Below are 67,512 nucleotides of genomic sequence, written 5' to 3' on the forward strand. Positions count from 1 at the left end.
AGAATCTAAAACTTCGGATGATCCTAACTGTCAGAAGGTTTGATTACCGAACTAAAGGTGAATTTCTCGTTTATCGAGAGTGAATTATGGTTTTGACCCTAACTGTAGGAAGGTTTGGCCAAACAGGAGTTTGAGATGACCCTAACTGTAGGAAGGTTTGATCACTCGATTTGAAAGTGGACCTCTCGTTCATTGGAGGAATCGAGAGGGGATTTTGACTGTGGTCCTAACTGTAAGAAGGTTTGACCAATGGCGGGTTTAAGACGATCCTAACTGTAGGAAGGTTTGATCGCTTGATTTGTGGACCTCTCGTTCATTGGGAGAATCGAGAGGGGATTTTGACTGTGGTCCTAACTGTAAGAAGGTTTGACCAAGTGGGTGTTTTGAGACAATCCTAACTGTAGGAAGGTTTGATCGCTCAATTTGTGGACCTCTCGTTCATTGGGGGAATCGAGAGGGGATTTTGACTGTGGTCCTAACTGTAAGAAGGTTTGACCAAGTGGGTACTTTACGTCCAGACTCTAACAGAGAGAGTGTTGAGTGCATAGACATGGTGAGAATGGGAGTTCTTATTCATTACATTGCTGTGGTTTTGGGAACTTCCCATTACATAAATCGTCCACCCCCAGTTTCCTCTGCGGAACTGGTTCGGACATTATTATCAGTTAACTAACCGGGTTATCCTTAAGAATATTAGCTTAATATTCTCCAGGAACTTCCCGTCAAAAGTGGGGAAACAGTTTAGACTCATATACCTATTGGAGTATCAGGGAGTAGTTTAACCTCTTATACCGGTCGGAGGATTGAGAAACAGTTTATACTCGTATACTCTTTGGAGTTTTAGGAAGCAGTTTATACTCTTATACCGGTCGGAGTTGTGCCATTCTCAATTGGCTTACCTCAGCGTTATGACGCCGGCTTCAACCAAGGTCTGAATGCTATTCTTGAGAGCAAAGCAATCCTTGGTGGGATGAACGACCCTCCTGTGGTATGCACAGTACTTTGGGTCCGTAGTGTTGTCAGCTTCCTCCTGATTTGTGATAGGTGGTAGCTTGATCTTGTTACCTTCAAGGAGGGATTCGAAGATGGCTGGAACGTCTTCGTCCTTGAAGGAATACTCTCTTTGGAGTCTCGGACCCGAAGTCTTTTGCTGCCTTCGGGATTGCTGTTGTGACGCTTGATTAGCACCACCAGTAGCTGCAGGTGTTTTGCCCTTACCACGAGAGGCGAAGTTTGAGTCCAGAGGATTAGCCGTCGGTAGGTTCCTCTCGGCCTTCTTCCTTCGGAGGAAACGTTCGGCTTGTTCACCGCGCACCTTCAGATCCTTCCAAGTGTCAGACGGTGCTGTTCCCATTGCTTCCAACACGTCCAACGCAAGGTTGTTGTGGCAAGTTTGGAGGATGAATTCCTCTGTGATCGGGTCCCGGCAATTCATCGCCTTGTTCCGGAACCTTTTGACGAAGGTGTCGACTAACTCCCCGTCCTTCTGCTTCTCATCGAGCAATGATCCGATAGATATCTCGGTGTCGTCGTCGAAGAAGTTGGCCAGGAACTTGGTCTCCATGTCATCCCAGCTGTTCACGTTTCCTGGCTTGAGGCGGCGGTACCAATCGAAGGCGGCTCCGCGAAGAGTGCCGACGAATGACCGCACCATCAGAGGCTCATTGCCGGAAATAATACCCAGGTGCGATTTGAAATAAATCAAATGCTGAGTGGGGGAACCCTTCCCATCGAACGGCGTGAAGTTGATTAAACTGAACTTCGCCGGATAGGGGATCGATTCCCATTCTCGTGGGTATGGACAGGGAATGCCTGTTTTCTTCGTCTCTTGAGCGGAGATCAATGTGTTGATTTTGCTCTCGAGATCTTTGATCTTCAAGTCTTCACTTGTATCTTCGTTGGCATCCTCGTTACCACCCCCTGTATTGACAGGAGGGTTATTGGCATTGTGAGCTTCATCCCTATCTGCGTGCTCCTTTTCCTGAATAATCTGGTTACGGCGGTTCGATTCACTTTGCTGGTTCCTGAATGCATGGATTTGCTGCTCATGCATCTCTCTCATCTGCTGCATGGCCATCTCCATCTCGAATTTGAAACTTTCTTTCTGCTTAGCCAAAGCGTCTTCAAGCATCTTGGCCATTTCTTCCGCGCTTATCATAAATGACTCGCGGGGTTGTCCTTCGCTGGACACTGTATTGTCCGATGCGACAGCAGAGCAGGAATCCGATTCTTCATCTTCCGAAGGCAATCTTGTCCGAACCCTACCATAAGTTCCTCGTGCGATGGCTCCGGACTGCAGACGGGTTACACGCCGGGACGCTTCCAGAAACGATTTGAGATCAATCTGTGTCGATGTCTCTTTGCTGGTCATGTTGGCGGTGACCCTCGGAAATTCTCCGTCTTTAACCACCGTTCTTCTTTGCCGGAAACGCCTATACCTTGGTTTTGGCGTTTCGGTGCCGAGCCTTTCGAACACTGAAATTCTCTCGGGGACTACCTTGATGCAGTTGCATTGAGACAGTACCGCCCGAATGAGCTTTGAACAAGGGCACTGAGTTTCCTGTTCTCGGGGACTCCTCTTTCTGGTTCTGTTCGTACCCCCAGCACGATAGTACAACTCGTCATTTTGACAGTCGGAGTAACCTATCGTGTGTGGGCACGACTTCTCAGGTATAACATTATCACTATCAGATGATAATGTTTCCATCTGAGGGCGAATTGCCTTCCTTGGACTTTCAAGAGTCACGCGCCTTGAGACATGCCTTTTTGGGCGTGAATTCTCAGCGGGCTCTTGGACCTCAATGCGCAAATTAGCGCGCGCAGTTGCCTTGAGCTCCTTGTCATGTTGGAGGTAGCGGTGACCCCCAGCGTGTTGATTCGTTCGGGGTTTTCTTAGTGGGCCCAAACGTTCTTGGATCGGAGCTTTGCTTCGCTCATCGGGAATTGGACCGAGGCGCTCCAAGACTGGCTTTCTTCTTCGGGAGGATTCTGCATGATCTCCCGGAGTAGCTATGGGAATTCTCGGCGACTTAGCTGGGTTCGCCGGAGGTTGAATTTTGGTTGGAGGCTGCAAAGGTTGCTCCTTAGCCTGAATTGCCGCTTCAGACTTTGGCCTCCAAACTTTGCGAGTTGGTGGCGGCTTCTTGGCCACTTCTTTCTGCAACTTTCTACGGGCTTCTTCGGCTTGAGCCCGTGCCTGCGCTGATAGTGCGCGGCGTTTGCGGATGCGTTCTTCCAGCGTCGAACGATTCCGTTTGACACGGACCCATTCCATTGTTGGCGGCTTGGAAGAGGCGCCGTTCATCTGTTGTTGAGGCTGTTTGCCTCTCTTGTTCTTCAGACCCGCGTTGTAGCGGACTCCGTCGGTGGACTCCATCGCTTTGGCGAATTGTTTGGCCAAGCGTTGGCGTTGCCTTTGGCGGGCTCTCTTTGAGAGAGTCACCGCTCCTTTGGTGACGGAGGAATTGGTTGGAACCAGCTTGATCTGGTTGGAGATTGGTGGAGCCTCATCTGACGCAACTTTGGCGTCAATCGAGATGAGGTCGTCGTTGGTAGCTTCAACTTCTTCGTACCAACGCACCTTTCTGTTGGAAGAGAACTTGGACTTCTTGGACTTGCGGGGGGAGGTTGATCTAGACGAGGATGAAAGGTATTCCTCGAACTTGGTCTGATCGAACTCGTATTCGACCTCCTCCACGACTGGGATCAAGATCCGCGGCTGCGACGCTCCGATCTCGGCAGCGAGATCGGTGGCTCCCACTGTGGTCGCCAGATTGTTCGCTGGAAAATTCGTGTCTTTCTTTGTTATTGATTCCATTGTCATCTTGAGTTACAACTTTTTGAGTTACAAAAGATCCGGTCTTTTTATAAGATCCGGTTACAACGAAAATCAAATAAAAATAAACAAAGATTACAACTTTTCTCCTTTTGTGTCGAACGAATCGCGAGCTCCTGTTTTGCGGTCGCTCGCTTTGTGGGTTCTTTGCCTGCGCCGGGGTTGTTTGCCGTGGACCACCGCGCGATCTAGATCCGGTCGGATCTACGCAGTACAACGGGTATTATTTCACCAAGGAAATAATAGCCGGGGAGGATTGTTTCACCAAGGAAACAATCGTCCAAGTCTCGGGATCTAAGACCAAGCTTAGATCCGGAGTATGCCTGCGTAGATCTGAGATCTGATCCTCTCGAACACCTGCCTTATTTGACGTTGATGATCGCCGAGCACCAGATCTGAAGGAGTGAGTCCCCGAAGTCCCAAAGTTTCAATCTTTTTTAAGTTCCGAGTCTCCAATCCAGCAGGGCTTCGCCTCTCTCCAAAATTTCCAACCTTCTCAAATGACAAGGGGGTGGCCTATTTATAGGCTCTCAGGACAGTGCCCGCAAAAAGAGAAACGTCGGCCACCGTCGGCCACTGTCGGCCACCTCGAGGTGGCCGGCACTGTGCCGAGCCACTTTCTTTTTAATTTTGTAATTAGTCTTCTTTTTCTTGTTTTTATTTCTTAAGATGTGAATTTAATTCTTGTAGGAATCTTAGAATTGTATGAAACTAGTCTAATTTCTTTTATATTGTATGAATTATTCTCTTGTACTTAAAATGTTCATGTTTAGGATAATCAACTAGAGAACTAATCGGTAGAAGAAGAATTTGATAATCTATGCTTATCTTAAATGGTTTGATAGGTTATGCTTATGAATTCTAGGATTATTATCATGTTGTTGTTCTTATCATGAATAGTAATTTTGACTTAGATGATAATTTGATAGGTTACACTTTCCTTAAATGGTTTGATAATCTATGCTTAATAAATCTAAGTTGAAATATGATAAAAAGAGAATAGTTTATATTTTGTAATTGAAATTGGTTAGTGGATTATATTCTAGATTTCTTACCTCTTTTGAATCCTTCATCTTAACTTTCTTAAATTTTCTTTTCATTTTTGGTTTTATTTCTTGATTTTATTAATTCATATTTCTTGCCTTATGATTTCATTTATTCTTTAATTCTTCCTTCTCTCCTCTAAAATTCAATTTATTACCTCTTGCATATAAATCAAAACAACCACTCATACAATCACACTTATTCTTTATTCCTAATTGTCACGCACAAAATATAAGAACCAAGTTTAATAATCTCTTAAAATCACCTTCTTCGTGGGATCGATATCTTTTTATACTATAACTTGATAAATTGTGCACTTGCAATTTTGGTACATAATTATGCCGCATCAAGTTTTTGGCGCCGTTGCCGGGGAAGGTGCTAAAATAGGATTTTATTAACTTGATTCTTTAACTTGTGTATTTTTCTTGTGAAGGAACCGCTTGGAGCTTGAAAATCTTGGATTGAAGATCAAGAATTTGGAGCATTGCTTTCGGGTAAGTCTTCTTTCTAGTTTTCAATTCCACCCTCTTTAGCTAGCTTCACAATTAGAGACAATTAGGATTTAAAAAAAAAGATTTTATTTTTGTTGACCATAATAAAATTCATCTTCTCACATTTGATTATTGTTGACCATAATTAAAAAAAATATAAAGATTTTCTTTTTACCATCCTTTTTAGTCGCTTTTAATTTCTAGGGTTGCATTTCATATAGTGTAGGAATTCACCAAAGTGATTGTAGCACTTGATTTGGCACACACTTAAAACATTCTTAAGGGCAAAACCCCAATCAAGATAAGGTAAGGGATTTCATCACCCTTTCCTTAGCCCACAAATCACTAATTCCTCACTTCACAAACCCAAGCCTTCTAAAACTCATTAGACGTTGGCCCCTAAGGATTCGAGCTCAATAAGGAACAAGAAATCCTTAAGTGAACGGTTTAAGTTTTCTCAGAATAGTTGGTGTCTAAGGCAAGGTTTAGGGGTTGCGTAAAGCGCTCCGCAAGGAAAGAGGTACTTAATTGATCTTTGATCACCCTCTAGTACTATCCTTACCTGGCTAACTACCTGGGTAAAACTTTGATCTTTTCACTGTAGGAATTTTTGGTTAGGAGCTGGTCTAGTGGAGTTAGGCTAAACCCTAGAGTTAGAGTTGATTGAAAAGTGATTGCCTTGATTTGTTTTAGTTAGGATTTTTCTTTTTCTTTATCTTCTCATTATTAAAAAAAACTAATTTTCTTTCTTCTTTCCTTTATTAAAATAAAAAAAACTAAATTTCTTTCTTTCCTTAAAAGAAAAAAAAACTAATTTTCTTTCTTTCCTTAAAAAAAACTAATTTTCTTTCTTTCTTTAAAAAAAAAATTTGTTTTGGTGTATGCAATTTTGGGTTCGGGATAATTTTCATCGCTTAATCCGTGTTGAACCAATCCAAGAAATGGCAAATCAACCAGTTCTTCAGGATATGTGTTACCCCACCAGAAATGCAATTCCATCTTGCATAAGACTCCCCGAAGTAAATGGAGCAAATTTCGAGCTTAGACCGCATTTCATTAACATGCTTCCCAAATTCCTAGGTAATGAAACAGAAGATGCATATATATTTATCTCGGAATTTGAGGAAGTATGTATTATGATAAAAATGAGAGAATTAACCGAAGATGCGATTAAGCTTAGATTTATTCCATTTGCTCTAAAGGACAAAGCTAAAAAATGGCTGTACAGCTTACCGATAAATTCTATCTCAACTTGGGAGGAATTTGTCACCGTTTTTCTCAAGAAATTTTTCCCTATTCACAAAACGGTAAAGCTTAGGAACAGCATTCAGAATTTCAAAATTGTCCCGGGAGAGCCATTCTGGAAATACTTTGACCGATTTAAAGATCTTTTAATCCAATGTCCTCATCATGGTCTAGAAAAATGGCGATTGTGCCAAGTCATATATGAAGGATTGGACTATTCTTCAAAAACATCTTTAGAATCGATGTGTCAGGGAGATTTTATGAGAAAAAACGCCGATGAAGCTTGGGAATTCCTAGAGAGTCTATCCGAGAAAACAATGCAGTGGGAAAACTGTGATGACAGGGTTTCATCTGTTTCCCAATCTAAGTCTAGTGGTCTTTCCCTGGAGTCAAACATTGCATCTGAAGCGAAGATGGCGACGATTCTGCGGAGGTTAGAAGCCTTAGAAGTTAAGGAACGAGCTCCGGCTCAAATCAATCATATTTCTGCCCCGGGATGTCATAACTGTCAGTCTCCTACCCACGTTTCAGAGGAATGTCCTCTTCTAGGAAACAACCATGCTTTAGAACAGATGAACGCTGCATTCCAGCGCCCTAGAAATGATCCATTTTCTCCAACCTACAATCCAGGTTGGAGAAATCATCCCAATTTTGCTTGGAACCAAGGAAATTCTCATGGAAACCAAAACTTTATTCCCGCGTCAAACCAACAATTCCCTAGGGGAAACACTGTCCCATTCAACGCACCGAACAATTTTTCTAACCCACCTTTTCCAAACCAACATCCTCATCCTCACCAGCCTACAAATCCTTCAAATTCTGATCATGACAAACGTTTGAGTGTCTTAGAAAAGGGTTTAGAAGCTATGATCAAAGCTTCTACACAAACTACCAACATGTTGACCCAATCATCCACCACTCTAAATTCATTCATGCAAACCACCGGCCAAGTGCTCAACTCGAACACACAAGCCATAGCCCGGTTAGAAACCCAACTTGGGCAACTAGCCGCTGCCGTGAGTGAGAGAGAAAAAGGAAAATTTCCAAGTCAACCTGTTGCAAACCCTAAAGACACTGGATCCAGTTCCAACAACCCAGCTCAACTGAATGCAATTCACACTCTGAGATCAGGAAAACAAATAGACAATCAGGTTAGAATGCCACCGGATCAAACCCCTTCTCCCATTCAAAACACTCCTTCCGATGACCAAAATGCTGAACTTGAGATTGAGCCTGATCTAGATAGGTATAGGCCCGTTGCCCCCTTTCCAGATAGACTCAAACCTAGGAAAAACTCCCCGCAGGTTGAGAAAATCCTAGAAACGTTTAAACATGTCAAGATCAACATTCCTCTCCTAGATGCAATCGAACAAATCCCTTCTTATGCAAAGTTCTTGAAGGACTTATGCACTAAGAAAAGAACCACCAATGTCCCCAAGAAAGTCTTCTTAGCTGCCAACCTCAGTGAAATTTTTTCGAAACCCATGCCATTGAAATACAAGGACCCTGGTTGTCCCACAATTCCATGCGTCATAGGTAACACTCACATTGATAAGGCACTTCTAGACTTGGGAGCCAGCGTCAACCTCCTTCCGTATTCGGTCTATCAACAGCTAGGTGTAGGAGAACTTAAACCGACAAGATGCACTCTACAGTTAGCTGATAGATCTGTAAAAATTCCCAAAGGAGAGGTAGAGGATGTTCTGATCAAAGTTGGAGAGTTCATTTTCCCTGTTGATTTTATTGTCTTGGAAACGCAGCCCGTTTCCAATCTCAAAAGTCAAATCCCCGTCATTCTAGGAAGACCGTTCTTAGCCACCTCAAATGCTTTGATAAACTGTAGAACCGGTCAGATGAAACTATCTTTTGGGAATATGACTGTTGACCTCAATATCTTCAACTTAGGGAGACAGCCTAGTGATCCATCTGATGAACCCATGGAAGTGAATTTCATTCAAGGAATATCCAGTGAACAACAAGAGGGAGAGTGTGAGTCTGATTCAAATGCATCTGATTTAATGATTGAGGAGCTTTCTGATGACGAACTTGAGATAGAACCGCTGGTCAATCATGTTTTTGCTGTTGGCTGGCAACGAGAACCTTTAGAGATAGAACCCCGAGTCCAGCTTCGCCCATCTGTGGAGGAACCCCCTAAGTTAGAGCTCAAACCTCTACCCGAAAATCTAGAGTATGCCTACTTAGGGGAGAACGAGTCTTTACCAGTTATCATTTCTTCTGAGTTGACTACCGGTCAAAAGGAAGCTCTCTTAGCTGTTTTAAGAGAGAATAGGGAAGCCATTGGATGGACCATGGCTGATATCAAAGGGATTAGTCCAACCATTGTTCAACACCGAATCCATTTGATAGATGATGCCAAACCTACTAGAGATGCTCAACGTAGGTTAAACCCAGTGATGAAAGAAGCCGTTAGGAAAGACATTCTGAAATGTCTTGATCATGGGATCATTTATCCCATTTCTGATAGTTCATGGGTGAGTCCAGTCCAAGTTGTTCCAAAGAAATCTGGGATCACCGTGATCCAAAATGAGGCTAATGAGCTGATTCCCACTCGAATCCAAACCGGATGGCGAGTTTGCATTGACTACCGAAAGCTCAACTTAGCCACTCGGAAAGATCACTTCCCTCTTCCTTTCATTGACCAAATGTTAGAGCGTTTAGCAGGACACGAGTTCTACTGTTTCCTGGATGGATATTCAGGTTACAATCAAATCCCTATCGCTCCAGAAGATCAGGAGAAAACCACCTTCACTTGCCCGTATGGAACATTCGCATACCGACGCATGCCTTTTGGCCTGTGCAATGCACCGGCCACATTCCAACGTTGCATGATCAGTATTTTTTCCGACATGGTAGAGCGATTTCTCGAAATTTTCATGGATGACTTTTCCATTTTTGGTGACACATTTTCCCAATGTTTGCATCATCTTAAACTGGTCCTAGAACGGTGTAGGGAGAAAAATCTGACTCTCAATTGGGAGAAATGTCATTTCATGGTCAAACAAGGCATTGTCTTAGGACATGTAGTTTCCAATAGGGGAATCGAAGTGGACAAAGCTAAGGTAGATCTCATTTCCAATCTCCCTCCTCCCAAAACTGTCAAAGATGTCAGATCGTTTCTTGGTCATGCTGGTTTTTACCGACGTTTCATCAATGATTTCAGCAAGATTGCTAGACCCTTGACCAATCTCTTAGCTAAGGATACATCATTTGTCTTCTCTCCTGACTGCCTCAAAGCTTTTGAATATCTGAAAAAGGAGCTAACCACAGCTCCTATCATTCATGCACCGGACTGGACCTTACCATTTGAGCTGATGTGTGATGCATCTGTTTCTGCGATTGGTGCTGTTTTAGGACAACGGTTTGATGGAAAACCGCATGTGATCTACTACGCCAGTAGGACTCTGAATGATGCCCAGCAAAACTACTCTGTCACAGAGAAAGAGTTTTTAGCTGTAGTCTTTGCCTTAGAAAAATTCAGGTCCTACCTCATCGGTTCCTTAACCAAAGTTTTCACAGATCATGCCGCACTAAAGTATATTTTGACCAAAAAGGATGCTAAAGCACGGCTCATTAGATGGATTCTCCTTCTTCAAGAGTTTGACATTCAAATTCTTAACAGAAGGGGAACAGAGAACCCCGTAGCAGATCACCTCTCTCGACTCCCAAATGCACCAACATCAACCGTTCCAATCAATGAACATTTTCCAGATGAACAACTCCTAGAAATCCAGTCTGTTCCCTGGTTCGCCGACATTGTGAACTACATAGTCATGAACCAGATCCCTTCTCATTGGTCCAAACAGGATAGATCCCGTTTTCTCTCCCAAGTAAAATACTTTTACTGGGATGATCCATATCTGTTCAAATACTGTCCTGATCAGATCTTTAGGAGGTGTGTTCCCACGGAAGAAACTAGGAGTGTTCTATCCTTCTGTCATGAGCAAGCCTGTGGGGGCCACTTTGGCTCAAGAAAAACAGCTGAAAAAGTTCTCCAATCTGGGCTGTATTGGCCCACTCTCTTCAAGGATTCATTCGAGTTTTGTAAAACCTGTAACCGCTGTCAGCTTTTAGGAAAGGTCACTAGAAGAAATATGATACCCTTACAACCCATCTTATCCGTTGAACTTTTTGATCTGTGGGGTATCGATTTCATGGGACCATTTCCAAATTCCTTTGGAAATGTTTACATTCTAGTAGCCGTTGTGGGACCATTTCCAAATTCCTTTGGAAATGTCTACATTCTAGTAGCCGTTGAATACATGTCAAAATGGGTTGAGGCGGTAGCTTGCAAAACTAATGACAACAAGGTCGTTGTCAAGTTTTTGAAAGAGAACATTTTTGCCCGGTTTGGAGTACCTCGAGCGATCATTAGTGATAACGGTACACATTTCTGTAACCGTTCTTTCGAGGCTTTGATGAGGAAATATTCAATCACACATAAATTGTCAACTCCTTATCACCCCCAAACCAGTGGACAAGTAGAGGTCACAAACAGGCAGATCAAACAAATCTTAGAAAAAACAGTTAATCATAACAGAAAAGATTGGTCTGTAAAATTATGTGATTCTCTGTGGGCGTATAGTTCAAGGCCAATTTGGGGATGTCACCGTACAGACTGGTATTCGGGAAAGCTTGTCACCTATCAGTAGAGTTGGAACATCGAGCAATGTGGGCAATAAAACAGTTGAATTTTGACTCAGACTCAGCAGGTAAGAACAGATTGCTCCAAATAAATGAGTTGGAAGAAATTAGAAATGATGCATACATAAACTCAAAAATTTACAAAGAGAAAACAAAGATTTTTCATGACAAATCAATTTTACGAAAAAATTTCTCTCCAGGACGGAACATCGAGCAATGTGGGCAATAAAACAGTTAAATTTTGACTCAGACTCGGCAGGTAAGAACAGATTTCTCCAAATAAATGAGTTGGAAGAAATTAGAAATGATGCATACATAAACTCAAAAATTTAAAAAGAGAAAACAAAGATTTTTCATGACAAATCAATTTTACGAAAAAATTTCTCTCCGGGACAGAAAGTTTTATTGTACAATTCAAAATTGCATCTTTTTCCGGGAAAATTGAGATCAAGATGGACTGGTCCATTTTTTGTTAAACAAGTTTTTCCACATGGAGCTGTCGAGATAGAAAATCCTAAAAATGGTAATATTTTTAAAATAAATGGTCAACGTCTAAAACCATTTTTAGAATTTTCTACGCTCGGAGAGGAAGAGGTGTTGGTTCTTCATGAACCTCATTATCTATAAAAAAAATTGAATAAGTAACCAAAAAATAATAATAATAAAATAAAAAATTACTTATAATTTTTCTCTTATTTGATTTCTTCATTCTTATACTAACAATAATTGCAGATCCTTATCATCATTGTCAACCGAACAACTGTAAGTTTTTCAATTTTATTTGCTTTACTTTGTGCTTCAGCGAATTTGCATTGAGGACAATGCAAAATTTAGGTGTGGGGGTAAGAAATACATATTTTTCTTCTTTATTTTACCTTTTTAGTTAAAAAAAATTATAAAAATATTGTCACTTGCCAAATTAATAGAGTTAAGTAATAATTGATCAAATTGGTAGATTTTAAATTTTCTAATTCATAGTTAGTGACATATTCAAGTTCACCTTTTATGATAACTCCAAATAAAATTCTTAAGAAATAATTTTTCAACTAGTATACTTTACTTAAGTCTTACCTTAGATTTGTAATTAAAAACAATGAAATTTTTGCATGCTTAACTTAGAGTTGAAAATATTTTTTTCAAGTTATCTTGATTTACACATTTTTTAAGACTATATATACTTACACATATATATATTTAAAAAAAACTAACCTTAAAAAGAAGAGTACGAAAAATGGGCACCACAAAAAAAAAACTCTTAAATTCAAGGTGATTCTATCTTATAAAGCCTAAGTTGACTGAGCAATTAAGCCCAAGGAGTATCTCTATACTTAATGACCTAAGCCCAATTGGGTTGGGATTCATTGGCCCAAAACTCGTTAAATGGTCACTTAGAAAGCCCGTTAAAATAGAAAACAATCACCAAGAATTAGAGAGTGAAAAAAAAATATATATATAACACTAACCATTGTTTTTATATATATATTGTTGTTTTGTATATATGGTCTTGAAAAACAATTTTTGATCAAGAGACTTGAAAGTTATTTAAAACAAAGAGTTGGCATGTTCTTTTCAAAACTTTTTAATTAAATTTCTAAGATTTGACTTGGTTTTGTATTGCTATAATGAAAAAGATTTTCTAGGGGATTTACATTGGAGTTATATATAAAAACGTTTACTTGATTATTAACTAGCTTCAATTAGAATGTTTAAATATATCAAGGAAAATTTGTTATTTATTGACTTATTTAACTTGGCAAGTTGACCGAATTTTGTGGGTATATTCACTGCAAACCCTCACGAGACTATAACTCGTCCACTAGGGTAACCTAGGGGTTTAAAGGCTTGTTGTATGCGCTAAATACAACCGCGATTCCTACCAAAGTGAGTTAGGATTTTTTTTCTTTGCTAGAGGACTAGCAAAAGTTTAGGTGTGGGGGTATTTGATAATCATATTTTTATTATAATTTTATACCCTCATCTCGCATATGCGAGGCAACAAATATTGTCCTGCCAATAGTGAGATAGTTTCAAGTCATTTTAGATTGTCATTTCGCATTCTCCTTTGCTTCCTTTTGTGTTGGTGATAATCACATTTTATTACAGTTTTATACCCTCATTATCTATTTTATATGAATAAATATACCATTAATAATTGTTGTTAGATTAGTTTGTACATAAATGAATGAAAATATAAATAAAAATTATTAAATGTAAAAACCTCTTAAAATCTCTCTTCTCTATTTTGTAGTATGAAGCCCATCAAGCAAGTGAAGAAAATAATCAATTGAAGGCCCAAAGCCCATCAAAAGAAAAAATGAATGAACTTGGATGCAAATAGTGGAATGAGATGGACTTGGATGCAAATACCACATAACCAAACATGCTACAGGACCGAACCTTTGGAGCTCTCATATGGACCGGACCTTGGGAAGCTTTGAATTGTTTTTGGTTGAAAAAGAATTGAATGGGCCATGGACCGGATTTGTTTAAAAAAAAAATCAAATGAAAACTTCATTAGCTGCTGCAGTGGACCGAAAATGGGCTGAAGAGAATTTATCGCTGGGCAGTCTGTTACGAATCTAAGGCTGAAATTTGTTGTTTTTGGATAAGATTTCAATCCAATGGCTCTCATTCACTGATGTTTACTATAAATAGGGGTAGAGAGTGAGGGGTTAGAGGTGTGAAAATTTTGTAAACTCCTTTTGGAGAGGAGGGCTACTCTTAATTGAGAAGGCCTTCCAAAAATTGTAACTTTAGTTGCAATTAATAAAAATAATTTTTTCCTCTTTAAATTTGTTCTTTCTCCTCTTTGTTGAATGATGAGGATGGAGATGAAGAGCAATTTGAAGGTTTGCATTTCTTTTCTCTTTTATTTCTTTTTAGTAATTTCTTTATTATTGCTTATTAGTTAGATTTAAATTCATGCTTGTAGTGTAGATTTACTTTCTTATTTTTTTTATTTTCTTTTTGCACTTTAATTTGTAGAGTAGATTTATTTTTCTTGCATTTAATTTCTGCAATTTATTTTGTAGTTTAGATTTTTATTTTTTTTGTAATTAGATTTATTTCTTGTTCATAGTTTAGATTTTTTTTTTTCTTTTTAATTTTATAATTAGTCTTCTTTTTCTTGTTTTTATTTATTAAGATGTGAATTTAATTCTTGTAGGAAGTTTAGAATTATATGAAACTAGTCTAATTTCCTTTATATTGTATGAACTATTCTCTTGTACTTAAAATGTTCATGTTTAGGATAATCAACTAGAGAACTAATCGGTAGAAGAAGAATTTGATAATCTATGCTTATCTTAAATGGTTTGATAGGTTATGCTTATGAATTCTAGGATTATTATCATGTTGTTGTTCTTATCATGAATAGTAATTTTAACTTAGATGATAATTTGATAGGTTACACTTTCCTTAAATGGTTTGATAATCTATGCTTAATAAATCTAAGTTGAAATATGATAAAAAAAGAATAGTTTATATTTTGTAATTGAAATTGGTTAGTGGATTATATTCTAGATTTCTTACCTCTTTTGAATCCTTCATCTTAATTTTCTTAAATTTTCTTATCATTTTTGGTTTTATTTCTTGATTTTATTAATTCATATTTCTCGACTTATGATTTCATTTATTCTTTAATTCTTCCTTCTCTTCTCTAAAATTCCATTTATTACCTCTTGCATATAAATCAAAATAACCACTCATACACTCACACTTATTCTTTATTCCTAATTATCACGCACAAAATATAAGAACCAAGTTTAATAATCTTTTAAAATCACCTTCTTCGTAGGATCGATATCTTTTTATACTATAACTTGATAAATTGTGCACTTGCAATTTTTGGTACATAATTATGCCGCATCATTAAGCCTAACATATGAAGCCATCAATTATCATTCAGTTAATATGTTGAATTTTTCCAAATGCTATCAATGCTTATAGACTAGTACTATTGCATTAAATGTGATGTTGAATACTATCAATGCAAGCAACGGTTAAAGGATGTCAAATCTTTTATAAGTTTGAGATAGAGTCTCTCTTCTTGGTATACAAGTGTTATAGAACACGTGAATATTTTTGAACATATGAATATTTCTAATTTCTCATGCACTATTAATATTTCGTACCCATGATTAGTGCACTGTGATATATGATAGTAATTATTACTTGGCATCGAACGTTCATTTTTTTTACTGGACACACCTGTGATTTTTGCACGATTATATCTCTTGATTCTTTAAGTTTCTTTGTCCAGAAGATAAACACTTTAAATTTTCTCTCTATCAATTAAGACGTGAAAAATTAATACCTCAGTGAAAAAGTATTCACTTTTCTGGGCAATACCTGAAGGATCGCTTTGATCTATGAAAACTAATTCCCTCAAACGCAACTGGCAGACTGAATCAGAACATTTTGGATTTCAAATACATGACTAAATATGATTCAGCTCTGTACCAAATTATCTAGCAGCTGAAACTCTATAAGCAGAACTGATCGAAAAATTCGTTTCCCTATTCCACGCAAATAATATTGTACTCCAGCAGCAGTACATGACCAAGAATTACACTTAGCATTCTGAATTGATTAGTAGTCGCAGAGAAACACAATCAATTGATGATTAGAAATCATAATGTCAGACTAGTTGGCTTACGAGTTGTGTTTGTAGCACATGCTACAATTCAGAAAATTACTTATACGCGTGGACAAGGGGGAGGCTATGAACATAGTAGGAGATCTTATCCTGTAGCCATTTTTGGATTTTAAACCCTCGACTGAATACAATTCAACAAGTAACCTTGTACTCTTACAATAGTACAACTAAAAGAATTATGAACTAATCCTTGTATTAGTAGTTGTTAAAAACACAACCAGCTGTTGTGAGAAACCATAATGCAAGTTTAATTGGTTCAGTCATAGTGCCTGAAGCACATGTCATAATTCAAATTCATAAGCTCGGACGAGGGGGAGGTAGTAGATCTTATTGAGGTGGTCAAGGTAAACTATTTGGTTTTTCCATATTTGGATTATATGCATTTGTCAGATAATTTTAATTTATCTTGATTTTGCTTTAAATTTTTGTGAACCTATGTGGTTTTTATTCATATGTGTATATTTTAGAATTTGTCTGACCTAAAATACACCATGTTGCGATAAGTTTGAGATTTAGGGACCCAAATTCTTTTAAACTCTAGCATGAGCGATTGGGTCATCTTGGGCAAAATATGATTCGTCGGATTTTCTTAAATTAAATAGGGCATTCAAACCAAATCCGACCAACTGCATATCACAATTTTCCCCCTTTATCTAATACGTGGTGAAGAAGCGAAACATTTCTCATCTGCGTGTTCTTTATTTGCAGTCCATGTTTCTATATCACCACCATAGCGTACCTCTATGGGGCCTCGGTGAAGGTACATACATTATTTATGAAACTCCGTCAATAATTTAGTACCTATGGCCCATGTTAGGGGATCAATTTATAATTTGGTACGCTGACTGTATTTTCATTGAAGATCAATTCTCGACATTAGGGGGAGATTAGTGCCCAAAATACAAAATAATGTCAAGAAATTCCATTGGTGAAAAAGATCTTCAATATTTATATCCACGTACTAGTCAAACTGAACCAGAAGTTCACATGATAATCTGCCAAGAAAAGAGTGACTAAGCCCCATATTCATGTTGAATATATCATTGATGATTTAGTATGCCAGAAGCATATTGTGCTAGAAGCATATAAAACATGTTAGTGTAAAAGATAAAAGTCCGCGGCAAACTAAATTATATATAGAAAGACAGTCACTCTCACTCTCATAACCTCCAGAAGAGGTTCATCCTGAAGATGGAATCTCCAGTAAATTGCACGTGCACTTGATAATCACAATACTGGAGATGCGGAACGGCCAAATCCAATTGTTAAGGGAAATGACGAGGATTTGGTTGACATAAAATAAGAATTAAAGTGGCCACGAATTTGTGAAAAAGGAGAAATATATAATATAAATATAAAAGTTGTTGACAACATAGTTGCCTCTACAGTTGCTCTTACTATCTCTGAAAATAATCTGGATCCAGAACCTAAGTCGGTAGTAGAGTGCTTGAAGCACTCGGACTAGGTGAGATGGAAAGTGGCAATTGAGGCTGAGGTAAACTCGCTAAAGTATTTTGAACCTGTAGTTCATATATCCCTGCATGATATAAATGGGTCTTTGTAAGAAAAATAAATGAGAATTGTAAGGTGGTGAGATATAAAGCGGGATTCATAGCTCAATGGGTTCACACAGAGACCTGGCATTGATTTAGATGTAAAATATTCTCCTATTAGTGATTGTATTACGTTCCGCAAGTTAATACATATGGCAGAAACTATGAATTTATATATGCAGTATATGTACGTCATGACCACATTTTTATATGAGTCATTAGACGCTAATATGTTTATATGAAAGTCCCTGATGGACTTAAAATTCCTGAATTAAGAGAAAACAAGAATCGTAACATGTATAGCATTAAATTATAAAGGTCGTTATACGACTTGAAATAGTCGAGTAGAATGTAGTATAGCCGACTGAGTGAGTTCCACCTGAAGAGGAGATATGCAAATAATGATGTCTGTCCTTATGTGTTTATAAAGAAATTCGAAAATGACTTCTGTATTATATCAGTCTATATTGATGATATAAATGTTATTGAAAAGCACAAGGAGCTTACACAAGCTAGCTCATGCCTAAAGACGGAGTTTGAAATGAAAGACTTGGGAAAAACCAAATTTTGTCTCTGCCTGCAGATCGAGCATTTTCCCAGAAGGAATTTTTCTACACCAGTCAACCTACGTGAAAAAGATTTTTGGAAAGATTTTATAAATCTCATCCACTTAGCACACCAATTGTCGTCCGGTCCCTCGAAGTGGATAAAGACTCATTTAGACCCAAAGAAGATAATGAAGAAATATAAGGGCCAGAAGTTCCCTATCTGAGCACCATTAGAGCACTTCTTTATCTCACAAATTGCACCAGGCCTGATATTGCATTTGCGGTGAACTTGCTAGCAAGGTATAGTGCTTATCCTACAAGAAGGCAATGGAATGTCGTTAAACATTTCATTCGCTATCTTCAAGGTACAAAAGATCTTGGACTATTCTATAAAAGAAACCAAGATATGACATTGGTGGGCTATTAGGACGCTGGCTACATATGTCTGATCCCCATAACGCCAGATCCCAGACTGGTTATGTTTTTCTCTGTGGTGGTACTGTCGTTTCTTAGAGGTCTGTTAAGCATACCATGGTGATTACTTTTTCTAACCATTCAGAGATTATTGCTTTATATAAGGCCTCACGAGAATGTGTATGATTAAGATCGTTGATACGACATATTTGTGGCTCGTATGGTCTAGCGAAAGATGATATTACCCCCACTGTCCTTTATGAGGACAATGCAGCTTGTGTTGCACAAATAAGCAGTGGATATGTAAAAGGAACCATGACAAAACATATTACTCTAAAATTCTTTTATCCACATGAGCTCCAAAAGAACGGCGAAATCACCATCGAAAAAGTTCGCTCAAGTGATAATCTTGCAGATTTGTTCACTAAATCTCTGCCTACATCAACTTATCAGAAATATGTTCACAATATGCATAGACTTAAAAGACTATCTTCTTCAGGGGGAGCAAATTCTTAAAGAACAATCCTGAAGATTGGGCCCTGAAGGTCTATTATCATAATTTGCCCCTTTTTCGCTAAGTTTTGTTCCACTGGATTTTTCTTAGCATAGACTCAGAAGATTGTCATCATCAGGGGGAGCGAATTTTCAACGCAATCCCGAAGATTGTGCCTTGAAGGTCTATAGTTGTACTCTTTTTTCCTTTTGCTAAGTTTTGTCCCACAGAGTTTTCTTAGTTAAATGTTTTTAATGAGGCAACTAATGCAACAAGAATCTACTAATGTCGTGTACTCTTTTCCTCGACTAGTTTTTATCCCACTGGGTTTTTCTAGCGAGGTTTTTAACGAGGCATTGACATCATGTAGTAATGTCCAAGGGGGAGTGTTGTAAATATAAATACAATAAATGTGGACATACTAGAAGAAGACTCTTCACCTACTTGTGACTTTTAGTATTTTCTTCTACATCTATATAATGTAATCCATGGAAGACAAAATAGATGGAGGAATGAGGAAGATGAATAAAATGAGAATTACTTTTCTCCCTATTTCTTCTCTTGTCTATTTACATTTACATTTCATGTTTGATTCTTACTTTTGATATGTGATGTATGTAGATACAACAACGAGATTACAACAATCTAGCTATTTTTATTTGTTTTGTAGGAATTTTTCGATATATTTTTGAGCAATCTGAAGTCTAATTGGTCATAGGTGCTTTTCTAATTTATAATTTGGATTTTATTTTTATTATGAAAACCACCTTTAAAATAGAACAAATTGATATATAGGAACCACCTTTGAAGTTTTTTTTAACAACAAGCTAAAGGCGAATTTCTATTCAATTTTTATCCGAATTATCCAAAATATCCCCACCCATCTCCACCCTCCTTCCTTCTCCCTCCTCATCCATCCCACCTACGCCCTCCTCCTCCATCCTATCTTCTTCTTTTTTTTGGTCAATGAAAAATCTTTATTCATTCACCAAATATGAAATGAGTGTACATCAAGATACTCATAACCTGAGATTGTTTATATACAATTACAATGACAGTATCCAATCTCTTCCATTAACTAAATTTGCACTATTGAGGACTATATACAGCATGTTGATCTTTATTTCTCTGAACAACAGATCGATACTTTTGCACTTGTTCTTGAAGATCCTGTTATTTCTCTCAATCCATATACTATATAGTGTTGAAGAGAAAGCCATCCTCTTGATTTTTTGTTTATACCCCTTACCTCTCAAATTGTAACAATACCAATCCATAATGTGACTCCACACACAAGATTTCCATATAAATTTCAGCCAGTCCATCACAAGAAACCAGACTTCTCTTGAGTAGCAGCAATCAAAAAACAAGTGATCCCTGCTCTCCTCCTCAGCTCTTGTACACATGCAGCAAATGTTGCTGTTAATTACCCCCCTTCTAAAAGTCTATCTTGAGTATGCAGTCTATTTTGCACAGCTAACCAGCTCACAAAGAAGTGCTTAGGATGGCATATTCCCTCCCAGATTGTGTTATGCCATGGTACTATATTTGATGCAGGGGAGAGAGCATGATAGAGAACAGACATCTGAATTTTTGAATTCCTAACACAGGAATTAATCATTTGCATCAGGTTATCAACACCTCCACTGAAACAAAATTTTCCTCCGTCCTATCTTCGCCCTCCTCATTCACTCATGTTTTTTCTTCCACCATCTACCCTCCTATCTCCTCCTCCACACATCTCCTCCCTCTTCCTCCCTCCTCAATTCCACCTTCCTCCCTCCTCTTCCATCACCCTCATTCCTTTCTCTTCCATCCTACCTCGTTCTCCTCCTTCCTCCCCCATCTCAACCATGGTTTGGATGGAAGGAGGATGAGAGTGGATGAGGAGGAGAAGGGAGGAGGGTGGAGGTGGGTGGTGGTAGTTGGGGTGGATAAGGAGGGAGAAGGGAGAAGGAATGAGTGTATTTCAAATAATTAGGGTAAAAATCTAACTAAAGTTCGTTCTTAGGTGGTTGATTGAAAGCTAAATTCGCTTATAACATAGTACCTATCGATTTGGTCTATTTTAAAGGTTATTTTTTTAAAACCCCTTATAATTCGCTGCATGTGTGGGGTGTAGATGCATGTGAGCATGCACATGTGTAGGTGCATGCGAGTAGGTTTGTGTGTGCATGAGTGTGAACATGTGTGGATGGATGCACATGTGTAGGGATATAGCTGTCTGCAGGGCTACATGCGTGTTTTGGTAGACGTATGGTTGTGGATGGGTGTGCCTGTTTTGGGGGTCTTTGCATGTGTACAGGTTTGTGTGTGGCTCGGTCTGTGCAGGCGTGGGTGTGTGGATGTGTGCGCACCCGTACGTGTGCATTAGTCCATACATGGATGAGTGCGTGTGTACATGCGTGTATGTGTGCTATTGATTCATTCAATGATTTGGGACCAAAGTAGATAGAAGCGATAAGGCTTACTCCTTTTAATATAACTTGTAGGTGAGCCTCACCATATAGCTATCTCTTGGTGGGTCATTGAGCAAATGAGTTGCTAACACACATCCATTATGTCCCACGCACACAAACACACATGCGGACACGCATATGCATGCAGACATATACTCTAAGTAAGAGAGAGAGAGAGAGAGAGAGAGAGAGAGAGAGAGAGAGAGAGAGAGAGACCTTGGGAAGGACATCTCACCGCAGCAACTTTCCAAGCACGACTACGCAATTAGGGTTTGGATCTAGAAAGAAGGCAACCTGTCAAGTTGAAATCATTATCAGTGATGATGCTATTAAAGAACTTGTAGAAAATAATATGTTGTAAAATAATGAGATTTTTCTAAACTAAGAGTAGCTATTAACATAAGAAATATGCAGTATAATTAATTAGATGATAATAGTTGGTTCCTGTTACTTAATTGAATAACGTTCTTTCCCTCTGCAGTGTTGACCCGTAAAATAAGAAAATATCACAGAGATACATACGCATGCAGCTTTTATCTATGGATATGTAATGAATTGTTGCCTGAAACTTACAATATAGTTGCTAAAAATTAAGAGAAATTGGTACAATTGATTGGAAGTTAAGAGAAATTGGTACAATTGATTGGAAGTTACCTAAATATGCAGTTAGTCCATCTAACATAACCCCAATATTAATAATGAGAGTTCTGCGTCCCAACTCCAAAACGCGAGGGTCACCCCAGTGTCCCAACTCCAAAATGCGATGATCACCCCCGCGTTATAACTCCAAAACGCTAGGATCACCTCCGCGTTTCACAAAGCTAAACGCGAGGCTCGCTTCAGAATGCGAATCTCGCATTTGACCGTTTCAATGACAATTTGAATGGTTCAAAACCGTTTTCCACATAATGGGGCCATTAAGCCCAGCCCCTATTATGGAGAGATTTATGAGGTCACTTATACCCCTAGATATCTATAAATAGCTGAGAATTCAGCTGAATAAAGATCCTTTTTGGATCATTTGGTTTGGCTTTTGTTGGAGCTTTTGAGATCATTTGGGTTGGCTTTTTACACCATTTTCGGTTGAAGAACTTTGAGATCGGTTGTTTAGCTTATTTTAGTTAAAAATGATTAAATTTTTTTTCTGAAATTAACTCTTTCGCAGAGTTCTTAAACTCGTTTAGAGTTCTAAACTTGCCTGACAAGTTCTTCCCGACGTTAAGTCAAGAAGAGTAGACAAAGTTCCACAAAATGAGGCGTTCGGATCGTCAACGGGATACAAGAATCAAACTCCCATCAGCACTAAGAAGAACCTAACATTAAACAAAAAGGAAGATCCATCCTTCTCTATTTTTGTAAATCGGGAAATCGATCAAGAAGATTGTTACTTCTTTTTTCTAAGTCAGTTAGAGAGAGATTGTATTCGTTCTTTTCCTAAGTCAGTTAGGAGAATTAATAACATTTCTTCTTATTTTTTTTCTAATTTTTCTCACAAATAATGCAAATGGGTTAAGTTCTTTAATTAAGAAAAAAACCTAGCACTTACTTCTTTTTGGGGTTGGATTCGTTGGAACCATCCCTCTTGCTGGTCTTCTTTTATTGGCCTCAACCTCATACTTCACCCCTTCGCATGACGAAAAGGGCCTTCGACGCTTCATCTGTGCTTCCAAACCCAGACGATTCACAGTATTCGCCGTCCCTTCCATTCCCAGATGATTCACGAAGTGTGTCTGACGACTGTGATTTGGCTTCATCTTTCCCCTACCGTCCACCGCGATGAACGACTTTAAAATCATTAACCGATGCTTCCTTCGACAACATTTTCACGGTGAAAACCCTAACCCAAGATTGAAATTCGAGATGGCAGATATGGAGTTTGGGAATTTTCAGTGGCTCCTCAACAATATAAACGAAAGAGGGAGAGATAGTACTTGAGTGGAGAGGGGACGCAATTACCGAGTTTGGTCAAATCAGAGGGTGGGATTATAACTTCAACTAGGCTTTTCTCTCTCTCATCAACTTTGGGATCTTAACACAAATACACCATGTATTTGGGGTTTAATCACATGACCCAAAATGCAGAGGGCCAGGTCACATAGGCTTCCCATATGTGGGGCATTGACACAATTTTTCCTTTATACTTTGTAATAGCGCATTGATAAATTCTTGAAAAGAAAATGGCAAATCGTCGGGATATTTTATAAATGTCAGTTTTTTAAGATTGACGTCATTATTTTTTTTGGGAGCTAAGTTGCATTGGCTCTACCCTACTTTTGATATTGGGATTATTCTTTTCGTTTTTGTAAACAAGCATTTAATATATAATATTACGTTGTAATTTTCGAGTTTGAGAGCATATTCTTTCTCTGAAAAATACTTTGATTTATTGAAATGTGAGGTAGATATATTCTTGGCTTCGCCGACAACAAATAGGATAAAAATGCTATTTCTTTCTAGATAGTGGAAGTTATTTTCAACATGAATTTAATAGTAATTTAGGCAAAACTTTAGTAGAGGTCTCTAATGTGTGGATCAAATTTCATTTGAGTCTTTAATATTTGTAAGTTATCAGTGAGGGTCCTTAATGTTACTTTCTTCATCAGCCTATGTTTTTTTTACAAACTCCTATTAAATATTATTGATGTGATGATAATGTGACCCACCGTATCACTGTCACGTCAACAAAAAATTAGTAATGTTACACGTTCAATACAATAAAAAATTAGTGAACTTATAAGTTTGTATTGAACTTGGAATTTCACTATTTTTTTGCTGACACAACAAGGTCACGTCATCCCCATGTTAACAGACCGAAGCTGATAATAGAGGAACGTTCCGGACCCAACTGAATCCATCCAAATGATATTTGACTGATACATGAGACACCTCCATGAAATTTGCCAATAATTTATGTTGAAGGTTAACTTCTTTTAACCCGCCTAGGCTTATCATCTTGCTCTTTTGTAAGTTTTACTTTCGACAAACTTAGGATGATTGATTTATATATTAGGTTTTACGTTTGGGGGAAAAAAAAGTTTTTAACTCTTCTTAAACCTTCAGCTGACGTGTTACCAAATGCCACCCAAATTCCTATTGAGAGGTGGGAAATCATATTTTCTACATAGGCTTGCCACCGGGTCTGCATTATCTTCAACCCGGCCCGCTTGACGAATAGATTGGGCTAGGTCGAAAAAGTCAGACCGGTGCTCTGCAAATTCGGGTCATAACAAGTCACGTCCGACCCGAGTCCGACCCGACCGCACCGAACCCGACCCAATCCAAATGGACCATCCGAGCGTTGTCCAATCAAATAACGGAAGCCAGTTGCGTAGCTAAGACGCCGGCGCCGTCATTCGAATCAACGTGCTCCTCGTGTCTCTGAGGGCTACTCTCGTTGACCGAGACCCGTTCTCCTGGCGCCGTACACGTGTCACCCTCCTACTCGCTAGAGTCACCCGAGAGCCGTCACATCTTTATCCAAATCCGTAGAATTCTTTCTTGGATTTCATTTTCGCAATCAGTTCGGAAAACTTCTCGCATCTCCGAGCGAAGAGAATTAAGGTACTCCCGAAACTTCTCTCGTTCTAGGGTTTCTGATCAATCGCGAATCGAATTTACTTGAATTTTCGTTCAGTTTTCGATGAATTTTGATCTGTTGTCTTGCTAGGGTTTCCATCAACTTGACCGCCGCTCTCCGCGATGCCGCCCGAGCTCTCGCCCCGATGGCGGGCGAAGGCGAACGATTTCTTCTCAACTTCTGGTGTTTAGGCGAAAATCTTGGTTCTCTTTTAGATTTTCTGTCTTGATTGAAGAATTTTGGTGTGAAAATGCTAGGATTTGGTTTTAGGTGTGAAGCTGAAGCAAGCAGGGCATTCTGCGGGTGAAAATGTTGCTGAGGCGGCGGAAAAGGTGGGATCTCTGGTGAAGAGCAGGTGGGCCCTACTTAGGGAATCGAGGCAGCGGAGAGGCGCCGACGCCGCCGGGAGAGACTTGTGGTGTGAGGAACGGATTCTGTCGGCCGGCAGCGACGACGGGTTTGCTTCTGAGGAAGGGCGTGTTGGAGACCAAGGAGAAGGTTGTGGTGGGTAAATTGAAAGTTGAAGAGGTAATATTGGAGTTACTTTGTTTTAAATTTATGTGGGATTTGTTAGCATTTACATTAGTTAGTATGCTTCTGGTGACTTATGTAGCAGGAGTTTCTAGTGATGTTTTGGTGATTAAGGTCAAAATTTATACAAAATTTCACTTGAGTGGTAGAGATAGCTATTTTACTATTAGGATGCTACTACTTTCAATGGGTACTTAGTAGGTGCCAATGGAGTGGTTCTCATCAGAAGAGCGTCAACACATTCCTTGGGATCTACGTCTCAGACATTTGTGTTCTAGCTCGTCTAGCAAGTCATATTATGTTCATTGTGGATCAGGGGAAGTTGTTGGTTGTACAGTCACCCGTGCAAGTATGGCTATTGTCACCGTCTGGTTCTTTTCTTCCGGGATGCCAATCACCCTCTTCTAACAAGAGTTTGCCTCCTTGCCCTTTACGGAAACCTTCAGCTCCCCCTTGCTCAGAACCTTGCTCTGCCCACGTCGGTTGGTAACAAAACCATTGTTGCATACACAGTTGTTGATTGACCTCACCTTTCCTAAGGCTGATCCTTTATTAAGGACAATGGCTGAAGGCCTTCACCCAAATACATGCCCATGTAGCTCCTGATGGATCTCGTGTCCTTTGATTTGTGAACGTTTAATGTTGGTGCTCCCTCATAACAGCTCTTTAATTCAAATTTTATTGTCTCAAGCCTCAAGAAGAGATTTTCTTGCTTGCCCCAATTTGTGCTTAGGCTGTTTGTGGGCCTATCTGTCTTTTGGCTTCCTTCTGCTTGTGGACTGCAACTTTTTTATCGGACTATGGTTACTTCCCCTTAGCTACTCTCGTTCACCCTACTGAGTGGTCAAGAATGAGCTGACTCGCCACTTGTGGATCTATATGACGCCTTCCATGGGTAAACACCGTACGCTCCCTCTCATTGCCCTCCCCCTCTCCTTCGTTCCTTGCTCTCTAGAACAAATTCAGTCCGGCATTGTGGCATCTCCTCTTGGAGGCATTCGAGAGACCCTGCTAACTCTCTCCCCACTGACATGGGCATCTCTGCCTCCTCTGCTCCCACTCTAGTACTGGCTGATAAAGCTACCATTACCATCTTTTGTTGTAGCTTCCATCCTAAAGCTAATCTCCTTTGACTATTGAGAAAAGAGCACCTTTACATGTCAACATTTAGCATTAGAACAATGCCGTTCTCGTCATATGCTCGCTTTATTCCTGAGTTGTGAAGATTTATCGTGATAAACTATTTATCAACCTCTAACGTGGATCGGTCAAATGACATTTCTTAGAAACCTATGGTTTCAAAAAGAAAACATATTGTGATCTGCTATACTACCGTGACATAAATTTTGGGGAGAGAAAGCGTTATGTTCATCAATGTTGAGTGTTAATTTGTTTCATTTTTGTGAAACCTTTCTATCGATGTATCTTCAAATAAACAAAAGGCCATGTAGGTACAAATTAATAGCCAAAAATATCTTTTATTTTGAGTTTGAAATCTATTATTACTCAAACTAGCATAGTTTTGCTTATACAGACTGATTCATGTGTGCATGCTAGACAGTATGTACACATGACGTTCAAGAAGAAAACCCCTTCACTGAAAACAAATAATGATGTCAGTTATTGATGGGAACCCGCTGTGATAATTTTAGGGTGGTAGATCATCCCAAACAAACAATAAGATTGTTATGCCCTCTTTGAGGGTCAACATAATTCAAAATAAATTGATATATAGAGTTGAATCCAATAAGAAATGTCCAAAAAACTTGATTAAATACATTTTCTATATTGTATGTTACATTATGCTTATGGATGGTGAATTACTTGTTTGATTTAATGACTTGGATCTGATAAGATGAATTGCTGGGTAGGTAACACAGAACTCTTTGCAGACACGCTATGGACACATGTAGTTCAAAGAAATTCCCTATTTCCTCATTACTTATACCCAAAACTAGTTTCTCTGGTAATATTAGGTTCAAAACCAATTGGTTTTTTAACCCGAAAACTAAAACTCATTACTTAAAATTTGAAAACCACCTGTCGTATTATCCCATGCAGTTCCCATGCAATCAGAACTAAAACTTTTTATTGTTAAATCTTATTCTTAGTTTGATATAACTTGATTCTTAGTTGTTATAGATTATAGAAAGAAATATGCAAATGTTATTGGTTTTTTTCAATATTTGATCATGTGCATGTATTACATACCGTGTCCTCGTATCCTACATTTTACAAATTTGCCCTGTCTGTGTCTGTATTCATGTCCGTGTCCGTGCTACCTTGATTGCTAGTTTCCCCAACTCAATCATAACCTTTCGTGCTTGTTAATTTAAATGTTTTATTTTTTTCTAGAAGGAGAAAATTATGTCTTAGGATATACACTGACCTTCTTCTTTTATCGTCCATCAGCTTTCTCTCTGTATTCCTGATGTTTCTACTTTGTTTGAAGTCCGTTAGGGCCAAAAATCTTAAAGAATCTATTACTTCTATTGAGTTTTAGTTACATTTTATATGTGCAAAGACAATTTTGTAATATTTTCTCAATGGAGAGATCTAAAAAACTCGATGGCGTTCATTTCCTATATTGTATGTTCCATTATGCTTATAGATGGTGAATTACTTGTTTGATGTATTAACTTGGATTTGATTTATTAATGAATTAACAACGAACAATTAGCAAAATTTTAAATATATTATGCAACAATAAGGGAATTACAAGAATGCTACCAATAACGTATGAACAAACTACTAAAAAACAAAAGAGAAAGAATATAAAACTATTCACAAAGATGCATAAAACTTTGTGAAAGTAAAACAAAAGACACGCCTCATATAGGGAATATAAGGAATCAATTGTTGGTAGTGCAATGTTACAAAAGTGGACATAGAGTTAGGTAGCGGCATATATATAGACAACTTTAGCATAAAATCTTTGAAAAGTTGGTCAAAATTATTAATTTAAACAATAAAGAGGAAGTGACTATGAATAGTTTTTTAAGTTGAACACATTCACCAATAAATAACTTAGAGATGGAAGAAAGATCATAGGTCACGGGTGACATCTAGAGAATTAAATAAATTAATACCAATAAAGGAAATATTAAATAAAATACTACATTCTCCTACTATAAATATCAACATCAACATCAACACTTAAAGCACAAACGGGGAGCAAGGGTAGTAAGTATTATTCAACAGAATTTTATTAAATCAATATTATATTAGTTTTAATTAAGAAAGTTTTCTATAATAATAGAATGTAAATTTATAATATATGTTTATATGTTAAGTTTGAAATCCAAAAAAAGGGAAGCAGGCAAAAAAAAAACCAACGTCCAGTCATTCAGTGGTTAGTATATTATATTTGATACATCTATTTATTAATTCAACTAACATTTGTTAATACATTATCTTATTTATAAATATTTCTAAAGCAATAGTAACAAAGGAGATTAGAATACTACAACAACTAATAATAAAATATTAAATTTTTATTTCAATAATATATCTTAATAATATACAAACATATAAAAAAATATTAAATTAAAGACAAATAAAATTAAAATGAATAAGAATTAAAATATATATGAAAATAATTAACCACTAGCCCGTGCATCGCATAGGGAATATACGAGTGTAATGGAATGACTAATAATTCACTTTGACAAATAACACTTATATTTTGTAATAATATCTTACTATCCTTAAGTTAGATAGGTTAAATTTATTAATTTGATTGCTATTGAATGGCTAAGGATGAGATTTTAATTTTGATAAAATTAGTATTATGTTTATGTATTATAAGGATTAAATAACTCTCTAGAATTTAGATTGTTGCCACATGTTAGCAAGGTTTTAATTATCATTTATCAAAAATATATCGGACGATCAAGATTCATATTGGATCCGGGTTATCGGGAATATATTAGGGATAAGAAGTAAAAAAATCAATGTCATATTAGATGGTGAGCGTATATAATATAATATTCTAAAATGTAATCTAAGCATATTTAATAAAATATAAAGAGGGTCTTCGAGAGAGGTCATCAACAGAGGTATTCGAGGGAGAAATTTGTGAGTAATTTGGGGGAGAGAACAATGGAGGCAGAGAAAATTAGCGTTACACGATGAGCGGATGTGATATGGAATAGGATAGCACGGTTTTTGTTTAATGGATGCGAGTCAGGTATGGAAAAAGAGGCGTTTTGCTTCTAAACCCGAACATGTGTAAATTGTAGAAAATTGGGCAATTTTTAGCCCATGAGAAATCGACCACTATCGGATTTACAGCGATATATCGTGCAAATTAGCCAAAAATGACGTATGATAAATTTTTTTAGAAATTGTATCGGCCATGATCCAAATTCTAATATATCAGCGATAAATCAATATAATCAACCTATTTTTAAAATACAGTTCGTTAGCATTTGAACGTAGAGTGGTAGAATATAAAAGCCATATGTCTTTAACACCCCCCTTCAAAATATTAGTCAACACAAAATGAAGTGTTTTTGCAAATGCAAGCATGTGATATTCAAGGATAAGGCTTAGTTACTTAATTTCATTGGGAGAGCTTTAATTGAATTAGAGCCAATCTCTACCATTAATAGAAATGATCATAACCTAATCTACATCAAAAAATAAGCTTAAACCCTTTTTATTTTGATTGTAGGTTTTGTTAAGTACATGTATTCTTTTTATAAGTCTATATATATTATCATATGAACTTATTTGGGTGCTTAATTACTTCGTCTAGCACTTACTTGCATAGAGAAGTTATTAGTTGTATATATAAAACAATATTTGTAACTTTATTCATTATACTTTTTGACTAACTAGAATTAGTTTTAATGATCTTTGCTTTTGAAAAACAGTAGGTTAGAAGCTGATTGAGCTTGTTATATGAAGCCTTTGTTTGGGTATTTTCCATAAGCTTTCTAATTGTTGCACAATATAAGTATTATTTGTCAAAGTGAATTAAGATATGTTGGTGATGGAAGTAATTAGAAAAAATAGCTAAATATTTGACTTATTACTCATTCCATTATACTAATATATGTTCCGTGTGCGATGCACAGGCTAGTGGTTAATTATTTGTCATATATTTTTTTAATTATTATTTATTTTAATTTTATTTGTCTTTAATTTAATATTTTTGTCTATGTTTGTGTATTATTAAGTTCTATTATTGAAATAAAAAATTTAATTATTTTATCATTGCGTATTGTAATGTTATAATTTCTTTGGTTACTATTTATAAATATTTATAAATAAGATAATGTATTAACAATTATTTGAATTAATAAATAGATGTAAGAAAATATAATATGCTAACCGTTGAATGATTAGATGTTGATTTTTTTGGTTTTTGCTTGCTTCCCTTCTATTATTTAATTTTAAACCTTACATATAAACAAATATTATAAATTTACACTTTACTGTTAGGGCCTGTTTGTTTCGCAAAAAAATACAGGAAGTGGAGGAAAGTGGGGGAAAAGAAAATAATTTTTGATAGGGCCTGTTTGTTTCGCAAAAAAATACAGGAAGTGGAGGAAAGTGGGGGAAAAGAAAATAATTTTTGACGTTTTCCTCCACTTTCAGAGGTTTGGTTCGTCAAAGCTATAAAAGAAAGTGGGGGAAAGTATGAGCTGTCACTATATTATTGGTTGATGTGAGTAATTTTTGATGTTTTCCTTCACTTTCCTTGTTTAGATTTTTTTTCTTGTGTTTGGTTCATTCTTAAAAGTTGGGAAAAAAAGATGAGATGAGATGAGATGAGATGAGTTGTCACCATATTATTGGATGATGAGATGAGATGAGTTTTCCTCCACTATCCTTGTTTTTTTGGAGGAAAGTGATGAAAGAAAATTTTAATGAGATGTGATGAGTTGTCACCATATTATTGGATGATGTGAGTAATTTTTAAAGATGATAGAAAATAAAGAAAAGTGGGGGAAAGTGAGTTAGATGAGTTGATTGATGTGACTCATTTCTTGTGTTTTGTTTATTTTTAAAAGTATGAAATGAGATGTGGTGAGATGAGTTGTCACAATATTATTGGAAGAAAGTGGAGAAAGTAAAGAAAAATGGGTTTTGGAGAGTGAGGGAAAGTGAAAAAGTAAAGGAAAGTGGGTTTTGGATTCTGGGGGAAACGAAACAAACAGGCCCTTATAGGAAAATTCTTATGTAAAACTAATATAATAATGACTTAATAAAATTTTGTTGAAAATAATACTTACTACCCTTGCTTTCTGTTTGTGCTTTAAGTTTTGATGTTGATGTTGGTATTTATAGTAGTAGAATATAGTATTTTATTTAATATTTTCTTTACTCGTATTAATTTATTTAATTCTCTAGATGTCATCAGTGGCCTATGATCTTTCTTCCATTTCAAAGTTATTTATTTGAGAATCTTTGTTCAAGTTAAAAAATATATGTAGTCACTTCCTCTGTATTGTGTAAGTAAATAACTTTGACGAACTTTTCAAAGATTCTATGTTAAAGTTGTCTATCTCTATGCCAAAGAAACCTACCTAACTCTGTCCACTCTTGTAACATTGCACTGCCAACAATTGATTCCTTATATTCCCTACGTGATGTGTCTTTTTTTTACTTTCACAAAGTTTTATGTATCTTTGTGAGTAGTTTTATATTCTTTCTCTTCTATTTTTTTAATATGTTATTATTAGCATTCTTGTGATTCCTTTATTGTTGTATAATATATTTAAAATTTTGCTGATTGTTCTTGGTTAATTCATTAATATATATAGCATTTTAATGTTCATTTGATGTGTTAGTTGCAATAGACCCTTCGCCATATCATTGTTTTGAACTTATTACTTGTGTAGTATCGTGTACTGCATGTGTGAGCTTTTGAAAGATATCGCCTATGGGTGAAATTAGTGAACCTGCTTCTAGGTAAAAAAAGTTAAAAAATTTACCGTATTGTTTATCTGTAATAGTGAAACTATAAGGATAAAATTGACACTATATGTATGTGCAAGTAACCCCCATTAGAGCATATTTGTTTGCATGAAAGTAATTAAGAAGCGGCTAAAGTAAATGAAATAGAAGTAACTTTTGTCATTTGTGAGTAATAATGAAGAACTTACTTTTGACGCTTCCTCTAATGTAATGTGTGCATGAAGTTAGGAAAAAAATTATTAATATTTTCTTTATTAGTTATTTCCTAACTATTTTTGTTATTTAAATGAAAAAAGTGACTGAAGGGTAAGAAGTATCATTTCTGCTACTTTAAAATATATATATTTTCATTATTTCCTACTTCATAGTTTAGAATTTATTTCTTTGATCTATTTCCTACTTTAGTACTTTTGCTAACTATTCATCAGACAAGATTTTATTCTACTTCTTTAGTTTTTATTTTCATTATTTCCTACTTCGTAGTTTAGAATTTATTTCTTTGATCTATTTTCTACTTTAATACTTCTGCCAACCATTCATTAGACAAGATTTTATTCTGCTTCTTTAGTTTTTCTATTATGTCTCACACATAAGCAGAGCCATGGAGTCAAGGGGCCACATGTGCCTCCCAAAACCCTGCCCCGATACTCACTAAGGCGTATGGGTGCATATATCTTAGGGTCCTTATATTTTGTAGAAAAAGATTCTCAGCATCATGTTGTGTAGGGACAACATGAAACCAGATTTAATTTGGGTGTTGTATATATGATGCAGCTAATATAAAATCACAGTATGTTATGAGGTGGGAAGCATATGATATAGGTTATTTAAGTTAGGAGAGATTTAAAAGAGTTGTGGCACCATAGGCAAACCCATTCTACGATGAATTGTATTGTTTTATTTTTTAAACTAGTATTTAGACACGTGCAAAGCACGGTTCCTAAAAGATTTTCTGTAAATATTGAACATGTTACCAAAATAAAGTATTCTACTTTAGATATGAAGTACAGTGGTGGAAGTGAACCGAATAATTAAAAAACAATTTGGTTATTATTCGTCTAGATATTCGATCAAGTTAGATTCGATAACTACTTCATTAACCAAAATTTTAAAGATCAAATAACTACTCAAAACTAAAACCGAATTAGCACAATAATGGTCAAATTTTTCAGTGCATAAACGTGTGAAAATATTTATCTAAAATTTAAATTTGTAAAGTGAAATAAAGTTATCGTTTCATAACTGTGATGAACCGAGTTGACACTCCGATTCGATCTATCCATCATCATCTCTGACATAATTAATCTTCAATCCCTAACCCACGAATAAACAAAATCATTAAAACTTAGCAACCAAATCTTTATTAAAAAAGCAAAAAATATTAACTAAATCATACTTCCTTTAAAAGAGAGAGTTGTGAAAAACTTTCCAATGACTATATTACCTCTTTTGATATTATATTCTATTACTAACTAAACTAAATTAATTATCGTTGTTAATTAATTATACTATGTGTCACTTCAAGTTTGTATAATTTGATCCTTAAAACTTTTAACATTATTGTAAAACTCTACATCATATTTTTTATTAGTAATTATAATAATATATTAATAGGTAATTGCATATTAATAAAGTATACATGGAAAGAGTAGAAAACATAGTATAGTCCTAAAAATACTATGACACTCATATAGGAAAATTATAAAGACATTCTTATGTTTAGGTAATAGGATAAAAGATACATGCATAAAATTTTAGAAAACATTAAGATATTTAAGTGTAGCAAGATACAAGTGGGGATATATACGTATAATTTTGGTAAACTATAAGTAATTTAAGTTCAGTTAAGCCTATAAAAAATTGTAACCTTTGTTATCTACAAATAATAGTACATAATCCCACTGATAAATAATATTCATCATATAATATGAGGTCACATGCTTAGCTTATCTATAATAGTACATAATCCCACTGATAAATAATATTCATCATATAATATGAGGTCACATGCTTAGCTTATCTACACCTCTATACTTAAACGAGGATCCAAAGATTTATTGTTCATGCTACAGTAAATAATACATCAAATTACTATAGCATGAACAGTAAATCTTTAGGTCTCCTTTAAGTATGCAGAGTAAATTTACTATTCATGCTACAATGATTTACTATATCATAAATAGTACCCTTTTAAGTATAGAGCAGTAGATATGATTTCTAATTTTAAGCATATAATAATCAAATCAAATGTATTAAACCTTAGAGGGAAGTAGGTTCAAAATGCAATGCTTAAAAAAGCACCATATTTTGAATAAGTCTTCAGATTTTGAATTATTTCCTAAAATTATATACTTCGCTTAGAAAACTTTAGAATAAGCTTTTGAAGGACTATTACAAGCTGGTGGAATGAGATAAATAGTAAACAAATAAAATCCATGATATTAGATTGCAGAAATCGGGAATATGTATACAATACTGGGCATCATATGAGATAATATTCATACATAACATAATGTAATATGTAATCTAACATATTAATAAATTTTAAACATAACAATTTGTTTCGAGATATATGCTTAAGATTTTGGAGAGCCGAGAATGTAGAGATTTTGGAGAAGAATTGCGACTTTTATGGGTTTTCTGGGTTTTGATTTTGTTTCCTAAACATGATTCAAACCTAAGCCCACAATCAAATTACAAATGACACGATTATTACGATATCTTCAAAGGGAGATATCAGCCATATTTTTATAGCTGTTCATATATCAAAAAAATCACCAAATAAAAGAAAACATTATTAAATTTTTTCGAAATAAAGTCTTTAACCCGATATATTAGCCGATATAGCAGTATATCAACTGATGTTTAATACAATGCCTATAGGAGCAAATATGTGAAAATTATTTAGCTATTAGTTCCTTGATTTTAAGTATCCAATAATTCTATGTTATTCTCTCAAAATTTTGAAATTGTTTATAATTTTAGGGACTAATATTAAATTAGTAAAAATTTAAGGGACAAATTATAAATAAGCCATATTTAAAAGAAGAGTTAATTTTTAAAAACCATCTCAAGTATGTGGATTGTGTCAAAAAACTCACTCAACTGATTCAATTTAATAAAGCCCCTTATTATTGGGGTGTTATAAATAAACCCTCTTAATTTTGGTGCTATTTTAGAAAACATCCCTCAACTATAGCGTGTCTCATTAAAACTCATATAATCTTTTACACTTCTATCAATAGACCCCCTTAACATACTTCAATATGTGATTTGGACAAAATACCCTCTTGAAGAAAATAATTTTAGTTAGAAAGAAACGCTCAACCGGTAATAAAAGGACAACAACCAATTTACAATTTTTTTCCTCTATATCATTTTTTTTTCTTTTATCTGGCAAAAGCCAAGGTAATTCTTTTATAGTTTATGGATATTTTTATCTTTTCAAGTTAAGTACTTGTTATATACTAGATAACACTCAAATGATATTAGTTTTGAGAGGTTAGGTTTAAGTGAAAAAAGTTCATAGGGGTTAAATCAAATTTTTTACATTGAGATAGATAACCTACAAAACACCCAAAACATGACGGAGATTTACTCAGTTTCAAATAGTTTTTTTGGTGAGGGGGGGGGGGGTTGACATGCACCCCATGGTTAAGGGGGAGTTTTCAAAATCAATCATTAACCAAAAGCACAACTTAAGGCACATGTGACATCAATTTGATAAGAGTGGAATTTATAACAAGACCATCACTCAATGAATTGATTGGGGTTATTTCTCCTTAAATTTATCCTATACTTCAACTTTGAAAATCTTTTGCTATAAAAATCTCCTAAGAGAAACTTAATCTTTATTTGGGATGAGTATGCGATCATTTTGATTCCCCTCGTCTTTCATGATTTATAATAAATTATTGGATAAAGTAAATTAAGTTTTCATTTTATATTACTCACATTCTTATAAGTTTATGAAGCTCATAGCTCGGATATGAGTATTGCTGCAAAAATTGTATTCTTCTAATTCCTTAACATAATTTTTTGGATATTATTTGACATTGGATAGATATGAATTATTTTGTTAAAATACAATCAATATGAGTGCATAATATGTAAGTGTTATTGAGGCGCAAAACGCAATGCGGGGCGCAAAGGTCCTTTACGCGCACCATGCGTAAAGCGCACAACGAGACGCGCGCCTCACTAATTGAGGCGCATAACTCAAACTAATATTTGCCAACATCATAAGACAGAAACATATAAGCAACATATTAGTTACCTACATCCAAAATTATGAGAATATCAACTTAAATCATCAAATTATGCTAACTGAATTTTTAAAGTAATAAAAAAGATACAAGAAACATGTATTTAAATCATCAAATTAAGTGATTAACAATTATGAGCATATGTTTATAAATTGTCACATAAAAGACTAAGAAATATAATTAACAAACATGACTGTTCATAATTTTCTAGTTAGTATTCTTAATTGATATTTGCTACTTAGCATGAAAAGATGAAGAATGAATGTAACAATTACATATTTACATGTTTATAATTTGCTAGTTAGCATGCTAATTAGAGAATGAAGTTACAATTAGCAAACAAGTATACTAAATTACTAATTATTGTTTCCTTTTTATAGGTTAAACATGAAAAGATGAAAATAGATTAGCAACTAGTAAGAAAGAGTATATTACATGATATAAATATGTAATTATGTAAATTATTTTAAAAAAATAGAAGAAAGAGTATGTTACGTTACGCATGTGCGAGGCGCAGGTGAGGCGCGCGCGAGGCGCACGCGAGGCGCGAGCGAGGCGCACGTGAGGCGCACGCGAGGCGCGCGCCTCGCTGCGTGCAGCGCCCCGCCTCGCGTGCGGGGCGCATTTCCCCCAGGCCGAAGCGCCCCGCGCCCGAGGCGCACCCGAGGCGCGCGCCTCAATAAGCCTAGTATAAATCATTCTCAAAGTATATTTTATAATTTTTAGAAACTAGAGCGTAATCGCTTTGACAGATTAATTAATAGTTGTTGAAATGTAAAAAGAGTAAAATATCATATTTTGGAATTGATCACATAGTTTATGTTTTCATTCTTGATTGAATTTGCACATTCTAAGCTAGAAAATTCTAGAAAAAATTCTTGAATATATATAATACTAGGTCGTTGGATAAGCAATAAGTGGAAGTAAACAATAGGTCGAAATGATTTTTTTTATAACTAAACAAAATCCTTAATGATTGGATAAAACCTACCATTTTCTTTAATGAATTCAAGAATTTGTTTTCTTCATTAATAATAATAGATTTTTCCCATATTGGTCCCTTACATTATTAATATTTTGAAATCATACATTCAAATTGCTAATTAATCTTAAATCAATAATATTTTAAGGCTTTAAACATCATTATTTCTCTTGAAGACAAAATGTTAAATCTAACAAGATTTTACACATGGAAATATAAAAAGAACTAATATATTATGATAACTATAAATTTTTTATAACCATGTTATATTAAATAAATAAACTTAAAGTAAATAATTAAAATATTTGACCACGTGTAGTGCACGTGCATTCCACCTAGTCAAATTTAAACATAAGGGTTGGTAACATGATCAGAATTAGACATTATTAAGATTAACTAAATCAAAATTAATCATTATAAATAGAAATTAGCATCTTCACTATGCTAAAAGAAGTAACTAAATAATCCAAAAACCAACAATTTGAGATGCAAAAAATTAGAATTTAGATCAAATTCTTCACCATGATTTATATATCAATCAATTCCTCTAAAAGTAGATCTTTTGTTGGACTAATTAAAAGATACAAAAAATTAAGGTATCGATCTCTAAAGATCCTTCTTTACAGAAAGTGTAGCTAGCCAGAAAGCCCAAAAAATCTACTTTTGTCTTCTTTGGTTTAGTGTTTGTTCTTTTTTAATGAATTTCCAAAAAAATCAGCGAAGTAAGGACTATGATCAGGAAGCAAAGCATGGTTACGCCAACCGAAGCAATGTAATTATGTTAAAAAAGATCCTCAGTGTTGTAAAAAAGGAAGCAAACCCATTTTCAGGAAGAGTTGTTCAAAGAACCAATTAGCTAAAAGGAAAAAAGTAGTGCTCCTTCTATGTTAATTCATTAAAACAAATGATGCAAGATGAAGGCTTTAGCTTCCTCTTCGGGTTTGCTTTGTAATGCTCAATTGAGTTTCTGGTTTAATGATTATTGGAATTAGGGGTGAAGCAATTCTATTTGAAGGAATTATGCCAATTAACATGAAGCCAGTTTGCACTTTTGTGCTAGTTAACTCTCTTGATATAAAATGAGATTGTCCTGGGTGAAGGACAATGAATTTTCCATGTGAACTGGAGTATCTTCGACTCTACACAACCAAGATGATCAATTAAAGCCTACATCATAAGCATTGGAATCCTCAAGACTAATTAAGATGGAAACTGCCAGCCAATCTTGAGTATAAAAGCAAATGCCAATTTGAACTTTGGTCAAACGATATGATGCAATCATAAGAGACTCGCTCTATGAAGATTGTGATATGATCTTCGATGAAGCCACTCAATTACATGACGATGTGTGTCATTACATTGTACAAAGGGCAAGATACATATGCTAATTTTTGTCAACCTTTTGAACTCATAATCATGTTGTGCATGTTATATCCTACATCGTATGGTCTTCTATGTATCAGTAACCATTATAATCATAACACTTGCTTCCCTTGTCTGCTTTGATATCTTAATGATATGCTTTCTCTACTACTTGTTCTTTTTTATTATATTATCTACAACGACTCTTTAAAACAGAAGTTTTATATTGTAAATAAACTTTTATGAGAAACGCATGAATTTTTATTTTTTGCTCTTAAATAATAAGTTTACACGAAAATGCAATGCTAGCAATAGTGTAGTAAATAAAGTATATAAGAACTTGCCAAATGCTAATGAAAAACCAATCCAAACAATATGCTAAAAATACTAAATATAATTGAGAAGTATATTTATCGGTAGCTAGTAGCAAAAGATAAATGAGGACCCCTAATGAACCATAAATTAGAAAGCATTTGCCTTTTTTTTTGTCACATAAGATTCAATGAAGCTAAAGTTTATGTCTGGCTTCAAATGATTCCTCATTAGTCTCCATCTTAAAAAAACACGATTCAACTCCATATTAATGAAAATAAACCAAAATTCAACAAAAATTGTAAAAATAAAAATTACCTTACACCCATCAATCCCAAACTGGAACAATCTAATCCCATTAGCCCTTAAGAACTCCGAATTCGCCTTCGGGTACGGCTCCAGGCAAAGGCATCTTCACCAATCCACAATCGAACGAACAAAACCCATACACCAAAATCAATCAAAATCTCAACTTTAACCAAGAAAAAAAATCAGCAAAAAACAATAAGAACTTACAAAATTGAAGGAAGCCTCAAGCAGGTTAAGAAGCTGAAGTTAGCAGTATCAGGAAACCCCGATCGAAATATCCCATCTCTAGCAGCGGTAACCTCACCGCCCAAAGAAGAGTAGCTAACTTTGTCAACGATCAATAACATAAATTTTTTTTTTAAAATCCGTCAAAAACGTCACAAAAGAACGGCTTCTTAACCTACATAAACGGTGAGAAAGTAAAAGGGGAAGAGGACCTACCGGCGAACTTGTCCTGCAAATTCGAGGGCGGCACGATCTCCGAGGTCTGAGGACGGTGGAGGAAGCATTTGACGATGGAGACGTCGGAGGAGGAGAGGGGGTATCGGCGACAAAAGAAGGGGTGGTTCTAGGGATTTGTTTGGCGATCGGAGATATCAGCGACGATGGGATCTGATATTGATGATGAAACGGTGGGGTTCTCCATTGTTTCTGGGTTTAGATTTGGTTAGGTTCGAAGAGAGAATGGAGATTGGGGGAAGTTCAGAGAGAGAGACAAAAAGGGTAGTTTGGAGAATGTGGTAACATGAGAAGTTTGGGAAGTGGGCGTGGGAGAGAATTTCGGCTGAGTTGGCAAATCCTTATGATTGGTTACTATTCATTAACTTCTCCTTCAGTGTTCTCCTTTAGTTAAGAAGTAGATATCAAAGGCTAGTGGTAGGGTCCCTACAACTCCCTGTGAAAAAAAGATTTCTCAGAAGTGAGCAGCAGAAGAAAAAAAATTAAAAAATTAGTTTTTTTCTCAATTGTTTTTTTTGTGAGAATAGTTTGGAATTAGCACCTCATAATTGTTTTAAGTAATATATATTTCTCTCTCTATTAGATTTTAGATTGTAGAATAGACAAACTATATCAAACACATAGTCTATTTGATTAATAACTTACCTAATTTTATTCACAATTTCTTATTTCTTTAATATCTTCAAATCTAGTCTCAATTATTGTGAAAAAAGCTAATAATTACTGTATCTGTCATTTATACTTTGTAATAGCACACTGATAAATTCTCAAAAAGAAAATGGCAAATTGTCAGGAGATTTTGTAAATGTCATTTTTAAGATCGACGTCATTATTTTTTTGGGAGCTAGTTAGCATTAATATAACCTTACTTTTGAAATTGGGATTATTCTTTTCTGTTTTGTAAACATTAAACAATCATTCCATATATAATATTTCAATGTAAACAATAATTTTTTAGGTATAATATTTTGTTGCATAAAATATCCGAATGGAAAGTAGGCTGAATTATTTGCCATTTTCACGTACAATATTTCGTTGCATTAATTTAATCTTAGCTAATCTCCTCACCCTCCTGACAGGTCAAGATTGAGCTAACTCGCCACCTGTGGATCTATATGATACCTTCCATGGGTAAACATCGGACACTCCCTCACATTCTCCCGCCCCTCTTCTTCGTTCCTTGCTCTCTGAAGCATATTCGACGTTGTGGCATCTTCTTTTGGAGGCATTCGAAGGACCCCACTAACTCTCTCCCTACCAATGTGGCCATCTCTGCCTCCTCAGTTTTCACTCAAGTATTGACTGATGAAGCTACCACTACTGTCTTCCATTGTAGCTTCCATCTCCTAAAGCTAATCTCCCTTTATTATTGAGAAAGAGCACCTTTACATGGTCAAAATTGAGCATTAAACAATGTCGTCTCGTCATATGCTCGCTCTTTTTCTGAGTTGTGAAAACTTATCGTGATGAACTAGTTAGTAACCTCTAACACAAACCGGTCAAACGGAATTTCTTACAAACCCATGCTTTCAAAAAGAAACCATGTTGTGATCTTCTATATTTCCGTGATATAAATTTATGGGGGATAGAAAACATTACATTCATCAATATTGAGCGTTAGTTTGTTTCATTTTTGTGAAACCTTGCTGTCGATGTATTTTCGAATAAACCAAAAGCTATGTAGGAACAAATTAGTAGCCAGAAATATCTTAGTTAAGTTTGAAATCTATTATTATTCAAAATAGCGTAATTTTGCTTATATACACCTATGAAGCACCGACACGCGAAACTTGGCCTCGAGTCCATGTCCGACGCGTGTCGGACGTGGACATGAGTTCGACACGCGGTCAATGCCCCCGACACGCGTCAACGCCCCGATACGCCCCCGACTCGTTCCCGACACAGCTGGGATTCGCGAACAAAAAAGAAAAACCCGAAACCCAAACCCTAATTTCTTCACTTACCAGAGTCCCGACGCCACCACAATCCCTTCGTCTCTCTCTCTCTCTCTCGAGATCGTCTCGTCCTCGTCCTCGTCGGCTCGTCCTCGTCAGCTCGTCCTCGTCAGCTCGTCGCTGCTAGGTCAGTCTCTCTCTCTCTCTCTCTCGATCTCCCGATCTCTTCGTCTCTCTCTGGATCTCTTCGTCTCTCTCTCTTTCTGATTCTCTTTCTCTCTCTAAATCCGTCTCTCTAATTTTACTCCTTAAAGAGGAACAAGCTAACCCCGGTACGTGCAGAGGATCTTGTTTATGTTCACATCAACCTTTCGCTTTCGCGAAGTTCGGAAGAGTATATGGAAGAGGAATCAAGAATGTGGTATATTGGTGGAGATGCCTTCGACTCATTTCAAGGTGCCGACATTTTAGGTGTTGCTGCCCTTTCTCTTGACGAGGCCACGATGGAGGCCGTTGTGTTTGAGGAGGATGATGGAGTTGAATCCATAGAACGATCTTTTTGATGTTTCAACTTGAAAAGTTTATTTTAAGATACGCTTTTGATTGTAATTTTTATATTTTTGCAATGTTAGTAACTTAATATTTTTAGCCATGGAACTAGTTGCAACTTGATATTTATTCTCTTGTAATTTTTATATGTTTGCAATGTTAGACTTGTTAGTAGCTTAGCATTTTGTGTTTGAGGATTACATTTTAGTTTGTTGTTTGAATTTTATAAATTTATCTATATATATAATAATATTAAAAAAATCTAGCCGTGTCGCCGTGCCCTATTTTTTTGGGTTTTGCCGTGTCCGTGTCCGTGTCGTGTCCGTGTCGCCGTGTCCGTGTGCGTGCTTCATAGATATAGACTAATGCATGTGTGCATGCAAGAAAGTATCATACACATGATGTTCAAGAAGTGATGCCAGATATTGATGGGAACCAGCTGTGACATTTTTAGAGAGGTAGATCATCCCAAACAACCGATAAGATTGTATGCTCTCTTTGTGGATCAACATAATCCAAATAAATTGATACATAGAGTTCAATCCAATAAGAAAAGTCCAAAAGACTCGACTGAATACATTTCCTACATTGTATGTTACATTATGCTTATAGATGGTGGATTACTTGTTTGATTTAATGACTTGGATCTGATAAGATGAATAGTTGGCTTCCCCAACTATTCAATCAATCGTAAACTTTAGTGCTTGTCAATTTAAATGTTTTAGTTTTTTTTCATAGAAGGAGAAAATTATTTATCTTGGGATAAAAATTATTTATCTTGGGATATACACTGACCTTTTTCTTTTATCATTCGTCAGCTTTCTCTCTATATACTTTCTACTTTGTTTGAAGTCAGGTGGGGCCAAAAATCTTAAAGAGTCTATTATTTTTATTGAGTTTTAATTACATTCTCTATGTGCAAAGACATTTTTGTAAAATTTTCTCGACGATGAGGCCTAAAAGGCTCGATGGCATACAGTTCCTACATTGTATGTTACATTATGCATAAAAATGGTGAATTACTTGTTTGATTTATTGACTTGGATCTGATGAGATAAACTACAGGTTTCTCACCTATTTTCTTAGAATATAAAATCATATCCCTTAACCCTCACTACAGCTTTCAATGTTTCGGTGCAGTGGCAGAGACTTTAAGTTGGTACTAGACCAACACAGGTTCGAATCCACTACGAATTAATGCGAAATTTAAAATAATTTGATACTACAGTATGAGTCTAGGTTTCAATTTAAAAAACAAAAGGCTCTCAACTTTGGGGGCATGTTAGAATATAACTATATCTCTTAACCCTCATCACAACTTTGAAGTTTTGTTGCAATGGCGGGGACTTTAAATTTTTTAAATAAATCATAAACTTCCGTGCTTGTCAATTGGAATATTTTATTTTTTGTTACTAAAATGAGAAAATTATTTATCTCAGGATTCACACTTTGACTTTCTTCTTTATCATGTATCTGTTATCTTTCTCTTTGTACTCCTGATGTTTCTACTTTGTTAAGAGTCCGCTGAGGCCAAAAATCTTAAGAATCTATTATTTCTATTGAGTTCTGGTTACATTTCTACGTGCAAGGCCCTTTTTTTGAAAATATCTCTTTGTAAGCAGCAGTAGACGCTCCTTCCTTTGACCTATCTTCTTTATATTCCTTTGTATTCTGTATTTTCCCCTTTTGAAACCGTCAAGACTGAAAACTTTTCCTCTCTGAACTTCATCTAATAGTATCACTTTTTCAGGCAGCGAAAAAAACTGCAGATAAGAGCAAGAGCTTCTTGACTAATATTGAACGATGGCAAAAGGTGTGTTACTTGTCCCGCATAAACTGTAACTCTATTTGATCCTGTTTATTGTTGTAGATTCTTATACTCTTTTGCATCTTGTAGGGAGTAGCGAGTAACGATGGTGAGTTCTCTACAATCTTAATAGTTATATTATAAATTTAAATGATCAATGAGCTCCTGTTTTCTTCTATATATCTTGCCTATATTGTGTGAAGTATTGTTTTCTTATTTATTTCCGTGTTTTGTTTCTACATATCAGCTTCTATCGGAACTGTTAAGCTTTTTGTGAATTGTATTCGTAGGGTCATTACAATAAATACACCAACTAAGCTCACCTAGATCTGTACTGAACTCTCTATAAATGGGAGGTTATGTGCTCTAATCTCGTCATTTGAACTTAGCTAGCCCTTATGGTTATCTCTCTTGAACTATCATATCATCACTCCTATGTCTAAATGACTCTTTATTGGCATACTTATGAGTATCTGCTGCATGTTCAAACTTCAAAGCATCTCAGACAATTCTCTTCATCTTAGCCTCAAGTTTAGCTATCTCTATGTTTTACAAATGCAATCAATCTTTACTCCATCTTATAGTATACTTCTGCTCATTCATCCTGAAATTCATATTTTAGTGACACTTATTTTTGTGCATACTTCTGTCTCCATCTTTCTTTGGCCCATAAAGTGTGGCAGGTTGTAAGGCAATCGTAAACTTATTTCCTTGTACTTGATAGTTATCCTACAATTACACGGTTCCAGAAACATATGTTTCCTGATCTGCCAACAACATCCTTCTCAGTCCTGTGAGATGTATCTCTGTTTCCTTACATAGCTTGCAGAAAGTTTCACTACTGTATTTCGTTGCCATCAATGTGGATTATATCTCTATATCCTTGTGATTCTGAGTGTTCCTCTTTCAAGATTAAACCCTGTCATGTCTCATCAACTACACAAAATATAGCCATTACTTTAGAATTAAATTAATTAATTCAAAACTTAAACCAAGGCCACTTTAATTACTATTGTTTAGACTTCTATCTAAAGCATATGGTACTTGAACTTCTATCACATTGACTTGGAATTGTTCTCGAGTGGTATGGACTTGAGGGCTCAGATGTGAGTCCTGTGGCCTTATTGACCCCAAGTTCTTCCTACTGTCTGCTAGGCTGAGGAATTAATTGCTGGTTACTATAGTTTTCACTGTTTCATTTCTATTCGATCCTTCTCTTGTTGCAGAATTTCATGCACTGATCGCTGTGTATGTTGTCTATGTATTTTCCTGGATTTCTTCTTACATTAACAATAGCAACTTCTGACTTTCTAGATGGGTGATGACACATTGCATCAGGATGTTACTAACTTAATTTTATGGCCATATTAATCTTATTGTTTGTTCTTGAAGAAAATAGTCTCTGAACCATATGATATTTTTCAGTAAGTTGCTTGCAGAAAGGTTCACTAGCGGGTATTCTGCTTTTCTAGATGGGTGATGACACATTGCACTAAGATGTTGCTAACTAAATTTTATGGCTGTATTAATCTTGTTGTTTGTTCTTGAAGAAAATAGTCTCTGAAGATATGGTATTTTTTTGCAGTATTTGGTGTCCCACTTGAGATTATCATACAACGTCAACAGTCTACTAGGCCTGTTCCTCAAGTCTTGGTACGATGTGCAGATCATTTAATAATATCAGGTGAAAACAGATATTAAGTGATCAAAATGGTTTTCACCTTTTAACATACAGAAGTTAAGCTACTGAGTAGAATATTGACTACTAAGAAATCTTATACCAAAATTGCTTTTTCTAGGTATACACTCTGAGTACTTGTTTAAAGACGAAGGGGATAGAAAAGTAATTCGGCAGTTAATTTCAATCTACAACCAAGGTATGACTCTGTTTCTATCTTCTGTGATCATAATAGTGGTTATAATGGTACAATTTAATTGCAGACTGGAATGCACAGTTGCCAGATGGTGTAAGCGCAATTGATGTGGCAGCATTGATAAAATGCTATCTTGCTAGCCTTCCTGAGCCACTGACCACTTTTGCACTTTATGATGAAATTAGAGATGCCAGAAGCAGTATTCGAGACATGAGAAATGTTCTGAAGAAGCTTCCAAATGCAAATTACATGACACTGGAATTTGTTACTGCTCTGTTGCTTCGGGTGAGCCAAAAGGCATCTGTAAACAAGGTGAAACATGACACTGGAATTTGTTACTGCTCTGTTGCTTCGGGTGAGCCAAAAGGCATCTGTAAACAAGGTGAATAATCCTTTCTTATTCTATTCTAATGAACTTGCTTCGGGTGAGCCAAAAGGCATCTGTAAACAAGGTGAATAATCCTTTCTTATTCTATTCTAATGAACACGTTTTATATACATTTGTATGACTATACTCATGATGCTCATCTCTTCGGGGTGATAAGACCTTGTTTTTTATTAGATTGTAACTTTGCTGCCAAGTCTTTGCAGCTTATTGCAGTGAAACCTGTTGTAAATGTATCCATTGCATAGATTGACTCCGTGTGCGCACCCATGAAGAAATAAGGAACTAAGACCCTGTTTGGCTCCAACAGTAGACAGAAACCCTTGTTAGATGTCCCAAATACCACTAGAGTTGGTGTTTAAGAATGACCTTGGAGGCTGGTAGGTACTTATACACCACACCACCACTCATGAAACCACATACATCGTTAGCTAACAATCATTGTAAAAGCTTGGTATTGCACTCGACCTCAAACTTATTGCTTACATCCCAACTCTTGGCAACTCTCTTTATCGTAATGACTAATGACCAAGAAAACTCAAATCACTTGCTTTCTCCCTCCCTCCTTATCTAATAACCGATAACAGCTACATCGTAGCTATCTTATCTAAATGCAGTCAAAACATTAATCAGTAGCTGGTCAGCTTGAAGAAGAGAATGATGATCGAAGATGATTCAATTCAAGTTTTTGAATTAAATTTGTTACTGAACACATCAAAAGATCACATAGGTTACTGGTAAAAGAATTCAGCTGCTGTCTTTCATGTGTAAGCTACCTGGTTTCTTTAACAATATCCAATCTATGTTTGCTTATTAGTTGCTAGTTGTTTTGCGATGATACCAAGTTGTTCAAAAACACATTTAATGTTAGCCTAAATGTTCAACTATTTTGTAGTAATATCACTAGTTATGAACATAATCTGACTCTTTCCTTCTTGCTTGTATTTCGCTAATGGATGGACTGAATAAAATGAATCTACGTTTTGTCTTTTGTTGGATTGGTTAAATCTATTTTGCTACACCGTCCACTTGAATAATTTGTGGTCACTGATTTCTTCTTTCTCTTCTAGTAATGAATTAGTTTATGGCTCAGTGGATATGCGCTCATAGTATATGTCCTTGTTAATTTATTTTATTTTCCAATGTATTAAATTTTTTATAGCTTTGTGTTATGTGTTCATTTTACATATCTGTATGTCCGTGGCTTCACTTATTATTCTCATCTTTTGCTGGACTGGTAGAATGTAATCTGCTGCACTATCCATTGTCCAAATAATTATGACTTTTGACTTCTTTGTCATCTAGTAATGAATTAGTTTATGGCTTTGTGGTCTTTTTGCTCATTTCATGAATCCATGTATTAATTTACATCTCTGTGGTTTTTATCCAGTTTACATTTCTGTATGCCCATGCCTTCATTTGTTATTTTTGATTTTTTGTTCATGTCATTTATATATGAATCGCGAACAAAATATTTTGCACATGTTCACTATTCAGAAATAGCTGTAAATAATGTTTTGAACATTTGGTGCCCCAATTCACTTGAGCAATAGCATAGGTAGCTCTCACATCTTTGATGTACGACCTTGTTGCCTTGGTTTTGCATTACCCCTTCAAAATTGTGGATTGACAGAGGACAAGTTTTGATAAGATGCAAAATGTAAACCAAAATACTGTTGGATAGTCTCTTATACATGTTACGGTTATGCAAGATACGGTGTAGAATGCATGTAAAATTTTGGTGGGACTAGATAAGATTCTTTTTCTCATCTTTAATTGGTTATATATAAGTTTTTAAGCTATTTTAATTTTATTTTTTGCCTATATGTTCTATGATGTCCCATTGTACCAGGAGCACCATCCTTCTGGCTATGCAATGCTTGTGCTGTGTATTTAGCCGTCTTTTTTCTTTCTGTTTTTTGAGAAGTTTTTCTTTCTGTTTCTTGAAAAGATGAAATCCTCTTGTGATAATGGCAAATAAATCATAATGGTGTATTGCATTGGATAGCTTCAGTCGAGGGGTTTTCCCCCTCGGTGAATCAGGAATTCAGGTCCTTAATAGATTGATAACGAATAACATTCATAAGGCCAATCACTTGCAGCTGAGTGGAGGCTTGATGTTATCTTATGAGTCTGGTACAATAAGACATGAATTTTGTTTATGAAGCTGAGATGGTATCATCATCTTACTTGGGGCTACCCTATGCTCTCTTTTATCATGGGATTTGCTAACAGTAAACATTATCTTTTAGGATAAATAAGATCTAAATTAGCAAATTATTGATATGCAGATGGATGCTTCCAGTCTGGCCGTGGAACTGACACCAGTTCTAATGAGGCAGAAAGGTGATTCAAGAGCAGACTACTGTAGCCACATTTATTATACAAAAGGTCCTCCCAAGACAGCTGATTTGGCATCTAATTACAACACCAGTGATTACCTATTGGGTAAGATAGGATACTCCTTTATTTTGATAGATATAATAGCTCGAAACATCATGTTAATATTTTTAATTTTTCCCCCATAGAAACCACCTTAAAAATAGCGTACTCATACTGAGACCACCTTTCAATTTCATTTTATACACAAACCACCTTTAAAATATGTTTTTGTAGCAACCAACTACCTCAAGTCAAATTTTCACTAAAAACCCAAAAGGAACCTTAAAACATTCAAGTTCAAGGTATGTGAGTTGTATCCTAACTAGACCTAAACACTAAAATCACGTGCCTTGAATGTGAGGTTTTAAAGGGTAATTTTGGGATTTTAATGAAAAGTTTGACTAGGAGGTTGTTGATTGCCAAAAAAATAAACCACTTTAAAGGTGTTTTATGTATAAATTAAAATTGAAAGGTGGTCTTTTGTAAATACCCTATTTTTAAGGTGGTTTCTAGGGGGAACCCCTATTTTCAATTGGCGCCGCATATCAGCTATTCCTACAGATAAGTTTGCTCATGCATCCATAAGTGCAATATTGATTATTGGCTGGTGCATATGTGAGAAGGAGCATTAACTAATTTTTGACCTTCTGTGAGAATGCTCATCAGAATATGCACGATCTAAATTTAAAAAGGTATTCTGAGTAGGATAAGTAAATCTCTCTATTAAGTCCAATGTAGATATTTTTAAAACCTATATGCAAATGAATCCTCTTGAAGTGGCTCCATAAGCAGGAAATAGTTCACAGAAAAGTCAAAGTGAAAGTTTTGCTTGTGGTCCATGAAGTCCTAGTATGAGCTGAGATACTTTATTGAATGACATATCTATGGACTAGAAGATGTAAATGAGATGGCGAAAAAGATAAATGGAGGTAGAGTGCTAAATTCTGGAAAAGGGGGAAAAAGTTTTTGCCCTTTTTGCCCAAAACCTTAAAGAAAGAGATTATACCTTTTTTTGTAAAATGATTTTTTAAATGCAGTTGCTCCTGTTTGTGTAGACTTAGCTACATTTGTAGGTAACACACTTTTGAAGGTACAAAGACATATTAATTTGATATAATTTACAACTATAATTGTCAGAATTCTGCATTCTGTAGAGACTTGCTGGACTTGCTCATATAATTTAGGAGAGCGGATGAGAAGAAGAACAGGACAAATAGAATAAGTTGTTCCAATATAAATGAATCAGGCTCTCTGTGTAAGTGTAGGGTCATGAAGGCTTCTTTTGCAATTTCATCAATGCCTCCTTAGCAAGAATAAATGGGCACCCACCATTTTGGAAGATGATTGGGACTGTGAACGAATTGTCACCTTCAATTTGAAATGGCCAGTTTAAGATGTGAATTAATCAGAAAATATTATGTCGGTGCAACTGATGGGCTGCGCAAACTTCATCTTTGAAACCTTATTGTAATAATATTAACAAAAATATAATAATCAGACAACGTTTATAAACTTGAGCACCACATGTTCTCCCATGTTTAAAATATATAGTTATTTTGTTTTCGTGTCCTATTATGAGTTTTGGGCCTGTTCTACTTAGGTTGAAGAAGTAAAAGTAGATTATTTTTACTTCTAAAGTCTAATCCTTATATGGAAGTAAAAGTAGATTGTTTTCATGTCTTATTATGAGTTTTGGACTTGTTCTACTTAAGTTGAACAAGTAAAAATAAATTGGTTTTTCTTAAAAAGTATAATCCTTATATGGGAGAAAACACGGTCTGAATGTAAAGAACATTCAACCAATTTTTGACTTCTACCATCTTTCTTTTGTCCTGACTAATGCCAGATAAATGAAGTGTACTAACTGTTCTTCTTAAGTCAGAATTAATTTATTTTTACTTCTGAAGACTAATCCTTACATGGGAGAAACACAGGTAAAATGTAAAGAACATTCAACCAACTTTTAAGTTCTACAATCTTTCTTTCATCCTGATTAGTGGTAGATATAGGAAAGTATACTTCTTGTTACACATGCTTAATGTTGTTGGACGAATATTGTGATAATATTATGATTTAACAAATACCCATTCCAAATAAACACCCATCAATATCATTTTTTTCATTGGAATTGAAAATATGAAAACAAATATCTATGTTAACTATTTTTACGTTAGATCAGCTTGGATCATCTCAATAATGAGTGAGTTGTTAGGACAAACCCGGGGCCTAATAGAGCAGGGTCGCAGCAATAGTAGAGCAAAAGTAGAGATAAAATGTTGGACACACAAATTTACGTGGTTCGGCACTTGATTGCCTACGTCCACGGGCAATGATAGAAGAATTCACTATGAGGAGAAAACTCTGGAGTTACAAACTCTCTCTTTTGTAAGAAGAAACTCTCTATTTTTTCTCTCTCACTCTTCTATGTAAGAAGTTGTTTCTGGGATGAGATTTTCTTAAGGATTTGGAGCCCTATTTATAGTTTTTAGAAAAATATTATGCATAATAAAATATTAATATTTTACTGTAGCAGTGGGCCCCGCCATTTTGTTTTCTTTTCAAAACTTCAAAGATGGCTGCTGCTTTCGGTGATTTGAAGTGAGGTGGGGCCCGTTCCAATTAATTTTCAACAATTGAGGCTGAGGCTGCATGCTCACAATCTCCCATTTGAAGATTTGATTGAGTATCAATCATATCTTCACATCATTCTTTCTATCTTGCCATCTTCATGTTGCTTACGTCTCAGACAGACCACAGGAGGATCGACACCAAATGAATTTGTCAGTATTGACTGTTTTTGTCAAAAAATCTGCTAGGTTGTCTTTGGTGTGAATTTTCTGCATATCCACTGTTCCTTCTTCCACTTTCTCACGAACGAAGTGATACTGAACTTGAATGTGCTTGGTTTTTGAATGAAAGACTGGATTTCTTGCCAAATGCAAAGCACTCTGACTGTCACAAAATAGAGAAATCTTCTTTTGTTCATAGTCGAGTTCCTCCAGCACCATCTTCAACCACATCGCTTCTTTACTGGCTTGTGTAGCTGCTACATACTCTGCTTCTGTTGTTGAAGTAGCCACAACTGACTGCAGTTTTGAAACCCAGCTTACAGCTCCGCCAGCAAGTGCAAACACATAACCTGTGGTGGATTTGCTATTATCACGATCACCTGCATAATCAGAATCAACATATCCACTGACAATAAAATCAGATCCCCCATAACATAATGCAACATTTGAGGTTCCTTGAATGTATCTTAGAACCCTCTTTACAGCATTCCAATGCTCTTTACCAGGATTCGCCATGTATCGACTAACCACTCCCACTGCTTGTGCAATGTCTGGTCTTGTACAAATCATCGCGAACATTAAGCTTCCCACTGCTGATGCATACGGTACTCGAGACATCTCCATCTTCTCTTCTTCACTGCTAGGACTCATACTGGAGGATAACTTGAAATTAACAGGAAGTGGGGTAGAAATTGACTTATAATCTTGTATGTTAAAACGCCGTAAGATTTTCTTCAAATAGTTCTTCTGAGAAAGCCAAATCTTCCTATTAACTCTGTCTCGGTAAATTTGCATCCCTAGAATCTTGTTTGCAGATCCTAAATCATTCATTTCAAATTCCCTAGCCAACTGAGCCTTTAATTCTTTGATACGATCTTTGTTGGGGCCTGCAACCAACATGTCGTCAACATGCAACAATAAGATAACAAAGTTATTTTCACCAAACCTCTTGAAATATGCATAAGGGTCTGAATTAAGTCTGTTGTATCCAAGACTCATGATGAATGAATCAAATCTCTTATACCAACACCTCGGCGCCTGCTTTAGACCGTACAGAGATTTGTTCAATCTGCAAATCAAGTTCTCTTTTTCTTTTTCTTCAAAACCTTCTGGTTGGAGCATGTAAATTTCTTCTTCAAGATCTCCATGAAGAAATATTGTTTTCACATCTAGCTGCTCTAGATATAAGTCAAATATAGCACTCATAGCCAGGACTATTCGGACTGTTGTTAGTCGAACTACAGGAGAAAATATTTTATTAAAATCAATATCTTCTTTCTGAGCATATCCTTTTACCACCAATCTAGCACGATATCGCTCCACCTGATCATCGCCGTTTCGCTTGATCTTGTAGACCCATTTGTTTCCAATGGTCTTTCTTCCTTGTGGCAGTGACACAAGTTCTCAAGTCTTGTTCTTATGGAGAGCTTTAATTTCTTCCTGCATTGCTGCCATCCACAAAGATGCATCTGTGCTATTTATAGCTTCATGAAAAGTTGATGGTTCTTCATCTTCTGTTAGAAGACAGTATGCAACATTACTTTCCGTAATATACTCCGAGTGCCAAGTCGGTGGTCTTCTCTCACGAGTTGACCTTCGAACTTCTGGAGCCTCGGACTCGACCGGTTCTTGTACATCATGCTCCGGTGTTGCTTCAGAAGAATTCGGATTATCTTCTACCTGAACAGCTACAGTCTCTGAGTCCTTCCTCGAACTGCTTTCTTTCTCTTCACTTTGTAGTTGGTTCTCTACAAAGATAACATCTCTGCTGATGATAATCTTGTGGGCAGTGGGATCCCACAGGCGATACCCCTTTACTCCATCAGCATACTCCAAGAATATGTATTTTCTGGATTTTGATTCCAGTTTTGTAATTTCTTGGGCATTGTACATTACGTACACTGGACATCCAAATATATGGAGGTTGGAATAATCAGCTGGCTTGTCAGTCCACATCTTCATTGGCGTCTTCAATTGTATTGCAGTTGATGGAGATCGATTCACCACATAGCAAGCGGTTTTTACTGCTTCCGCCCAAAAGACTTTTTCCAGAGTTGCAGTTGTCAACATAGCTCTTGTTCTTTCCAATAGAGTTATGTTCATCCGCTCCGTCATTCCATTTTGTTGTGGAGTATAAGCCGTACTGAATTGTCTTTTAATGCCTTCTTGCTTGCAGAATGCTAAGAATTCACCGTCTGTGTATTCTCCTCCATTATCTGACCTCAAACACTTGATCTTCTTCTCAGATTCAAGCTCGACCCGCGCTTTGTAGGCTTTAAAGACCGAGAACACATCCGCATTCTTCTTGATAGGATACACCCAACATCTCCTGGAGTAATCATCAATAAGGGATACAAAGTACTTTGCTCCTCCTAAGGATGTAACTGGTGCTTGCCATACATCAGAATGAACCAGTTCCAGAATAGCCTTGCTTCTAGAACTCGATGTGTTGAACTTCAGTCGATGCTGCTTGCTTGTAACACAATGCTCGCAAAATGGAAGAGCTACCGAATTAAGTCCAGGAAGCAGTTTCTGATCGGAGAGAACCTTCAAGCCTCGTTCTGACATGTGGCCTAGCTTGCGATGCCACATCATGGTTTGTTCTTCTCCACGGCTGGTTGATGCCACACATGAATCAGCTTCCTGCAGAGTCTCTCCCTTGAGCATGTACAGATTTGCAGCTATCTTTTCTCCTTTTATCACCACAAGCGCCCCTCTAACAATCTTCATGACTCCATTTTCTATATGAGTCTTGCACCCGAGCTCATCTAATTGTCCCAAAGACAATAGATTCTTCTTCAAGCCCTTCACATGTCGCACATCTTGAATGGTGCGTATTATACCATCAAACATTTTGATTTTGATAGTACCAATACCGCAAATCTCCAAGGCATGATCATTCCCCATGAATACAGATCCTCCTGAGATAGGTTCATATTTGTGAAACCAATCTCTCCGAGAGGTCATGTGCCAAGAGGCTGCTGAATCTAGAAGCTAGACATCAGCAAACTTCTTTCTGCCTTCATCAACAGTGGTTGCTCCACTAAATAGAATTTTATCATCCTCTGACGTGCTGACAACGCATCCTTGAGATGTTGATGGCTCTGAAGACTTTTTATCTCCACTCTTCTTGTTGTGCCAATACTCCGATTTGACGTGCCCTCTTTTGCCACAGTTGTAGCATTTGATATTCTTCTTACTTCGTGATTTCGATCTACCATGGGCATGACTCCCACTGGAGCCACGTTCTGTTGATCTTCCTCTCGTCACCGACAAGGCCTCCGCTTGCTGCGAACTTGTCTGTCTGTCTTCCTTGTTCTTGCGCCGATTTTCTTCCTCCAGAACAGCGGCTGCAACATCGTCGAAGACTCGTAAGGATGTTGTTTGTGAGATTGATAATGAGCTGATCATACGAGTCAAGTAGACTCTGAAGTAGAAGTTATGCACGTTTATTCGCACCAACTGTATACCCCAACGTTATGAGTTTGGAGAACAGTGTGTTTAGGGTGTTGATGTGATCGGTCATCGATGTAGATTCCGCCATCCTCAGAGTGTAAAGTCTCCTTTTTAAGAAGATTTTATTGTGCATGGATTTCGCCTCATATAGCTTTGTTAGAGTATCCCAGATCTTCTTTGCTGTCTTCTTCTCCTCTATGCTTGACAGCACCCCGTCTGCTAATGCCAGATGGAGATTTGCAATAGCATTTTCATCCATCTCGTTCCACTTTTTATCATCTGTGATGTCGTCCGGCCTTGCACCAATGGCCGCCAGGCAATTATCTTTTCTCAAGATAGTCTTTATCTTCAACTTTCACAGTGAGAAATTACTCCCGTCGAATTTCTCGATCTTGAACTTCGCCGCCATTGCTTCTACCACGAACAGTAACTTCTTACTATTTCACGTAAATAGTACTGTATTTATGAACAGTAACCGTATTCGTGAATAGTGCCGTGCTTATGAATAGTACCGTATTTGTGAACAGTACCGTACTCGTGAATAGTACCTGTCACCTCCAAAGGGTAAGTGATAACCTAACTTATTTTCTGATGTGGAGGATCCATCTTTGGTGGCAGCCACAGAGCATACGATAAGTAGATATATACAAGTACCCTAAGTTGGCTCTGATACCACTTGTTAGGACAAACCCGGAGCCCAATAGAGCAGGGTCGCAGCAATAGTAGAGCAAAAGTAGAGATAAAATGTTAGACACACAAATTTACATGGTTCGGCACTTGATTGCCTACGTCCACGGGCAAGGATAGAAGAATTCACTATGAGGAGAAAACTCTGGAGTTACAAACTCTCTCTCTTTTGCAAGAAGAAACTCTCTCTATTTTTTCTCTCTCACTCTTCTATGTAAGAAGTTGTTTCTGGGATGAGATTTTCTTAAGGATTTGGAGCCCTATTTATAGTTTTTAGAAAAATACTATGTATAATAAAATATTAATATTTTACTGTAGCAGTCGGCCCTGCCATTTTGTTTTCTTTTCAAAACTTCAAAGATGGCTGCTGCTTTCGGTGATTTGAAGTGAGGTGGGGCCCGCTCCAATTAATTTTCAACAATTGAGGCTGAGGCTGCATGCTGACATGAGTGAGGTATGTTATACGGAAGTAAGAAGGATATGAATGATAGTTGTTTCTGGGGAAGATAGCTGAGGAATGACCGAGACATGGTACGATTCTACAACCAGCATGAAACGCTAACTGTGATAATCACGGAACTACCTAAACCTGGGAGTCTGCTTGTCAGCTGTACTGAGTTCAAAGAAGTTGAGATCCACAGAAGTAGTACTGAGTCCAAAGAAATTGAGATCCATGGAAGTATAAATGAAAGTTGAATCTGAATGACCTTCTAGTTGAAAAAGGAACACAAAAAATAAATAAAATTCATTTGCTTTGCAGTTTACCATAGAACAACAAGACAGCAGATGATTATGATAGTTAGTTTTGATGCCAGTCAATGTTACAGAAATTGAATGTTGTTTTTCTAAATATCTTTTTTTATTTTGCAGATGACGATGATAGTTTTGATACTTCATCACAAATTCCTCTGGATGACGGTTCACCTCCTGATTACAGTGCCATTGAGGTTATCCAGTGTCTCATTGAGCATCACAATCCCATATTCACAGATGCAAACGAAACCATATGGAGATGAATTTTGAGAGATTATTTGCGACTATTAGAGGTAATGGTTGTTCAGAATCGACGTTCAGATGTGAATATAGCTGATTTTTTATTAGGCAAATTTAGATAGCATAATTTCTTTTTTCCTTTTTCTGGTGGCGTATAAAATTCTCCAAAGTATTGATTGTGGATATTGTATAGTTGGAGCATTGTTTTAGCATTTTGAACGTAAACTGGGATTGTAAGAATCTTAATAAGTTCCTCATTGCATTGTCCAATATTGATCCATACTTCAATCTTGCTCCCAAATCTCGAGAAAGTATTATCCATCTTTCAAGAACCCTGAATATTTTTTTAAAGGAAACAGAGTCATCAACTATTAAAAGCTGTAGAAATACTTACTTATCATCCTGCGGAAAGAAAAGCATCATTCATACGGTAATCATTTAAGTTCATCTCCAAAACAATATAACAATAACAAACATCAAATCTCTCTAAAAAAAGTTCTACCATGCAGCAGGTGAAGTTGGTGGCCCAGGCTGATCTGCATAATCAAACATATCTACTGGAAAATCATCGAAACTATATTGAGTCCCCAAATCCCTTTCAATCTTAATATTATTCTTGTCAAAAGGTGGCAGACTCTCGGGGAGCTGCATGAAACTCGAATCTTTGTCCTGCCAAGCAAATTTTTGTTGAAAGCTCGTGCTCCCGTGTCCTGGGATGAGTTCAGGAGTATCAAATAAGAGGGGAAAATCCAACGCTGAGTCTGAGAAATGCTCGAAGTCTAGTTGTGTGGGCGGTTTCCATTCCAATGGTTCGATGAGTGGAGGAGTTAAGTTGTGTGGGCTAGTTAGATCTTGGTTCGGCGGTAGGCTTCGTGTTTGAATCATCGTTGCAGCGTCTTGATTGTCAGTATAGGAAGTCTGACTGTCTTGGATGCTCTGAGACTCTTCTTCAAACGAATACAGATCAAGTAAGGAAACCTGACAGAGATTAACATAGAAATTATCGCAAAATTAGTACGTGGCACGTCCAAGTTTGATGTTATAAGTCAGTTTAATATTTGAAAAGGGTGCTTCATATATACCTCTAAATCCATCAAGTTGCTTCGAATAACGCCCCATGCTTAAAATTTAAGCCCCCTAATTCATGTAGTTGTTTCGAAAAAAATAGGAATATTTGGAAGTATAATTTACAAAAGTAAAGATTGTGGACGTAATACAAAAAGAGTTTAGGTTCTAATATGAGAAAACCCCTATCCAACCCCTCTTCGATTTATATCTCCAAAAATGAAAAAAAGAAAATACCGTGGAATGATATGTTACCTCAAAGGTTGGAGATTCATCGGTAAGGCTAGGAATTTCGCCTTGGTTCTTGTTAGATTTCGAAGGCAGAGGTTTTTGCAGGCTCCTTGCAAGTCTCTTCTGCCTCGTGCTCCAAAAGTTCTTCACATCATTATCGGTTCTCCCTGGCAAATATGTTGCGATCCTTGCCCATTTGTTCCCAAACCTTGCTTGCAGTTCTATCACTATTCTCTCTTCTTCAGGTGAGAACTTGCATCCGCTTCACACAAACCACAGAAAATTGAACAAGAGAGTACATTAATCAAGCAATCAAGAAGGTATACATGATTACATGATATTTTCTGATTTGAAGCAGATAAACCCACAAATTATCGGTTTGGAGTAGGAACACGATTGCATAAACACGAGTGATCGATAAAAATGAAAACTTGCAATAATCAAGATTATGAGCACAAGAGAAGTATTAACTCAGGAAGAACATCACTATGCAGGTTGGAAGTGGCCTAGTACAAGAACATGCATCAATACCAATTAAAAGCATTCATCATTTTGCTATACCATAAACTGAAAACAGTAGACAGTAAACACTGAAGAACTTAAAAAAAGCCGCCGCAAATGCAGCAAATTCAAATCTCTGTCGACGATGCAAACACAAAGAAGCGAACTCGCGCATTAGTATTACTATCGAGGATTATGCGATGCCTACGTCTTTAAGTCGGGTTTGAGTTTGTTAACCCAGCGAAGGCGACAGGACTTGCCAGTCCTCGGCAAGAGGCCTTTGGATCGAATGGAGCTCCAATCTCTAGGTCCATGCTTCTTTACATAATCCAAGAGGATCTCATCCTCTTCCGCCATCCATGGCCCTTTCCTCATGAAGGAACCTGCACACTGATGATGATGATGGTGGTGATTTTGCTCTTGCATTGTTCGGTTCAGTTGACTGTTTAATGAATTAAATCACCTGTTTTCTCCATTTTATTTTGAGTTTGTAGGTATAAATGGGGTGTTTATCTCCCACGACGCCCACTTCCTAGGACGTAGGGGAGGGTGGGAGTGTGTGCTTGTGAGTTTTTGAATTTTGAACGTGGATGATTCTACAACGTTTGTTTTCTAAGGTTGATTTTTTTTTTTTTTTTGAATTTTTTTGACTTGGTCACGTTTAACGACCTACCCACGTTCATATACTTGAAGATCTATATGTCCAATGACATGTCAAGCATATATAAACTTGAGTCATTTTATTATAGATTTATAGACTATAGACTATAATAATAATAATATAACCAATGGTTGTTTTACCATTATTTTTTAAGAATCTACAGGTAAATGCCAAACTTATTTTAATTGGACTCCACAAACCTTGAACAAAATCCTAACACCCTCCCTCCTCCATTTCAGAACAAAATCCTAAAAATTGGCATCGAACTCGAGGTTCGTTTTTGTGAAAATTACCATTAAATTATTGAAAAGGATACGAAGGGGTTTCTTTCTCATCAGTGGCATTGTAATTATTTGGACGTACATGAATTACGTATTGAAAATCAGATCAGATGACGTTAGTTGAGAGTTATCTGACAAAATTTAAGGAGGATTATCTAAAAAAAGACTAAATTTAAGGTTGTTCCCATAAAATTAACAATTAAAATATCCAATATGGACATTTCACTTATATATCTATATTTGTATCCTATCAGATATCGATATTGATATTTACATCCATATCCATTTTTCTCATCCCCGCCATCCCGACTAATCTACCACAGCCCCCATAACTTTGGGTGTTTTGGAGATAATCTGACTTGTGCGTTTTAATTCTACAAGCTCTCCTGAACTTTAGGGTATCGTGCATAACCTTCTTGAATTTGTTTTATATTACTAAATCCTTGAATATTTTACCCTTTAACTCTCAAAATAACACTATTAATCTAACGTGTCACGTGTCAGGGCATGACAAAATAAGACGCAAATATCCCCAACCCTTAAGAAATCACTCTTCTATCCTTTTATTATTTCTCAAATTAACGTGTTATGTTTTAAGGTGGTTTTCGCGGTTAAATGAAAAACTTTAAAGGGTTTAATGAGAACAACACAAGTTCATAAGATTATGTGTAAAATCCCTTGGCCTTTAGGGGTCCTTTTACAATTACGCCCCCCTCCCCCGGGGTAGGGCTGAGCATGGTTCGGTCCAAACCGAAAAAACCGACCGAACCGACCCGAACCGACCCGAAAAAATCGGTTTTATGAGTAGGACGGTTCGGGTCGGTTTGAAAACTTTTTAACCCGAACCGACCCGAACCGACCAAATATAGTGCAATACTGCCCATTCTGATCTCAAACCCTACCCGACTCGTCCCCAAAGAGTCAAAGACTCAAACCCTAAACTCATTTTCTGAATCATTATGGGTTGAAAACAATATCATTATATCAATGTTTAATGCTTCATAATCTCCTACTTTGTTGATATCTTTTTTCCCTTAACACAGTTTGTTGTTTGATAAGAAGTTTGATAAGAAGTTAGAACTGAACAAACCGAACCGAACCGCACCGAACCGACTTGCAACAGTTCGGTTCGATTTTGAATTATAGGCGGTTCGGTTCGGTTGTTCAAATTTTAGTAAAAACCGAACCGAACCGACCGTTGCACACCCCTACCCGGGGGGTGTTCTTTATTTGTGAAAGGGGTTTTCTGAAGTTAACCCAAAAGAAATAAGGTTATTTGCATGTTAGTCCCTCAAATCTTCAATAAATTCATATTAGGACCTCAAAATTCAATAATTGCTCATTAGTCCTTCAAATCCTTAGGGGTCTTACAATTTGGTTCCTCAATGACCAAAATGCCCCTTAGTTATGATTTCACACTTAGAACCTATCTTTTTCAAAAAGGGTTATTCCCCATTTGGTATTCTAAAGTTTACACCTTGTTAATTTTAATATCCCAAAGTTTTTTCTTTACACTTTAATACCCTAAAGTTTACAACTTTCTTTAACTTAGATACTTAAAATTTTTGCTAACACTTTTATGCCACTTCGATACCCGAACTTTTGTTTTTTGACACTTTGATACCCCAAACTTTTGGATGTCAAATTTAAAATTGTGTGTTAAGTTTTAGGCATCAAAGTTAAAAAATGTGGAATTTTAAGTATGAAAGTTTAAAAAATATGTTGAATTTCGGGTATCAAAGTGTCATAAAAACATTTGGGATATCAAAGTTTAAAAAAGATGCAAACTTTAGGGTATCAAAGTGTCAAAAAGAATTTGGGGGTATCAAAGTCAAAAAGTTTAAACTTTGATGTGCCAAATTCCAAATAGCCCTTCAAAAAACGTTACTTAAGAGTGTTTTGGTCATTAAGGGACCAAATTGCAATAACACTAGGATTTGAGATACTAATGAGCAACAATTGAGACGTGAAGGACTAATTTGGAGTTATTGAAGATTTGAGAAACTAACATCTAAGAGCATCTCCAAGTAGGGGTGAGCACGGTTCGGTTCAAACCGAAAAAACCGACCGAACCGACCCGAACCGACCCGGAAAAAGCGGTTTTATGAGTAAGGCGGTTCGGGTCGGGTTGACAATTTTTCAAACCGACCCGAACCGAACCAACCGAATATATTTGTGCCTTTGATTTGTGGGTTTATTGTTGTGTTCGATCACCATGAATAGCAGTTGCAGGGAATTGATTCATACATAACCAATGTTCTAATGAGTCAGCTCTTTTTTTTGTCTCCACAAAGACCAAAGTCAAAGCTTGCTACACAAAGACAAAGCAAGTTCGTTACTAAAAAATTACAACGTCAGAGTCTAGTATTTAATCCAAAAGGACAAGTTACTTCACTTAAAAACAGTATACATACATGAGCAAGAATAATAAATTGGAGTGAAGTTAAAAAACAAATGCATGCTGGCATAGGGTAATAATAATATATAAAATATAAATTGAAGTGAAGTTATACTTGATGAAGTTAAAACCGAACAAACCGAACCGAACCGCACCGAACCGATTTGTAATGGTTCGGTTCGGTTTTGAATTGTATGTGGTTCGGTTCGGTTGTTCAAATTTTGGTAAAAACCGACCCGAACCGAACCGTGCTCACCCCTATCTCCAAGGGGCCGGAAAAATCTGGCCCCTTAGCTAAATTAAGGGGGATCGTAGGGAGCCTGCTCCAACTAGTCTGAAAACTTTCTCCTTCACCCCAAACCCCTTAACTCTCTCCCCAAATTAAGGGGAAGGTTAAAGTCCCTTAACCTTCCCCTTATAATTTTATATTAATATTTTTTTAATGGAGTTAATGTATAGTTAATCAAATTTAGTTGATGTATAGTAAATTCAAAATAAAATAATTGAGTTAATATATAGTTAATTCAATTTGATTAATATTTTTTAAAACATACCCCTTATAATTTTTTATTATAAATTTTTATTAATATTTTTTATTAATTATAGGTTGTTTTTCTAGTATAGAGTGTTTTTCTAGTATAGGCTTTTTTTAGTATAGGCTGTTTTTCTAGTATGAGCTTTTTTTAATTATAGGTTGTCTTTATAGTATAGGGTGTTTTCTAGTAAAGGCTTCTTTCCTTAGTATTGACTGTTTTTCTAGTATAGGTTTTTTTAGCTCCAATAGCTATTTTTTTTAAATTATCTAGCTAATTTTTATCCTAGGGTACTACCGTGAAGTGCACTTTCACACTTCACTCTTTCATTGTTTTTACCTCTATTTCATCATATATACTACAATTTAAGGTAAGTTATAATTTTTGTTTAATTATTTTTTATTTTTTATTTTTTATTTTTGCACTTCATGTTTCTTATATTTTCAACAATTTGAGAATTTTAATTAAATCATACTTATGTGAGATTTATACTTGATGTAGATGGAAGAAAATAATAATCCATATTATGTCAATTTCATGACTAGTCATTATCCATGGGAAGATCAATATGAAGAGCAATCATTTCAACTGGACATACCCGAAGAAAATTCGGTAAAAAATGTACCATTGCAAAAGAAGTCGATGTGAAAATAAAAATATCGGATGGAAGAAGACATCTTGCTTGATCAACACTAGCATTGATCCAATGCAAGGGACATTGTAAAAATATTCCACATTTTGGTACCGAGTAGCAACTTACTATCAAGAAAACAAGACATTCCGTAGCGATCGTGATCAAAAAGGGCTAGAGCACCTTGGTCGGCTATTCAAATTGTAGTTAGTAAATTTTGCGGGTGTTTTAACCATATTGAAGCAAGAAATCAAAGTGGTGTGATAGAGAATGACAAGGTACTAATTGTAGCTTCAAATTATTTAAACTGATGGGATTTATATAATTTATTAATTGTTTTACTTTTTACATGTTAGTAAATTTATTTTATTTTTTAATTAGATTATGGAAGCAATGCAAATGTTTCAAAGCATGAAAGGAGTAAGTTTTCAATTTTTACATTGTTTGAATGAGTTAAGGTTTCATCCAAAGTGGTTTGGCCAATTTTCAATGAAAAAAAATCTAAGAAGTCAAAAAATTCAAGTCCTACTACTTCTTCTCCTGCAACTCTAGATTCAATAAATTGCAGGAAAGACGAATGTCCTACTGAGGGTTCGTCAAGACCCATAGGTAGAAAGGCTGCAAAAGAAAGGTTGAAACAAGGTAAAGACAAGCATATGGCTTCTGAAATTACACAAATGATATTATTTATTGATAAAATAAAGCAGGATCGGAAAGAAAAAGAAACAAAAAGAGCAGAATTATTTGATCAAATTTATGTTCAGGAGCAAGAGTGCATAAAGATAGAGCAAGCGAGATTACATGTCGCTCAAGAAGCTCAAAATATCAAAAAGGGAAAATACGATTGAAAGCTATGAAACAAGATGAGAGAGGATTATGGCAATTAACACTAATGGCATGCCTCCATTACAAGTAGAGTATTACAATAAGCTGAAGATGGAAATTCTTGGAAGACAATTTGGTGGTGGTAGTTCAAATTAGAAGGAAGATGGTAGCGGTTCAAATCTACAATTTATTTAGTGTGTTTTTATGTATTTTAATTTACTCTTGTTGTATCGTACTTGAAGATGATGTATCGTATTTGAATGGTTTTATGAAGTTCTATTTATGCATGGAAACTTTTCTCAAAAATCAAATTAGATCACATATTGATATAGAAATTCAATGACGTCAATATTACATCAACTAACAGGTCCTTACTTGTAACACTAAATTCAATGACATTAATATTACATCAGCATACAAATCCCTTACTAAACCCCACCATTTCGTTCTCATAAATGCTCGACAAGATCCAATTGTAATTGAGAATGAGTTTGCGTGTCACTAATGCGATGATGATTCTGAATAAATTCACACAAATCTATTGTACGTTCGTGAGACACTGATATAGTTGGAGCCTTCTCAGTAGCATCGTACGTAAAGTCGATATAATCATCATTTCTTTCATCTTCAACGATCATGTTATGCATTATTATGTATGATTGCATAATATTTTTCAATATTTTCTCATCCCAAGAGCGAGGTGGTCCATGCACAATTGCAAAGCATGATTGGAGTACCCCGAATGCTCGCTCTAAATCCTTTCTTGCCGACTCATGAAGTGTAGCAAAATGTTTTCTTTTATTTTCTTGTGGTAAAGAAATTGTTTTAACAAATGTTGACCATGACAGATATATATCATCAGCAATGTAGTATCTCATCGTGTATTCATGACCATTGACTGTATAATTAATAGTTGGACCATGCTGCACAGCAAGTTGAGAAAAAACGGAAGACCATTCTAACACATTAATGTCATTAAGAGCTCCCGGTAAACCGAAAAAAGCATGCCAAATCCAAAGATCATAGGAACCAACAGCTTCTAAAATTATTGTAGGAGTGTGGATGTGACCAGTATACATACCATGATACACAGCCAGATAATTCTTCCATCACCAATGCATGCAGTCAATGCTTCCTAACATCCCAGGAAATCCCCGTTGTTTGCCAATTGCAAGTAATCTTGCAGTGTCCTCGTCAGTTGGTGACCTTAGATACTCATCACCGGAAATTACAACAATTACTTTAGTAAACTTGCCGAGACTCTCTATAGCGGTGCTTTCTCCAATCCGTACGTAATCATCCACAGAATATGCTGATACTCCATAAGCAAGCATCCTCATAACAACAATTACTTTCTGTAGTGAGGATAAACCAATTTTCCCAGCAGCATCCCGTTTCTGGACGAAGTAGGAATCGTGTGTTTCCACTGCAAATAAAAATACGCAAAAATAGTGGACGATGCATACGAAACCTCCTTCGAAATATTTTTGCAGGATACACAGGAGATTCACTAAAATAATCATGAAAAAGACTCTCGTGACCTTCAGCTCTATTGCGTTGAATTACAACGCGCCCCTGGAATGGAACCACAATGACATGAACTTTGACCTACTAGAGTGGTGTTCTTCCAAAGATGTGATTGCTAATAAGGTCGCATAATCATCATCATCATCATCCTCTTCCTCTTGTAGCAAGGCATGTAACAAATTACTAGCCATAAAATAATATTAAAGATTGGATTAAAAAATTGAATGAATTGGAATTTAGTGAAAATGAAAGATACTGGTAGTGCTATTTATAGAGCGAGTGACCACATTTAATTAAAAAAACAACCGTTGAAATATGACCCTTTAAATATGACCAAAGAAATATGAACGTTATAATACGACCGTTGAAATATGACCGTTGAGATATTATTGTTAAATGAAATTAATATTAAAATAATATGAATTTAAATTTAAAATAATATTTAACTTTTAACATGATTTATATAAATTAATTATTTGTTAAATTTTAATATGATTAATTAATTTAATGATTATATAAGGTAATTTCTTAATTTAAATTGCTAAAGTAATTATTTTTAGTTATTAATATTTATTTATTTATTTATTTATAAATAAGCCACATATTATTAAATTCTAATTTATAAAATTAAAATACTAAATATGGATAATTAAGAGAGATGAGGACTTTTAAGGAAACTATTAGAGGAGAATCTTCTCCTCCCTTAATAAAAGTTCTAGATTAAGGGCCTGTTTGGATTTGTAGAGGGTGAAGGGAAGTTAAGGGAAACTGAGAGAAGGGAAGGGAAGGGAGTTCCCTTCCCCTTGGTTACACCTCAATTTGGAGGGTAACAAATTTTATATTATTAGGGGGTGAACCAAGGGGAACTAGGGTGAATTAACTTCACCTCCTAAATGTTCCCAAACTAGATGAATGGAGGTGAATGGTTCTCCTAACTTCCCTTCACCCTCATTCCCCTCAATCCAAAGGGAGATTGCAGGGATCCAGGAGATGCTCTAAATATTCTGAAGAAATACTGCGGCGTTCTCTTAGGGCCTGTTTGGATTAGTAGGGGATGAATGGAAGTTAAGGGCATGTTTGGATTCGTAGGGGGTAAAGGGAAGTTAAGGGAAACTGAGTGAAGGGAAGGGAAGGGAAAGGAAGGGAAGGGAAGGGAATTCCCTTCCCCTTGGTTACACCCCAATTTGGGGGGTAACAATTTTTATACTATTAGGGGGTGAACCAAGGTGAATGGAGGTGAATTAACTTCACCTCCTAAGTGTTCCCAAACAAGGTGAATGGAGGTGAATGGTTCCCCTAACTTCCCTTCACCCTCATTCCCCTCAATCCAAACAAGCCCTAAGGGAAACTGAGTGAAGGGAAGGGAAGAGAAAGGAAGGGAAGGGAAGGGAATTCCCTTCCCCTTGGTTACACCCCAATTTGAGGGTAACAATTTTTATACTATTAGGGGGTGAACCAAGGTGAATGGAGGTGAATTAACTTCACCTCCTAAGTGTTCCCAAACAAGATGAATGGAGGTGAATGATTCCCCTAACTTCCCTTCAACCTCATTCCCCTCAATCCAAACAAGCCCTTAGTTTGATCGGCTGCGCAAGGCAAGGATCTGGGCCAAGCCCAAAGCAGAAACCCAACTCGTTTCCTCTCTGAGCCATGGCTCTCGGATTCTTCTTCCTCCTCCTCCTCCTCCTCAATCTTATTACGGTACCAAAGATTTCATCTTTTTTTATTTTATCTCTCTCTCTCTCTCTCGATCTCTCTACTTTTCTTTCGCTTGAGCTTTACTCTGTTGTTTTTACACGACTTAGGTATTTGGGCATGGAGATGGTGGGCCCACCTCTGGAGCTCAACCGATGGTGGTGTCCACGTGGCCTTTCGTGGAGGCGGTGAGGTCGGCGTGGAGATCCGTCGACGGCGGAT

General features: G+C 36.4%; 3 protein-coding genes across 3 annotated transcripts in view; 2 read left to right on the forward strand and 1 right to left on the reverse strand.

Moving 5' to 3' along the window:
* On the forward strand, positions 24,740-57,230 carry LOC109839483 (uncharacterized Rho GTPase-activating protein At5g61530). Its single transcript, XM_020407920.1, is given in 11 exon segments — positions 24,740-24,962; positions 25,069-25,161; positions 25,249-25,421; positions 25,423-25,506; positions 44,320-44,382; positions 44,467-44,485; positions 45,962-46,060; positions 46,176-46,253; positions 46,318-46,562; positions 48,927-49,083; positions 56,820-57,230. Coding segments are annotated over 10 exon segments (1,125 nt in total). The 5' UTR covers positions 24,740-24,962; positions 25,069-25,100; the 3' UTR covers positions 56,966-57,230.
* On the reverse strand, positions 57,365-59,296 carry LOC109836180 (transcription factor MYB21-like). Its single transcript, XM_020404058.1, has 3 exons — positions 58,948-59,296; positions 58,263-58,500; positions 57,365-57,920 (listed from the first exon to the last, which is right to left on the reverse strand). Exons 1-3 carry the CDS (start codon positions 59,163-59,165, stop codon positions 57,441-57,443), a joined length of 936 nt encoding a protein of 311 aa, XP_020259647.1. The 5' UTR covers positions 59,166-59,296; the 3' UTR covers positions 57,365-57,440.
* Positions 67,190-67,512, forward strand: part of LOC109839484 (probable isoaspartyl peptidase/L-asparaginase 3) — a 6,243-nt gene continuing 5,920 nt past the window's right edge. Inside the window, exons 1-2 of the mRNA XM_020407921.1 lie at positions 67,190-67,296; positions 67,401-67,512. The exon at positions 67,401-67,512 is cut by the window's right edge and continues 65 nt beyond it. The gene's annotated coding sequence lies outside the window, so the exon portion shown is untranslated. The remainder of the gene's footprint in view (positions 67,297-67,400) is intronic.

The sequence above is a fragment of the Asparagus officinalis genome, chromosome 4, assembly GCF_001876935.1.
Source record: "Asparagus officinalis chromosome 4, Aspof.V1, whole genome shotgun sequence".
Lineage (NCBI taxonomy): Eukaryota > Viridiplantae > Streptophyta > Magnoliopsida > Asparagales > Asparagaceae > Asparagus > Asparagus officinalis.

Coding starts and splice junctions, on each gene's coding strand:
- LOC109836180 (XM_020404058.1), bottom strand. CDS start 59,165: ATGCAAGAGCAAAATCACCACCATCATCATCATCAGTGTGCAGGTTCC. Junction 58,501..58,947: donor CTCAAACCCGACTTAAAGAC/GTAGGCATCGCA, acceptor GTTTGTGTGAAG/CGGATGCAAGTTCTCACCTG. Junction 57,921..58,262: donor ATGAATCTCCAACCTTTGAG/GTAACATATCAT, acceptor AATCTCTGTCAG/GTTTCCTTACTTGATCTGTA.